The sequence below is a fragment of the Hydra viridissima genome, unplaced genomic scaffold (assembly GCF_058129835.1).
Source record: "Hydra viridissima isolate aposymbiotic clone 2 unplaced genomic scaffold, HvirCarnegie_v1 scaffold_17, whole genome shotgun sequence".
Taxonomy (NCBI): Eukaryota; Metazoa; Cnidaria; class Hydrozoa; order Anthoathecata; family Hydridae; genus Hydra; species Hydra viridissima.
In genome coordinates, this window is record NW_028324316.1 from 1,307,753 (window position 1) to 1,370,992 (window position 63,240).

Sequence of the window (63,240 nt, forward strand, 5' to 3'; positions counted from 1 at the left end):
AACGGCTCTTCACCGTTTTTTTGCTCACTAAAAAAAGGAATAAAAATACTCAGGAAAATAAAAAGAATCATATCCACATCTATACCTACCATTTGTTACTTAATTAATTTGATCTGTAACAACAAAAACATGAGTATTTTTCCAAGCCATTTAATATAATCTGCTAAACTTATTAATTGGCATATCTTGACTGACATGATCGTAATAGATATGATTGATACTTTTTGCATCTTGTAAAAATAGACAATTACAAATTTTCGTTCGCTCGTACAGTATTTTTACAAAATAATTTCAATCAACATTACTATATCTTTCACGAATATAATTTTTTTTTTTTTTTTTTTCAGTTTTACATTTAATTAGTCGTAATATAATAAAGTCCGTGATATATGCTCTCGTAATACAACAAAATCCATGACATATGTTCTCGTAATACATCAAAATCCGAGATATATGCTTTCGTGATGCAATAAAATCCGTGATATATAGACTAATTTAAATAAAAACTTGGTATCTGATAGAAGATCTAATGATCTTGTCGCCAGAACCATAAAAAGTTATAATAAAATATAACTTAAGCCATTGATAGATATAGACAAATAAAAATGACTAAATACAAAAAACAAAAGAGCGTGTTTATACAAATTTCCTAATTTTAAAAGTATTTCAACATATTGTCATTAAAGAGAATGAATTTTTTTAATTTCTTTTTAAAGACTGGGAAGGTAATTGATAAATCAAAATTAGGTAAAACAATTTTGTTCCAGAGATTGGGTGCACGATAAGCTATACAGAACTGATTGAATTTTGTTCGACAAAAGGGTTCAAAGAGTGAGTTATCATTTCGTTGTGTATACTTATTTTTTGTTTTTAAGGTAATAAAATTTTTAAAAACGTGTAAGGACGGATTGATTTTACATTGAAACATAAAGCATAATATTTTATATACATTCACTTCATAAATGTTGAGTACTTTTATATTTTTGAATAAAAACTTTGAATGCGTAAGTCGATTTTCAAAACAAACTAAGCGTAATGCGTGTTTCTGAGGATGGTAAAGAGTACGCAACTTACTTTTACTTGTACTTCCCCAAGCAATATTTGCATAGTTAATATAACTATGTATAAATGAGTAATAGAGTTGGATTAAAATGGTTTTGTTTAAATAATTTCTTGACTTATAGAGTACTCCTATATTTTTAGAAACCTTTGTACAAATGTAGTCAATATGTGGTTTCCATGTAACATTCTCATCAAGATAAATGCCAAGAAAACTAGTAAAAGTTTCCTTTTTTATTTCTAGTTCATCAATAAGAATTTTTGGCATGGTTGTTGGTAAAAAACGTTTTTTAGAAATAGGGTGAAATAGAATGTATTTCGTTTTATCAAGGTTTAAAGTCAATTTGTTACATTTAAACCACTCAGATACGCATTTAAGTTCTTTGTTCATATCAGAAAACAGCTCATTAATATTACTGTTTGATAAGAACAAATTTGTATCATCAGCAAACATAATACTCCGAAGATTAGCTGCTTTGCTAAAATCATAAATATAAATTAAAAACATAAGAGGACCAAGAATAGAGCCTTGTGGAACACCGCAGGTTATTTCAGTATAGTCACTTTGAAGGCCATCATTATAGGTAAGAAATTGCTTTCTATTTGAAAAGTAACAATGAAACCATTTTAGCATGTTGTTTTTGATTCCATAGTATTCGAGCTTTTTAAGCAATATTTCATGGTCAACGGTATCGAAAGCCTTCGAAAGATCAATAAAGACCCCTAAGGTATATTGTTTTTTTCGAAAGATTCTGAGATTTCCCAAACAAATTGAATAATTGCGTGCTCAGTTGAAACATTTTTTTTAAAGCCAAACTGTTTGGAATAAAGTATATTATTTTGGTCAAAATATTTAAATATTCTATTATATATTATTCTTTCCAATTATTTTGAAAAAGTTGAAAGAACCGAAATCGGGCGATAGTTGTTGATATTTGTTTTATCGCCTTGTTTGTAAATTGGTATGACTTTCGCAATTTTCAATTGATCCGGGAAAACTCCTTGTTTTCCCGACAAGAAAATTTAACGTGGGCCATATATGGCAATTGCATGTTAACCATATATTTCCCACTCTCCTTTATGGGATGGCGCTGATGCGTCCCATATGTGGCTTTAATGTTTATAGCAATGAAACCACACTAAATAAGAACAAATGCCACTCTTAATTTGTGCGCAAAAGTTCAAATGGCCCACGCGTGGGAAGCATTTGCTAGCCATATCATTACCACACTTCTTAATGGGATGGCTTTAGTGCGGGCCATATGTGGGTTTAATGCTTATAGCACTAAAACCACACTAAATAAGAACGAAAGCCACACTTCATCTGTGCGCAAAGGTTCATCTGGCCCACGTGTGGGAAGTATATATTAGCCATATATTTACCACTACTCATTATGGGATGGCGTTGGAGTGGCTCACGTGTGGCAATAGTACTTATATCGCTCAAAACCACTTTCAGAACGAAAGTACACTAACTTTTTACATGAAATCTGATATATATATATATATATATATATATATATATATATATATATATATATATATATATATATATATATATATATATGAAAAATAATATGCTTCTTGCTTTTTGTTATAAATTTATTTACAAACATTTTATTTATTTACAATAACTTTTCATTAAATTTATTTATTCATTCTTTTCTCGATGCATACGTCTACCACCACGATCTGCTGAGTTATGCAGTGAAGCGGTGATGGCTTCATTGACATCTTTGTCTGTAGCATTTTTGCAATGCCTTCGAACAGCAACTAAAATCAGTTTATTATTATTTATTATTTCGATTATACAAAAAATTAATTAATTTATTAAGGGTTAATGTCAACTTTATCAATAAGTACTTGTACTTGACAAACGGTTAACTCTAACGGAATAGCTACTTTGCTTACTTGCAATAAACTTTACAAAAGCCTCAATTGAATATTTGTTTGAGCGTTTCCCAGTACGACAACAACTCATCTGTAACTCATCAGTCATGAAAACATTCAAAATGTTTCGTACCGTATCAGATATATACTTTCCACCTGCTGTTGCTAGCCAGTTAATCTACATTCAGAAAAAGAAAGTAAACAATTTAAAAGTACACAAAGGTGTATAAACACATACATAAATATATATAAGTGATTACTAAAAAATAAAAGTTATATATGAATTCAAATTATATAAAAAATTGTATTATCTAAAAAAAGGTTAAATATTCGAATTTTTAATTTTTCAATGGATGCAACCGGAGTTTTTATTAAAAGTTTTTCAATAATATTTAAGTACAACTTGCAAAAAGTGAGGCCATTTCTTCATCCTGGCATTGCAACAAAACAGCATCTAACTCTTCTATGCTGCTTGATTTCGTAAATAAACTTTCTTCAGTATGACCAATTAGCATACGCTCTATCAAATGTTTAATCTCTTTTGTCGCAGACGTTACAGATTTTACTAAATCTAATCAAATCGAACTGTTATAAGTATTTAAAAGATAGACAAATTAATATATGTACTTTAAAAGATTTTTCACCTTTAAGTAAATTTTCAATGGAGGACAATCGGTATTCAATTGACTGTGTGATTGGTGTAAGGGTGTTAGTGGAATTTTTGGTGTATGGCATTGGCAAGAACTCCTGATATAATTTTAAAAAAAAATTCTACTTTAATTACATTTATGCATATTTAAATTTAATGATCTTCAATTATAATTATTCTACTTAACAGCAAACTTATAATTACTAAAATAAAATTTACAAAAATCTTACTGAAGGTAAATTTATTTCATCAGGATCATTTAGTAATGACACAAAGCTTTGACTAGATTTTCCTTGGTGTTGCATCTCTAATCATATATCAAAACATTCTAATCATATATCAAAATTAAATGTCTAATAATAACATTAACAAATTTTAACTTATAGTATTGCTATCAAGCAACATGTTTAATACTTACAGCATGATGTGGTATTGGCAGTAATGGTTGGCTACCTGGTGTTGATGTCTAAAATATTTTATGCTAATTATTAAAATCTAGTAAAACTTTATCTAATTTAAGAAAATAAAAATTTGTTGATTGTAATCAACAAGAGTAAGCCATGTTTAAATAAATATTTTCGTTTCCACATTTAAAATAATTATTTAACATTTTTTTCATTAACGTAAGCAAGTTAATGAAAAAAACTTGTTTTTAATAAAGTCACTTTATAAGCTTACAGAAATGACAGCCTGCTGAAGAGATGTAGGCATGTTGAAATCAGAATCATCTTCACTAGACATATTGCCATGAATTTGAGAAGCAAATAATGAAGGGGATAATCGTTTTGATGTTGTCTTCCTACGACATGAATTACCTTCATATTCTGAAGCAAGATCACTTGTTTCTTCAGATATTTTTAACTTTTCTAATGCTCTTTCCTCACAGTCTGTAACAAAGTAGTCAAAGTAGTACAAAGTAACAAAAATGTGAGCTGATTGTGCATTAAAGTAATATTAATAAACCAGGTATAACTTAAACGCACACATACACACAAACACACATATGTGTGTTTTTACCTGCAGTAGATAAAATTCGTATTTTGTATCTTTCCCAATCTTTATTGGGAATCTGTCTCTTCCGGCGCGTTCCTTTTAATGAAGTCATGCTACATTTTGGCCACATACACTCGCTGTTTCCATTAAGCCATTCCTTTGGAACATACTCCACAGTATTGTCGTTAAGGAAATGAACAATATAAAACATATCTTTACACTGTAAAAAATATAAATAATATAAACTATTTGTGCATATTATAAAAAACTCTAGGAATTAGGAAAGATAATTTCAGTAAATATCGTTTTGGGCCGGCACAATATTTACAGGGTATTTGCCACCCTGATGACACTATGTTTACAATAGAATTACCATAATTCAATAAAAAAAATTTTGCATAAGTAATAGTAGTAAAATAACTATATAAATTCCCAATACTTGCTAGGACTATAGCAATATAAATTAACAATATCAAGTAAATAAAAAATAGGTAAAACAACTCATACTTTTCTATATATAAATATTTCATAAAAAATATCTTTATTACATAGATATAAAATTCATAAGAATGCCTATCAAAAAATAACACTAAAAAACTCATAAAAAAATTAAACATCTTTTACGCAACTGATATAAATTGGTTATACAACTAATTATGTAACAAACTGTTTTTTAAAATTAAATACAAAATTTAAAAACTAGATAAAAGTCATTTTTTAAGATTTAAATTGAAGACTATAAGTGCTAAAAGTACAAATGTCTTCAATTGTTAAACAGTTCAAAATTTGATGCTGTTCAAAAACTAATAGTTTATATAAATAATTCTGGTATTTTGATCAATAACTAAACAACTTATTAGAAGCAAATGGAATAATGTAAAATATACTATTCTCACAAGGAATACACACACATTTGTTAATTATTGAAACATTGCATACATTACTATTTGAGTGTTTATACAAACCTATATGCATAAATGAAGAAGGATATGGATGGGAATACACGTCTTCATATAAAGTCATTACATTTCCATTACACACAACATCGGTAACAAACGAAGTAACACATACTATTCCAGAAGAGGTGAGATATATATTGTCTGGTGAATGTGTAGATAAGTAAAATAAGTTATTGCAAGATGGCGATAATGTTTTGAAAATTGAACTTCTAATTACATTATTGATGCACTGTTTGAGGCAATTGGTGTTGGAATTAATGGTCTTTTTAATATGCCTTAATTTATTCTCAAAAGGAAATGATGACCAAAAGTCAAGTGGACCAAGGTTTTTTACAAACTCATCTAAATGTAAAAGACAATGAATGTTATACACTAAATTACCTTTACCATAATGATCTGCAAACGTAGTAACAAATTTCTTCAAACACCAGGAAATGTTATCCATAATTGGTAAAAAATCTGATCCAAGCATATTGAATGCTGCAAAATGGAGAAGCATAGTATGAGCATAAACACTGGGATGCAGAAAAGATCTCATGACTAATGGTGCCAAATAAATAAAAAAAGTTCTAAATTCAGTTGCTTTCCATCGGTCCATCTCAACCAATGGTCTCACTTTTCTGTGTTTAAATTCTTTAGGCATGTGTTTCCCATTTTCAACGATCTTATTTGATAAAGCAACTCGATTAGACGGTGGTATGCGAAATGAACCTTTGTACACACATGTTGAAGAAACCCATAAAAACAAAAGTTTTCTGAACACACCTTCACATAACAGATGCATGTACTCAGCTGGCACACAAGTAACAGGAGGTACAATACTACCAATTGCCGTCATTTCCTTTTGGTGATCTTTTTCTTGAAAATTCAAAAACTGTTGATCAGTTCGAGCAGGAGCATCATGATTATCAAAAACAACCTTTCCATTAATATAGCTACCAGTTTGTCTGCAATACTCACACCCATTGTAACCTTTATAAATGCTCTTGCCGGAGCATCACTTACAATACAAAAAGCTCTAATAAGATACCTCTGTCCTGAAACTACAATTGGGTATTTTAAATTGTTCAAGTTTTCTACAATCCCTGAAAAATATTTATTCAGGTCATTCGGTTTATTTGTGCCAAAATAAAGAGATACAATGAAAGGCTCAAGGCAAGTACTTTCATTAACTTTTGCTAAAATAGGCCAAAATGATTTAGAGCAGGATTTGAATAAAGGCATCCCATCGATATTAAATGTTAACGTGATAAGTGTAGAATGAAAATGAGTAGCTTCAGCGCAAAGTAAATTATATCGATCTGAACTTATCCTAAAGCTTTGCAAACCAGATTCTATATACCTAATAAGTTCAGTTTCTAGGCCAAAGTGAACAAATTCTCCACTACCCATCTTTGAGATATTCAAATGGGTCGAAGAACATTTTAAAAGTGTTTTACATGATTTAGGTAACTCCGGATGTTTTGTTATAAGAATTTTTAACAAATCATCCAATGCTTTATTTTCAACATTGTATTGAATTGCCCAAACACGAATTTCCTCTAAAAGTGACTTATTTTTAATTTCTTCTGAGCTTGTATCTATGATACTTTCAAAAGAACGATAACTACCAAGGTTAATGCTATTATTGCTACTTGCTTCTAACGAAGAACTCTTGGGCTCTTCTTGATCGTAACTAACAACAACCTCATGAATTGCAGCATCTTCCTGAGCTTTTTTGTAAAAAGTATCAACTTCTTCATTAATGACAAGCCTTTTTTTCTCCTTTGACAGCCCACTCCATTTTTTATCCTTTAAGAAATAATATGATACAGAAGTAATTAAAAATAAATTGTATTTTAAATGTATTTTATACTAAAAAAATGTAAATAAATATGAGTATATATATATACATAATATACATATAAATGTATATATACAATGTATATATATATGCAATGTATATATATATATATATATATATATATATATATATATATATATAATAAATATATATATATAATATATATATTATATATATATATGTTTATATATATATAAATGTATATATGTTTAAAAGTCTATATTTATATATTAAATTAATAGTTGATACCTATTAAATATAAATAATAATTTAAATATATATTTATATAAAAAGTATCTATATATAATATATATATATATATATATAGATAGATAGATAGATAGATATGTAGAAATAATATCAATAGATACAAAGTACGCTTACATTGTTAGCCATTTTATTTAATTCTTTTATTACTATTCCCGCTTTTTTTATGCGATTGTGTAAGATGATTTTTTTTTTTCTAGAAATTAAACTGAGATATTTGGAAAAATTATTTTACTTAGTAATATTTTCCTCACTTCTTTTATGCAATGTGCATAAGGCTGATTTTTTTATTTCTTGAAATAAACTAGGATATTTTTAATAATTTATATTGGATAACAAGCCACAAAAATTGTCATTAAAATACCGCTAAAAGTTATATTGGGTATATATACCCAATATAATTTTTAACAATAATATATTATTAATATACCCAATAACAATAATATATTTCCCTTTAACAATAATATAATATCCTTTTACCCCCTTAACAATAATATAATACCCTTTTAAACAATAATATATTATTAATATACCCAATATAAATTTTAGCGGTTTTGTAATGCAAATTAGAGTGTTGAAAATCTATTTAACAAATCAAATTTGCATTACAAAACCACCTGAACATAAATATATATATATTATTATTATATATATATTATTATATATATATATATATATATATATAGATAGATATATATATATATATATATATTATTATTATATATATATTATTATATATATATATATATATATATTATTATTATATATATATTATTATATATATATATATATATAGATAGATATATATATATATATATATATATATATATATATATATATATATATATATATATATATATATATATATATATATATATATATATTAGAACCGTCCTGAGGCAGCCGCTCCAGGCCTCGCGCTTAGCAAGGTCTCCTAAGCACGGCCGTACCGAACGACAAAGACGTGGGGGGGGGGGGGGGGGGAAATGGAAAAAGCGAAATTTACCGACAAGATCTTTTTTTTTTTTTTTTTTTTTAGAAGCCAAATTTCAGTTTTAACCGACAGAAGCCATAATTCGTTAAATAAGGGGGCCAATCAGAGTTGCTGTCCCAGGCGGCGTGTCGGCTCTTGGCGGCCCTGCCTATAATAAATTGAAGAATAAACTTTATTGTTATTATTATAGATTATTTTATAAAACACTCAGTTCCTTTATAAACCTACAAGAAAATAACAATTTTGTGTTTTGCATCTACACACTACCTTTTTAGACAGTAAGAGCGCCTTAAATAACGACTTTCAAGAAGGCCTCGCAAAAATGTTATTCTCAAGGCCTCGCGTTTTCTAAGGACGGCTCTGATATATATATATATATATATATATATATATATATATATATATATATATATATATATATATATTAAGGTGAGTCGAAATGTAAAAAATATTAAGTTGGAGATCCTGTACATGTCTAAAAAGTTGTTTTTTGATGTACTCGTTTGAAAAAACCTCCCTTTTTTTTTATGGACAGTGTCTACAGGTCCCAACTCTGACTAGAAAGACTACATAAATACCTAATGTTAGTGTAATGTATTGCAATGTATTACAAATTAAAAAGAATGTAAACTGTAACGAATCAATGTTAAACAGCAACAATACAAATTGTTTAACCTAACTGTTAATAAAATCTTTCTTGGTGTCTATTTTTGGTATCTCTAATCTGGATTTCTTACTCTGTAACACCATGCCATGACGGGACTTTCTCCCATAAACTTTACAGCTCGCAGCGCTAACGTCTTTAATTGTTCTCTCTACTGCCTGTGAATGACATCGAACATCGGGCAGTAGTATTGGACGTGTGTAAGTAAGTTGATCATTTGAAAGGTGTGATAGCATCGGAGGAGACGTAACATTACTCTGGTCCCAGTCAATCATGTTAATGAACGATGTCGCAGCCAGATTTAATGTTATATCCTTCTTATCAAAGACGCGAACCGCTATGTTACTATTAGTCTGCTTCTCTCTTGCTCTTATTATTTGTTCTACTGAAAAACGAAGAATTTCCATATCACTATCACTAACTGCAGCTAACAGAATGTTTTCAGCATTTGCAAAGTAGCAGTTATTTTCGAGAATAGGACGAACCACAGCCTGATCTAATGCATCAAGTTCCTGAAACAGCTGAACTAAGTAAAAGAAGTTGTTAGCACCATTTTGGCAAGAAGAATTTGATTTGATTTTGAACCAAGAGGGTCCGTAAAAGTTCAAAATGAAATGCATTACTCTTCTGAGAGGTTCAGATGCCACTCTAGACATGTAGAGACGCAAAATCCTGTTGGCTTTCGTCAACCACCGAGCATGACTTATATTTCCAGGTAAACTCTTTTCGAGGAAATCAATATCTGTAGAAGCCTGACGTCCACGCTGTACTGCTAGACATGCTTTCAAAAAGTACAGTTGGTCTGTGCTAAGATCCTTCTTGAAAGCTTCATCACAATCAGTCACCTTACCAGTAATTGGCAAATAATTAATGACAGGCAATTCATTCAGATCATATTCTAGAGCTGAGCTAATTGTACCTGTCGATGTGAAAGGTCCTGTAGTTCGAGCAAAATCCACGCCTGCCAAAAAGCCTTCTAAATGGCAGCTCGTTACAGTGTAAAAGGCATACCAACCACTGTAATGGTCTACCTAAGTTCTCCTCCAATTTTCTTATGATTCCGTTGCTTTTACCTGTATTATTATTTGTGCCATCACACCTTGAATGCTTTCTACGGAGTTTGTCTCTATAAAAACTGACATTAACTCCTTTGTTATATCAGCAGCTTTAGTACTTTCAGGAACTACATGATCGATGTATATGTTTCCTGGATACGAGACAATACTATAGTGTTCTTCTTTTTTACTTCTTCTACAACCAAAACTCTCAACTAATGTAACATCTTGTTTTCCATCAAAGCCTATACAGCACAATTCCTTATTGCTTTGCATATGTTCTTCAACCAGAGTATCTCTCCAGAAATTCCTTTGTCGGCGTAGCTTTGAAGGATTAAGAATTCTTGCTGAAGACAGCATACTGAGGTCTTTTAAAACAGCATTAACAATAAGACATGTATCTCTGTTGCTAATTTTGCATCGATCAACTGCTTTACATAATTCCTTGTACTTGTTTCTGTTCTGCACTGATAGTGTCTCTTCCTCTGATATATAATTACTTTCAGACGTGTTACGCTCATCCTCATCAAAATTGAATATCTTTCTTACAAGGTAATTTCTAATACTGTTTTCTGATTATAATAGAACGCCTTCATATGATGGGATTTGATTTTCAGGAAGATCAACTAACTGTCCAAACAATTGATGTTTAGTTGCACTTCGTGTACACATACTATCCATATTTAATATAATTTGTCTAAAATAATAAAAAAACTACATAAAGTTATGTTTACAATAAATAAAAGCTGTTAAAACAATTTTTCATAAGAATTTAGTCAATAAACATTTCAAAATTTATACAGACTATAATATGTTTAGCCCTTTCATAAATAGGCCTACATGTTAAATGAAGTGGTCTTTCTACAGTCTAAACTATAGCCTACTGTAGTATACATCTATATTAGCCTACTTGAATTTTACTGTAGATATATTATTGCAAAGAAGAAAATAAAATTACAAAACAGTATATTAGATATTTTGCTAGTTTCTAAAAAATCCAGCACATGGTTTGTTGCTAATGTTGATGACGTCACATGTAAATAACGTTATAAAATTTATTCCATTTCTTTTTTAGCACTTGTAGTTAGGTGCTAAACCATTTGCCAATGCATTTTAGTCAATGATTTATAGTTGGTACGTATTTAGATTGTACCAAGGAAATGGTTAAAATACATCAAATAAGGTAAGACTTTAATCAAAAGTTGGGACCCCTAAACGTTTCATAAAAAATCTTTAAATATTATTTTCATACTGTACTGATGCTAAGACAACTTTTTGTTCATGTACAGGAAAGATTAAAAAATTCAACCCACCCTAATATATATATATATATATATATATATATATATATATATATATATATATATATATATATATATACATTTATTTAAGTTGTTGATACCGTATAAACTAAAAAAACACAAATTTGCATTACAAAACCACTTAAACATGTTAACAAAAAAATATATATATTAAATTGATAAGCGTCTGACGTAATAAAATAATATTGCGCTTTTCACAATGGAATGAAGTAATTTATTTTAAAGTTTAAAGCGTGGTATGATGTGGCAAGATAATGAATGGCCCATATCATAACCACATCTATTTTAGCATGTGTTTATTTAAAGAGTATACCGCATTAAGTGGGATAATTATGTGGACCGCATTATGTGTTTCACACGTGGGCCACACTCATCATCAGTTTATATATCGATAAACATCTAGAATATAGTTTCACGCTTTAAATCCACTTATAAGCACTATGGCCACATGTGGCCCACATATACCTTTCTTGTCGGGTTATAGATGCATTAAACACTTTATAAAGAATATCTTTCAGACTTTCATAGCATTCTGCAACTATATTACCACTTACTTCATCAGCACCAATAGCTTTATTTCTTTTTAAAGACTTAAAGGCTATATCGAGCTCGTCGTGGGATAATTCAGAAGAATACTCATTGTTATAATGAGATTTATTTATAGGACACAAGTAGTCTTCAAACGAATTTTTGGTCATAGGAATTTTTTTAGAGAGATTGGTTCCAATTTCAGTAAAAAATTTATTAAATGTGTTTGCAATTTTGCTCGGTTCACATATATTTACATCTTCAAATTTTATTGTTTGTGGTAAAGAACTTAAGTGATTTTTTGATTTTCCTGTTATCTCTTTTATTATCTGCCAGGTGCGCGTTGAGTTGTTTTTAAACTTATCGATCAGATTAGTATAATAATTTTTTTTTAGGGTTAGGGTTAGGGTTACTCTAGGTTAACTCTAACACCAGTTACTCTAGGTTAACTCTAACACCAGTTCTGTTTCTCTAAATAAACATTGTCAAAAATGACAAAATTTTTATTCCTGATAATAATTCTCTAGGATCTGGAACATCTGCTTCTGACTCAAAAAAACTGCGTTTAATATCCAATCGTTGCTTATTTTCTCTTTCTGTTTTCTCAATAATTGAAAAAAACAGATATACCTGTTTTGTATTATTACTTCGTTTTATATCAAATAACCTAAAAAATAGTTTTTTAAGCACTTTCTCTTCAAATACTTCCTTCACAATGCGATATTCTGATTGAAAGAGGCTTTTAATATATTATTGTTATCATTAAGTTTGTCCTTAAGAGTTTCTAAATTTTATATGCAATTTACATGTTTGAATTTCGGAAGGATAATTTATAACAATTTTACAATTAACATACAATTTTTGTTAAGTGGAAACTTTATGAGAAATCTTGTTTGTGAGATGTTTTTTCGGGAAGTTTTTTGTAATCTATCATTTTTTTTTGTAGACAATATAAACAGCATGGAATATTACTGTTTGGTTATTGCAGTATGTCATACGTTGTTGTGTTAGTTGCCTACAATCCTTGCAATCTTAACTTAAAAAAAAAAAATTCATTTTTGTCGTTTTTCACAATCACAATGAATATGATAATCATTGACTCAAAAAGAATCTTATTAAAGGTGATATAAACTTTATACCTAATATTGATAAAAAAAAATTTAGGCTTCACAAAAAATGATTCATTAGATGCTAAAAACAAAAATGCACCTTAGATTTACTGATTGTTTTAAGTTTATGTCTGCAAGTTTGGATCATCTTGTGAAAAAATTTATAGAAATAGTTTTAATAACACTTCAAAACTCTACGAATCTAAACAATCTGCTTTTAAAAAAAAACGTGTATCTAAATGAATACTTGACCACTATTGAAAATGTAACAGATACTGAATTACCTATAAAAAAAAACATGCTTCTCATGGATCATCATATTAGCGATCAAGACTATCAACATGTACAAAAAGTACGCACCGGGTCTGAAACGAAAACCCTTAGAGAATACTGTAGTCTATAAAATAAACTAAATGTTTTACTTTCAGCTTATGTTTAGAGAACTTTAGAGATGTGTGTATTAAAATATATAGTCTTGACCCTCATGATATAACAATGCTCCTGATCTAACTTGGGATAACGTAGAATAACTAGAATAACGTAGCGATAAAGGTATTAGAAGTAGAATATCTGTATGTTAATTTTTTCTAAATTTAATAAATATACGGGTCATTAACAAGTAAATTGCTGATAAATATAACAAATATAAACAATGAAAAAATATTATCTCTGCACAGTGGTAACAGAAGTGGAACTCGATTATTTTCCAAGTTTAATGAAATAAATATGATTTTGTTGAACCATTGACGTTGACTTCAGAATTTATTTTCACTCAAAATTTTACCGGAAATTAAAAAAATTGTTATTTTATTTACCCACAGATTAAAAATAAAGATGGCGTTTTTTAAAAAAAAAATTTGAAAAAAAAAATAGAAAAAATTTTAAACAGCAGTTTAAGGATATAGTATGTCAAATATATTACTTATAATAACATTTTAAACTACATAGCTAATTAAAACTAAAAATCATTAAAAAAAAATTTTACATCACTTTTAAAATTCCAACTATTTTATATACTTCACGAAATATGCCACAAAAATCTAAATTTTCTCCCTTGGTCCGGTCTGGTCTTTGTAAAAGTATTAATACTTAAATATATATCACCATTACCACATAATGAACATATTCCAGTTCCACCAATCTTGTTAGAGGTTTGAATTTTCCCAAAGCTGGTGAAGATATGCATTCCTCCAAATTGAAAGAATGGAATCTATTGACACCAAATGTGAGAATTGCCAAGTAACAAACGAGACATATATCCAATGATCAGTACTTTACAGCAAAGAAATCTCTCTACTTTTGTTCAGATTTAATGGGACTACTTTAAAAAATTGGAAATTTCACATCAATCTTACGAATGGCGGGTATTTATTGACAACTTTACAAAAAGTTAAAACGCTGTACTACTTTACAATGGAAATGTAGCTTTCTCACAGAGAACACAACATTGCAATTTTAAATCTTCTTTACTCATTAAAAACTCTCCTCTACAAAGATGCATTCATAAAAAAAACTGCTAAACTATATTTACAATAATTCAAGGAAACTACGTCAATCTAATCTGCTTTACGTAGTTAATTGCACGCAATTCAATTACACTCCTCCTTGATCATGAGGGATCACAATCAAGAGCAACAAAGTCCAGATTATTTAAGGGGTATCCGTCGTTCTCGAAATCTCATATGCAGGGGCAGAAACAGGAAAGTTTCAAATGGAACCGAACTTTCTTTAAAATTTTTTACCCAGTTTATTTGTAGTTTTCATTTTGCATACGTTTTAAGGAAATATATTAGAGTATTAGTTCTTATATAAGTGTGAGCCGACTATGTAGATTACTACTTTTTTTCCACGATTTCATATTCTTGTTTGTAAATAATTGCATTCCATTTCTTAAGAGGGGGTGTATAAAGAAAATATTCCTACCTCGAGGTCTTTTTGTTTTTTTGTATTTCACAAAATGTCATCAACCACCGGCTACATAAACGATTGTGTTTTTTATATATAGGAGATATATTTTAATTGTCTTATATATTTTATATATAGGAGAAAGCGAATTTGGGTTTTATTACTAATTGAGGATTTCAACTTGTAAAGATTTTTCACTGTATTGTCATTAGAAACATGTTCCTTTCTTTTCTCCATATAAAACCTGATATAAGAGAAGCACAAACCGTCGCAAAAACCAGAAAGAGTTTATAAAAACAAAACTGAAGCTCTATTCTAAGGCATAAAAACTTAGCTTCAAAATGAAATAAAAAGAAACAGTTGAGCATTAAGAAAAAAGCTGAGAAGAACGATAGCAGTTTCAACCCCTCTAAACGTTTGCAGTCTGCAACAAAAAAGCTATACTATAGATATCGGTTACCATGCCGAACCCGAAACTAGTATTAGGATTCGTTGGAGCGTTCATTGATGAAGGACAATCGTTCCACCAATATACCACGGAGTCGCAACTTTTAAACGAAGTGCTGGAAAGAATTTGTTTTTGATCAAAATATCCTTCTTTTCCTATTTAAAAAAAGAAAAGTCGCCAAGTTTGTGCAAATATCTGATAATTAAAGTTCTAACATTTAAAAAAATATAAAAATAAAAAAAAAAATTAATTATGCTTTTTAAAGATAATCAATAAATGAAAATGCTTGATAAAATAATTAATCTAAAATTCTTCATGTTGACATGAGATAGAAAAAAACTAAATTATTTTCTCATAAATTTATCGAGTTAAATGGGAAGGGTCTAAGCCATTTTTCTAACAAACGTCATACAAAATAAGCTTATTCATTGGTTTTACAAATTAGTTATTACGGAAATTAGCTCGACGATAGGGGGCTATTATTAGGGCTCTTAGCACCCCATCCTGCTATTCTTTTTTAAAATTAATGGAATGATAAATTTAGAATTTTTTAAAAACAACTTACTTGCACTATTTGGATCAAAAGTATCATACGATATGACGTAAAAATCATTTGCACTTCGTTTGACTCTTACATTTTTGTAATATGTTGTGACTTTATCTTTAAAAATTGAAGTTGTAATAATTACTTTTATGTCAACAAGAAACGCAGCAGTGATGCGTTCAAGCTGTTTTAAACCAATCCAAGTGTTATCTGCTGAACTGAAACCTTCCTCGTAATTACTTAAAGGCTTGTTCCAGTATTTCGGATCACTTTCTGAAGATCGATAAAGCATTATTGCTGAGGCTGCAAAGAAAGTTTAAATGCTAATTTATCTTTATCTCTTAAGCTTCAATTATTATTATAAATAATAATGATATAATATATATATTATAAATAATAAAAAGAAATTTATAAAATAATGTGTAAAATATAATATATAAAATGTAATATATAAAATAGTATATATAATATAAATAATATAAAGAAATATATAAAATAATGTGTAAAATATAGTATATAAAATTTAATATACAAAATAATATATATAATATAAATAATAGTAATATAAATTAAGCTTCAATTAATAAGGGAGAGTGGGATATAGGCGAACAGTTAAGCGGGAATGCTAATAAAAGACATCTTAATTGTAAGAAAATAATCATATACTTATCATTTAGTCTAACTATTTTCAGTAACAAGTCCCCAAAAGCAATTTTTATAAATCTTATTATAAAATAAAAATTTAGGGCAAAAACAAAACCATTTTCAAAAAAACAGAGTTAAACAAAAAATGATTGTGATAAAAAAAACTTTCTTTCTAAATTATCAACTTTTTGTTATACTTTTAACGGTAAGACGCCGAGAAAGCGTAAAAAAGAAAGCAAATGTTTTGGGTCAGAGAACTATTTAAAAACGCGTTAAACAAGATGCGTTTAGTTCTTTTGTTCAAGAAATAATACTATTTTATAGGGATTTTTTTATCGAAGATTAAGAATGTCTCCTGACAGACTTGAACACCTTTTGTCATTAAATAGATCTTTAATAACAAAAAAGTATTGTCCCAGTAGAGAGTGTAAATGTCTATCGCAAAGATTAGTTATTATAATACGATATCTGGCTACAGAAGAATTTCAACAAACTTAATCATTTTATTTTTGAATTGGCAGAGTTACAGTTTGCAATATAATAGAAGAAACTTATTGTGCTATTTGGGAAGTTCTCAAAAAAATAATTTTTTTTTTTAAAATATTTATAAGAATGGCAAAACATCATTAAAGAGTTTAATCAGAATTGAAACTTTCCACAGTGCATAGGAGCTATTGATGGAAAGCATGTACGCATTGAGGCTCCTGCAAAATCAGGTTCTTCTTTTTAAAACTACAAAAGATTTTACAACATGATTTTATTAGCCATTTTGTGATGCTAAATATTGTTTTACTATGGTTGACATTTGGGCTTAATGGAAGGGATAAAGATGCTGCCATTTTAAATGCAAGCACATTTGGTAGAGCATTTAATAAGGGAAATTTTTATTTACCAGAAATGTCTGAAAATGATCCTAAAGTTCCACCAGCCCTTATTGGAGATGATATATTTGCACATAAACCATGGTTAATAAAACGGTATTCAGGTAAAAACCTTACCGTTTAGCAAAGCGTTTTTAATTATCGCCTACCAAGAGTACGGAGTACTTTTAAAGATAATTTAAATCATGTGAAGGAAGTCTTTCGTGGCAATTGGACTATGTTTAATCATGTGGCCAAAATCCAGTTGGTAACTTGAGTGTATGTAATATACTTTAGTAAACTTTTATTTAAATGAAAATATATTTAACAAAGCAATACTTTTTTATTTTTTTAAATTTTAGATTTGCTCTAGTTTACTTAAAAGTTAATAAAAGGCGTATAATATATTTCCATGATTTTTTTAAAAATGTGCAGTTTGCTAGACTGTAATATTTACATTATTTATCATAATATAATTCCTACAGAAATGCTTAATGTTTAACGTTTAATGTTCAACGTCGTTTCGTCATTAGTTCCTAGGCTTTGAATTAGTTACTAGGCTTTGGAAGAGCGCGTTCTCCAAATGCACGCGGCCATTGGAGAAAGATCTTTTGAGCGATTTAAAACTTTTTTCCTTTTGGAATTTAATTATTAGTTTAGATATATTACATAAAGAATGTGATGCTATTAACTATTTTTGTTCTTTTTTAGAAAATTTAGAAAAATAAATTAAAATTTTGTGCCAACACTGACAACGCATGTCACATGTTAATGTATGTAAAGGTTAAATTTTGTTATGAGGATTACAGTTCTTATGAAAAAAAAAAAAAAAAAGAAGAAGAAGATAAAGAGTATTATTTGTAAATATATATTTTGTTTACTTTGAATCTTTTTAAATTTTCTCGCATCATTTTTAAAATTTTTGTTTGCACACGTTTATTGTTTGCATATATGCTTTTTTGATATGTATGTGTATGTGGTAATAAGTGCTTTATATTTGTTTTATCAATGTGTTTTTATAATAATGTTTTTATAATAATGTAAAGTGTTTTTTTACTGAATGTGTATGTGTTAATATGTGTTATATAATTGTTTTAAAAATGTGTTTAAATATGTATATAAGGAATATATTTAACCTTATATACATATTTAAACACATTTATTGTGTTTATAGTTGGTACATATGTTTATATTATGTTGTTTCCGTGTTTTCAAAGTGCTGTGACTTGGTAAACATCTACCTGAAAATCAATTATTGTATTTTAGAGAAGAAGCAGAACAAATGGCTTTAGATCGTGCAGCTCAATGTGATACGCACCTAACGGCATGGTTTAAGTTAAATACTGAAAATGAAAGAGCACATTGCTATTCTTATGTAGACATTCCTTATCACTTTATATTTGATGATAAACATTGTAAATGGAAGGTAAGACAAAGGGGTGGTAATAAGGTGATAGTAAGAATGGATAAAGTTAATCCAGCTGGAGAATTGTTTTTTCTTAAACTGTTACTTTTGCAAGCAAAAGGAGCAACATCTTGGGAGGATGTGCGTACTGTTAATGGTATTGTCCTTGAAACATTTCATGAAGCATGTGTTTTGAAAGAATTGTTGACACTGAATGGCAGAATACTCTTTCTGAGGCGGTTTTAACACATACACAAAAGCAAATTAGACAGTTGTTTTCAATTATTTTGAACTTTTGTGAATCTGACAATTCTTTACATCTCCGGAATACATGCAAAGCTTTTATGATGGAAGATTTCATTCACCGCTCAATCCCACTTCTAATAGCTGAACAAGCTACTCTTCATCAAATTGAAAAGATTATTAATCAAAGTGGTAAAATGCTGACTGATTACAATCTGCCTGTTATTGATGAGTTTATAGGCTTAAATCTAGAAAATTTTGATGAAAACGTTCAACAACTGAAATAGTAGAATTGTGTATAAACACAACCAACTGAAATAGTAGAATTGTGTGTAAAATGTTCTTTGCATTGGCAATGGGTGCAGAAGTTTGCATTCACTGAAAATATGAGAGTACAAGATGGGAAGGTGAATTTTCCCAATGGCTACTAAAACTTGGGAATGGAACAATACCTGTCAAAGAGGAGGATCCTTTTAAAGGATGCATTAAAATACCAAATCAGTGCATTATTAGAGAAAATGAATCAGTTGTTGAAAATATTTTTGGAGATGCTGATCAAAATGATTATTCTAAATGTGTGATTTTAACACCAACTAATGTTGATTCATTATCAATGAAGAAGTGCTTGAATATCTGCCGGGTGAGGTCAAAATTTATTTAAGTGCTGATTAAATTGATACTGATGACCTTAATGAAAGAAATAATTTTCCTGTTGAGTTTTTGAACAGCTTAACTCCTTCAGGTATGCTACCTCATTGTTTAAAATTGAAAATTGGTTGTGTAATTTTGCTACTTAGAAATTTAGATCTCAAAGCTGGGTTATGTAATGGTACTCGAATGAAAGTTTGTGCTCTTCAAAATAATTATATTGATGCAGAGGTTTTGACAGGTGTTTCTGGTGGTAAATGGGTTTTTGTTCATCGAATTCAGTTGGCTCCATCAGATTCTAATTTACCTTTTGTTCTGAAACGTCATCAGTTTCCTGTCAGGATGGCTTATTCAATGACAATTATCAAAAGTCAAGGTCAAACATTTAATAGAGTTGGGGTATATCTTAAAAAACCATGTTACTCTCACGGTCAACTATAGGTTGCATGTTCAAGAACTAGGGTATTTAATATTTGTTTTTCAAAATTGATAAACATCTCATTCAAGGTATGGTAGGTGAAAAATGTTACACAAATAATGTTATATTTTTTTTATTACTTTAATATTTTTTTCATAGTTTTTGATAAATATACCTGTCATTTAATATGTTTATATGTGTTATATGAAACCATATTTGTTTATAGCTGTATATATGTTTAAATTATGTTGTTTCCATGTTTTCTAAGTGTTGTGAGTTGGCATTATATTGAGCAAGATTGATAACCTTGCCAGCCAAGCGGTCTACTTATAGCAGAGGTATGACTTGGCAGTATTTAATGTCAGGCGGTTTTACTGCTTTAGAGCTAGGTTGTGTTGTCTAGCCTTATTAAATTGTTCTGGAAACACAATGTCTGTTAATGTTTAGCGTAATGTGTATGGGAGAGTATGCAACCTTGATCTTTAAATCTAGGGTGTTTTAATGTCCTAAATTTGAAGTAATTGAATAACTAATATTTAATATTAAAAAAAATATACTTTTATGTAGTTATATGTTTAGTAAAAAGATAAATATATAGTTAACTTTAAATTGGTTTTCTACTTTTGCCTTTCATTTTAATTAGGTTTGTTATTTTCGCTGGATTTTAGGATCAAGGGTGTAAATATTCTATTGTTATGTGTTATTTTTGTGATGTTTTGTGTTGATAGACTGCTTGGCTTACCTTCACGTTGGTGTCTATTGTTAAAAATGAATAATAGGTAGTTTCACTATTGGAACTTACTGCTTTTATTCATTTACTAAAAGCCAACATTATGCTAAAAATGCAGTTTATATCTTAATTTGATTTTTTTTTTTTTTAAAAAATTTATTTTAGTATTTTTAATCCTTTGCACTTCGAAACAGATTTTATAGTTACATTTTCGATAAATGTTTATATTAACTGCCATGTCAAAATAGGTTTCTTTAAATAGGTAAATCGATTTTCAGTGTTTATGTGGTTTTTTTTTTTTTTCTTTAAGATTTACGATTGACGCATTTATACGATTTATAAAAAGAAAACCTGATTACCTTTTATTGTAAATTTTTGTCAGTTAAAATGATATAAATATATGCAATTAGTTCAATTTTTTTTTAATTTTCTCTATTTAATGCCCAATAATATTTGTTGTACGTAACTTAGGGGATCTTCATCAAAAACTTGATTACTCTTAATAAAAATAGCTCTATTCTCCTGACCACCATTAAGGCAAAAACGGGGAAGGGAGGTCCTTTATTAGTGTCAAAATATATAAGAGAATTAAATTTCGAGTAACGAAAGGAATTTTAGTAAATGGTAGCAAATTACCGTTTATTAAAAACTGTTAAAACAAGGAGGCCATATATAAAAATGGTCAGATTAGTGCCATAAATAGTAATGGTCAAATGTTCAGTAATTTTTAATTTATTTGTGTGCATTTAACGTTTTAAAGACAATTTCCTTTTTTAAAGAAACATGTATCAAGGGGATACCAAAAAATTAATAATTCATGTATAATTAACGTTCGCTTTATATTACTCTTATTAATTAAAGTTCATGTTATAAAAAATATAACAAAAATTTAGCTTTTTTCGTCAATTTAAAGCATGATGAAGTGTTATTATTTTCTGTCAGTAACTAAAAACGTATTGTATTGAAAAGTAATGTCGAGGAAAATGGTTCTGCCTTACACTGATATGACATGTCAGTTTTAAATTTCTCAAATAATATTAAATAATTGGTAAATTATTTTACCTCCGCATACTTTTTATTTTAATTTTACAGATGGATTAATTTTTTAAATTTGAAGGCGCTTTTCTAAAAGGGTATTAGTAATGGTTTCGCAACTTTAAATTGTGGAAAACAGTCACCATAAATTAACAGACCGACCATAACCCGTATTATGGGTTGCTTTTTGCTAGTTCATATTAATAGGTTAAACAGAAAGGCTAGATTGTTTCACCTTTATCAGTCAACTCTAATTTAAGAAGAAAGTGCTTGTATTTGAACTTAAGCCTTTAGCTTTTAGGCTATGGAATAGTTTTTTAATCGCTTTAGCAGTGGAATTAATGATTTCATAAATAAATAATCTTCATCCTGCACTTATTTAGTCGGATTTTTAACCTTAGAGGTAATTATTTCTAATGTTTTCACTAAAGTTTTGTCAAGTAAATCATCAGAATCCAATCTTTTTCTTTTAATTTTAGTTTTGTTATTTGTATGAATTGTCGATTCACTTGACTCTAATTGCACACAAGAATTTATATAATCGTTTTTTCCAGTAACATCTTCAGATAAATGATTATTTAGCTCCTTGTTCCACTGATGATAAATATTTTCTACTTGCTCAAAAACCACCTCAACGTTTTCCTCCAAATTCGTTGTTTCTAATCTGAAATCAGAAGGTGAACAAATATTCGATGTTGTTTCACAATGTTCTATAAAAGTATTTTGCCAATCGAGTTGAAGAAACTGAGGTGGAACTGAATTCCTTTCAGAACCTGATGGGGCATTTCTTTTTGATTTCAGCCACCTTTCATAACTACTTCGAATGCTGTTATATTTTTCTTCCGCTTGATTAGCAGATAAGTTTAACAGACTACCAATTTCTTCCCATGCATTTTTCTTTTTCGATTTGTCTTTAAATTCCTTATCAAACTTGTCATAAAAAAACTGGAAATTTTTGAGCTTTATTCATTAAATCTGTCTTAGAGATTTTTTCTTACACACAAATGGAGCGGTCGCCATACTTTGTAAATAACGGCAATATTTTGTAAACTTTATTGACAAAATACTGTCGCAGAAATAGATTTTTTTTCTAAACTCACAACCACAGTTGTACAGCATAAAATTTGTTGTACAACTGACGTTAAATTGTGCAAATTGCACTAGAAAATGTTTCCATTACAAAACAAAGTTGTTGTACAACTGTTGTACAAGATTCCTACAACTATTAGAAACCAAGCTTTTATCACAAACACTGTTGAGTAATAACAAATGAAAATGCTAATTGCAATACCACCGACAATAAGTGCAAAAACCACCGACAAAACATCGGGAGATGCTCACCCCCACTGTATTAATTGGAAATAAATCACAGAGTTTTTTGAAATCTAATATGCAATTCACACGAGGGAATATTTGATGGAATATCCCGTGGAACATGGAACATGAACAAATATACTCTCGTGTGAACGCAACTTGAACAAAAATTCACGGAACATTAGAGGAACTTTTGTGCCGTCCCGAAAACCCAGAACAAATAAATGTTCCGGAATATTTTTTGTTTTCGTATAATAAACTTTGTGCCAATTTTAACTATCTTTAATGTATATCCAGAAAAAGCGTGTACGTATATGTTATTACACAATAAAATGTAACAGTATCAAAAGTGTAAAATCAGTAAAAGAGAAAGAAAGAATCAAGAGTGTAAAATCAGTATTGCTTGATTTATTATCAAATGGTAGACTGCAAGATTTATATTTAATGTTAAAGCAACTCAAGCTTGATGTTTTATAAAGTTGATGTTAGGTTGTTAGCTTAAAGTGAAATATGATTTACATTGTGTTATCCTTTTACTATCATTAAAAAAAATTGTGTATGACACTTTCAAAATGTAATAGGCTTAAAGCTGCCTTAAAGTTAAATAACAAATTTGTAGTGAATGGTGTAGGGGTTAGGTCTGTATCTCTGCTAGAATATGCATAACATAATTAATTACATTTTATGCAGAAGTATTTAGATACATAAAAAATTTATACCAATTCCAAATCTTAACCTTTAATTCGAATGTTAAGCACTTCTTTGTTTCATTTCTTTCTTTTTTTTTTTTTTTTTTGCAAGATTCAATTTACTTATTTATTTTAGTAGGTGATAGAATAATACATAATATCAAGTAAACTTAAATTTTCCACAATGTCTCAGCATACAGATCAAGACCTTATTAATGCCAGCAAGCCTTGATCTATTCTTGTTGCATCTCTTGTAAATGAATTTGTATGGAATAAATATAATAATAATAATGATAATAATAATACTAATACTAATAATAATGATAATAATAATAATAATAATAATAATAATAATAATAATAATAATAATAATAATAATAATAATAATAATAATAATAATAATAATAATAATAATAATAATAATAATAATAATAATAATAATAATAATAATAATAATAATAATAATAATAATAATAATAATAATAATAATAATAATAATAATAATAATAATAATAATAATAATAATAATAATAATAATAATAATAATAATAATAATAATAATAATAATAATAATAATAATAATAATAATAATAATAATAATAATAATAATAATAGTAATAATAATAATAATAATAATAGTAATAATAATAATAATAATAATAATAATAATAATAATAATAATAATAATAATAATAATAATAATAATAATAATAATAATAATAATAATAATAATAATAATAATAATAATAATAATAATAATAATAATAATAATAATAATTTACTGATTTATTGTGAACTACATGCGCAGCTTTACTAAACAACAGCACGTCTGGAACTGAGCATGGGACCCCTCTCAGCAGGCAAAAAGAAATTGTAAACTATCGTTTTCTACCATGTCGTTTTGACCAATTTTGGAGTTACCTCGCGTTCGTCATTACCCCACTCTCCCCTAATAAAGATTTTCATTTTTTAATTTAGAAATGTTTGTTTTGCTCTATTCGTTTGTATGGCGCATAAGGATTTTGCATATTCCTAAGGTGAGTTCGAGCTGACTATATTAAAACTTGTAAAATTAAAGTGTAAAACTAATCCTATTGGAACTTGTAATTAAGACTAATGGTTTTACCATCAGTTCCTGTGTTAAAACATTTTTTAAGGTGGAAAGCTAAAATAAGTTTTGAATATTCTAAAACTGTTCGCGACAAACAAAAGCTTTACAAAGTTTTTTAATTTTGCGGAAGACAGCAACATCAATATTTCATTGTTACCTTGACTCAGGACAACGCAGCTAAAAGTTTTGATTTCGAAATGCCTTTGTATACTATATTACGCTCACTCTTTTATTCTCCTGCTTGACGAGTAAATATAGAAGTATATAAAACATACATCTTTATAACAAAACGTTTGCAACCAATAAAAACTCACATTTGTTGGCTTGACTGAAAGACATTATGTTGCTCGCAAATGCAGTGCAACAAATCGCTCCGCCATCTGTATTTATGACATCTCCTTTTGGTTGACAATAACACTTATGTTCTGCGGAATTGTAAGTCCAATCGCTGAAGAAAAGATTCACCATTATCTGATAGCAGTATTGCTTACACTCGTCAAAAGTGATTCCTGATTTTGAAACGTAAACATTCCCAACCAAATTGTTCTTGCCTTGTTTAGCTGCGCATATTTCTATATAAAAGCATATTTTAAAATAAATACACTATCAAATTTTTTGCCCTTTTAAAAACTGCCGAACACATGCTGAATTCCTTAGGAATTTTAAAATAAATGTGATTTTTGAAGTAATATTCTGGTAGATTTTAGCAGTGGATTAATAAACAACATGCACTGTAGGTATTTAAACTGAATTCAAACTTGAGCAATGCGCCAGTTTCTTAGTGGCAAAGTTAAGCAGGATTTCCTTTTTTAAAAATGAAACACATTTTCTGCTTTTACACATGAAATATATTTAACTACATCTTATTTAAAAAGTCAAAGTGAGCAAGAGGATCCGCTTTCTACTATACTAAAAAGTAATTTTTCACCAAAGACAAACAAGTTATGTAAATTTGATTTTAAAAAGTTTAAAAATAAGTTGACTTTTCTTTTGCGCATTTCACGGTGACTATATTTAATAGAATTATGGAGGTTTTTGAATTAAAAAAATTCGAATTAGAGAGATTATACTCTATTAACTTTTTAAATTAACACTTTAAATGTTGTTAACAATTAAATCAGTTTATTTTTAAATCTTAAAGTAGAAACAACGCTAATAAAAGTGACATATAAATAAATAAAAGTGACAATTTAAAATTTTTGTTTCAGAACAATTTTCAGTTTATTTCATTTATTTATGACTCTATAACAAAAACTTTTATTTTTACTTGCAAATTCGAAACATTAAAACAATTTATTTTTTCTGATTACATTTAACGTCAATAAAAAGCACAATATTTCCTTAAAAGATATGTTTGTAACTATATCTTGTTACGTTTAATAAAATATCTTATCGTATTGGTATGTAACGTTATTTATCGATTTTAAAAAAGTTAACGATTTTAGCGATATATTCCGAGATGTATACCAAAAACGATACAAATTTTATTTGGTTCTGAAATTTACCGAGAATCTCGGTATCGTATCGTATCAAAAAAAAAATCGTTAAAAATAAAAAAAATAGGATTGTTTCAAACGGAACAAAAGTCAAATCTCGTATCGTATTGTATCGTTTCAAAAGTATAACGAGACGCAGATGCTTAGATAGAAATAAAGAAAGAAAAATAGTTTTATGAACGCCTAACTTACTAGGCAATAAGTTGCAACTTGATCACAAGTAACAAAAACGTGTGCTCTCTGAACCTCTGCAGCCACATGAGCTGCAGCCACATGAGCTGCAGCCACATGAGCTGCAGCCACATGAGCTGCAGCCACATGAGCTGCAGCCACATGAGCTGCAGCCACATGAGCTGCAGCCACATGAGCTGCAGCCACATGAGCTGCAGCCACATGAGCTGCAGCCACATGAGCTGCAGCCACATGAGCTGCAGCCACATGAGCTGCAGCCGCTGAGATACTCAGAAATCATGCCTTTGTGTGTTCTAAACTTTACCTTAAAGTTTACCTCTTCACTTGCTTTAACTCGATGAAAAGTCACGTTTGTTACTGGATTTAAAAATTAAAACGGGTGGTTCTCTTTCCATACTTGACAATTTTATTTTTACTCTTTGCGTATTATAGGCACACCACGAATGACTCCAAATTTCCGTGCCTGGTCTACTCTATTTGTGCAAAATTTACTAAAGGTTTGCTACATCATGTTGGACTACGGAGATAAAAAAAACTTCCCTTCGTTGTTGGTTCCTGCAAAGAAAAGGCCAATTCTATTGGCCAATCCCAAGTATCCATTAGCCTGCCACGTTTATATCAGCGGCGGGCATCAGAGGTTCGTCAACCTCTACAACAAAGTAAGAGCTGCCTAACTGTATAAGATTACTCAAAAATAAAGTTATGTACTTTACTTGAATGCACAACTGGTACCTAATGCTAATTTTTCCCTTATCCCATATCTGATTCCCTTTTCAAAACATTTTTCTTGAAAATGCAACAAAAAGGGATTAAATTAAAATATGCGATTATCAATTATCCTTATTTAAATTTTTTGGTTATTTTGTTAGCTAAAAATTATGCCTTTCTAAGTATAATTGCAAAGTATAGTGCTGACTTAAACAAGGATAGTGTGCTGGTCAGTGAATAGTTGAGGAGAATGAATTGAATTATGTTTGAGAGAATTCAGTTTGCTAATTTAAATTTGATTCCTTTGCAACCTCTGAAGATCCTAATTTTTACAATATTTTTAAACAAACGGTTGCTATGGATGTTGCTAGATAAACAAACTAAACCCTTCCAATTTGTAAGCTTAACTTTTATACCTAAACTTGGCAATAAAAATTAATCCAATTGTATTCTTTGCTGTTTGAAATGTGAAAAGCTCACTTTTTCAAAATACTCAAAAAAGTTTACAGCAGGTCACTTTCCTAAAATCTACCGACCTGTTACAGTTAGGTGGTATCCTGCTTCTGCTTTCACGATGATAAAAGTTCTTGAAGAACTCTAGAAAGTGATGATAAAAATTCTTATTTTCAATCAACATCTGTCAACATCATTCGGAATTTTTTTTCACTGTTATCCATCAACACTTTTAGATAATCTTTGATTCTTTATAAAAATGAAGATAGGCTCTCAAAAATGATAAGATAATATCACCAGGCTCCCATCAAGCTAATAATTTTTCTGTGATTTTAAACTTGAGGTGGGCTATAAATACAGCTTTATTTGAATATTAACTTAAAAAATCATAAATCAGCAATGATTTGTACAAATTTCTACCGTAAGAGAAACTTTTGTTTATGTTATTTATTCTACTTTTGTTATTTTATATTATTTTATTATGTTTCATCGCCTTAAAAATTTTTTTATAGCTTAAACCTACAAAGGAGAATGTTAGTACCGGTATAGATTTTCTGGGCATTGGTAGAATAATTTTCCAGGGGTACTGACACTATTTTTAAAATATTGTACTACGGCCTGTATTTGAAAACTATTTTTCACCTCGGTGGTTTATGTATTCCTTTCTTTGAACATGACATTCAGTTTCAAAGCTACCATGTCCGTCCGGATCAATGAGATACTTTCCAGATAATTCCTGACCAGAGTCAAAAATCTGTTGACAACTTCGAAAAACTTTAACATCTAAAACATCAAAAGAAAAGTTTGGTCTTTATCAGAAAAGGTAAACGTAAAACAAAAAATTGGTGAAGCACTAACAGCTTAAACAGAGGCATTTTTCCCTTGCAAAGAAAATAAAACCAAACAAATTACATTTAGTACAATCGCATTGATATTTCCTCTTGACCCCACAACTATCTTTGCACTTGCAACTCCCACATTTGTTAATTGAATTAATAATTGTGCATTTTTCGCCACAAAACTCCTGAAAAACAGTTTTTTAAACATTAGAGTTGATTATTTTTTTTTATTACAGAAGTTTCTTTTACAAACTTAAACGGCAGAGTAGAGAAAATAACATTCCAAAAATACGAAAAGTAAAGTGAGATTTTGTAACCGAATAGCGAATTCATTACATGAGCGTATAAAAGATATACTTTCACTAAATTTTTGAGCTAAGCCTTGTAATTTTCGCTAAGTGAAAAAGTTAATATTGGAAGAATGTTATCATTGTTCCACTACGTCAAACGAGCGATGATGTTTGGTTTATTTTTGTCTATTTTTAGCAATTCGACTGACTTAAATTCTGTGGAATGTTTTCAGTGGGTTTTTTTTAGACAAACCAACAAGTTCCCAATCAGTAAGAAGGAGAAGTCGGTCACCAGGATCAAGAAAGAATTCAAGACTTTGTTAAAAGAAACAATCATCAGTAGCTTAACAATATTCAGTTGCCGTGTCAAAACAGTCATTGATGTGCAATCTAATATCGTTAAGTAAGAAGGTAAGAAAGTCAATCCAGTTTTAAAATGCAGTTGGTTTTATTCATATCCGATCAGTATTTTCAGAGAAAATTGTTTTTTTTTTGTTTTAAAAAAAAAAACAACCATGATTTAGTTGTTAAATATCGTGCGCACCCTGTTATTTTGTATTAATTAAAGTCTTATTCTTAATAAAGTTAATATTTAATTACGTTTAGATTACTTATTATTATGTATTTAGATTATTTATAACTATTTATTATTACATTGAGTGGAAAAAGAGAAATACTCCAGCACTTTAAAGTGGCTACCCACTATTAAAATCTGAAAAAATAAAAAAAACGTGAAATTTTTTTTTTTCTTTTTTGTGGAAGGTTTAACCTTTATAAACAATAACGTACAACAATGGTATAAAAGTTTTATAACTTACCCTAATTTTTTTTTTTAAAAAGGGACAAACTTCTAAAATTTTAAAAAATTCCATAGCAACGGCCTTAGCGACAGTTGAAAAATTTCTATCTTCTAACAAAGATATCTTTAGTTTGGTTTAATATTTTTCTTTGAAATTTTTTACAGAGATAAAATGTAGTTAGGTGAATGTCCTGAGTTAAAAATATTTACACTATGGTATCCTATTCAAATAAAAATTTGGGTAACTTGGGCTATTTTGGTATTTAATTTAAGCATTACACTAAATTGCAAATTCCAGAGCATTAAAAAAAATATATAATTTTTTTTTTGACTCAGCACATAATTCATACAATAAACAATGTTTTTGAAAAGTTTGACTTAATTTGAAAAATTTGGCAGTTAGTTATCTTTGTTGAAAAATATGCTGTTTTTAAGTTAATTATGCACATAATTAATGACGTAATGTTGAAAATATGAAAAATTTGTATTTTTTTATCTGTTTTGATTCCAATGCTACTAAAATGTTTCAGTGTGAGGTAAAAAAGCGATTCTATCAATATTTTTTTTAAATAGTGGGTAGCCACCTTAAAGTTTTCTAAATAAAAATGAAAAAAGTTATTATGATCTCACGTGTTGGGAGCTTGAAGGTGGGCTATTAACTAGTATGTGTTGTGTAGTTAAATTTAAGATCCAAATAAAAGTTTACGAAATAAAAAGACTTTTTTTAACTTTCCAAAAGTGGGTTGTTGAGAAATGTCATTTTTCTACTCACACATTCATTTTTAAACTTCCGTTATTAAACATGATTAAAAAGATCTTTAAGCGGAAAAATCAATTGTAATATTTATACCTTTCTCTTTCGGACCAAGTACGTCGTTGTGTTTGCCGCGTATTCTATACTGTTATCCAAATTAGTTGAATTGTCAAAAAATCGACATTCGTATCTATTTGAGTATTGTAGAGCAATTGATACTACCACGCATGGCTTTTCTGTCATTAAGATACATGCGTTGATACACGAAATAGACGTTTGATGCTCTTCGACTTTCACGGGTTTTAAGCCAGTTGAAGCAAATTTGTTATTAAAAATGTAAAAGTACTCCTTAGCCTGAGATAAGTTAATTTGGAATAATCTTGATCTAGCAAACTGCGTGATCCATATAAATGTCATAATTATATGTACTCTCATTTTCATATCAACGTCCCACCAATGAAAGTAATGTTTCCAGTTAATGAAGTATTAGGTATAACTCAGCTTAATTATATACATTCACATATATGCTTTCAGTATTATATTTGCTTTATTAACAAAAAGTTATTTTCAGTCACTATAGAGCTTAAACGAAAAGTTGTTAAAGATGTAAGCCACAAGTTACATAAATTTGATATAAATAAAGATAAAACTATCAAATTAAAGTAAAAACAAAAACCCTAAATGCTAATCAACTTTTCCATTTTAACAAAACTTTGAGATACTTTAAAAACTTAAAATACTTTTCTGTTAAGGCTTTTGTTTAAACAACGGTTAAAACCAAGTTATTATAAATTCTTTTATGTCGTAGCTAACCCTAATTTTTGACATACTTACAAAAATTTCGATTTTTTCAAATTATCTTTTCTGAATTCTAGTTCCTTTTAAAAAGCGAGTCTAACGTATGGCTGTAATCTAGTGCCAGTGAAAGAATGTTTAAAGCAGGGTCTAGCGTTTGTAACTAAAAAGGTGTAGAACTAGAATTAAATGTTTAGTTATTGGAGCAGTTAAACTGATTGAGCTTTTAAATAAAATATCCCAGGCAAAAGAAAATGTACAAGAAAAAAAAACAATGCTTAAGGACTCTGTCTAATTCTCTAAGCAACAGATCTATGACTTTAATAAATGTGATGTAATATTAGCTCATATGGCATCAGTTGTTATGCGTTCCAGTTTTCTATTCTTCTCAATACTACATAATCAGTAGTATAACTTGCATCATGCATTTGATAACCTTACTTCATTAAGTGATTACTTTCATTAACCAATTAGCATCTTTTCCAAAATCGTATTCTCATTTCAAATTGATTATCATGATTAATGTTCTTATTAACCCAAAAATATTAAACTTTTGTTTGACCTTTAGAATTCAGACGCCTTTTATCCCTTACCCATTTGTCCTGGTTGCGCCACTGATAGAGGACGGAAATTTTATTTGTAAGGTAATTATATTATGCTTCATTGGTTTTTTACCATTTATAAAACCACGAAAACTTACACCATTTCTTAAATCACGAAAATAGGTTTTGATAAATTTTTGAAAATTGACCAAAAAATAATTTTGTTTTTGCATTAATAAAAAGCAAAACATATCACCGGCTGCTAGTAAAAAACCTTTTCTTTTCTTTTTCTAAATAATGAAGGTTTTGTGAAGCAAACAAAAATTTAAGAAAGGTTTCTCTTGTGACAGAATAATTTTTTTTTATTACTTTTGATTTCCTTTTAAATTGCGTACAATTTTTCACAACTTTATAATTTTTTTTTTTTTTTAAGCTGCTGTTATTTGAGCTTATTAAACACTAATAATAAAAATTACACAAGTGATTAGAGCTTAACTTCGAATGAAATATTGTGGAATGAATAAAAATTAAGTCCGGTTATGATACATATTATTAAAGAGCCTCAAATTTTGGAAGCATCGTAACCACTATTGTTTTGAACCGGCCCTGATTACGATATAAAAAGAAATTTAAATAACACTTTCAAAATGACTAGGCAAGAAAATGTAACGCAACTCATTTGTTATGGTAAAATTCTTAAAGGTTAAAACTTTTAAAAAAAAGTAAGAATCTACCTGGATAGTATTAGACACAACCAATATAATCAATTGAGATTTTATGTATATACATATATAGGTTATTAAATTTTTTTTGTGCATTTACTTCGAATACCGATCAAAATAGGAATAGAAATAAACTCCGAAATTTCGCTCTTTAAATATTATAACATTCCTCTGGTAACCATATATATGTTACTTAACTGAACTACTTTATATTTGACTGCTTTCTACAACCGTAAATGTTTTGGTTCCTAATTCTATTTAAACGAGTTTCGATGTATGCAAGAGAATACAACACGTGTGAACATTGTTAATGAACTATATTTTCAAACTGCACCGAGATCTTTTAAACTCATGAGGTACTGAATATGAGAAAGAATTTTCTGGCTTTTAACGTTTTAGTTATGATATAATAACATATTAAGAGGCTCTGCCTAGAATAATTTTAAAAAATTTTTTGATGACCAATTACAAATGCGTTCAATCGAAAATCTTGTATTTAATGTCAAAAGTTTAACGTCTTTTTTTACGAGGGATGCAACTTTACTATCAACAAGTAATGATCGCTAACTTTTTATTAATTCTTTAAAAATAATAGTAAAAAAAAAAAGAAAAAAAAAATCATTAATGACTTTTTCATCAAAATCGTTAAGTAGGAGTAGTTATATATTTTGACAAATAATGGCAATATTTAGCGAAAAAGAAATGCTACTTATATTGCATCTTCACTTACCAACTACTTTATTGTTTAACTAAATTTGCAATTTTGTGAATAAAATTGTGTATAAAATTGTGAATAACACGCGTTAGATAAACACATTTGCCAGTAAAAACATTAACGCCGTACGAAGCTGAAAAAAGCAATTTCTCATTTTAGAAATTTCATTATGCATTCCGCGTTTCATTAAACTTGTATAGTGAAATACGTGAAGTATTTGCAAAAGAGAATAGCCGGTACGTTTGAGTAAATTTTTAAACGGTTCTTTTGAGTATATGGTTAATCGATTATGACAACATACTAATAGTATTTTTGAAACTTTTAAAAATTAAAACCTTCGGTCAAATTGCGTAAGACATATGGAAAAATATTCAATATTTGTTTTATTAATACATTCGTAAAATTATTTCGTTTATCCTTTTACGCATTCTTCATAACAATACTGGCTCAAGGGACGGCAGATGAGTTAATCGTGTTACTTAAATGATGCTTTTATCTCTTGTCGACATGATAAAAGCCTTAATCTTCCATAAATACTTTTTTACAACTTCTTTTTATGCATGCAATCCAATCAGCAGTGTTTCTTTGTCTTTATAACGTTAAGAGATTATGAAAATATAGTACTTTCATTACAGATAAGTTTGTCCAACTGCTCTTCTGATTTTTACCCAGATTGTCTTCTGATTTTCGCCAAGGTTGTCTTCTGATTTTCGCCAAGATTGTCTTCTGATTTTCGCCAAGAATGTCTTCTAATTCTAAGAAAATTTCTTAAGTTTTCTAATTTCTTTTTAAGCTTTTGATTATTTTCATCATTTTCATTTTGTTTTTTAATATTATTTGGACCTTTCTTTTTACTTACATTTAAAGTTAACTATGAAAAGTTTGTCTGTTAAATATTAGCGGAAAAAGTGCTATTATTTTAAGTATCTTTATTTAATCATGATGTGAAGAATAAATATTCTTTTGTCCATGAGTAAAAAATTAAGCATTTTTTTATACAACAATTTAAAAAGCAATTTTTTAAAATTTTAGAATAAACTTGGCAAGAATAACACTTTTTTAATAATAAACTCTTTAAGAAGGTAGGAACTTTTATTGATTTATTCACTATGCCCAAAATGATCATACGCTAAGTTTATTTGCGCACCCGGAATTCCAAGACTAGCAACAACAGTCAACAGGCGATGGGGGTTGTTAGTACCAGTAATCTTAGATTCATCCATTAAGTCAAGTCGCCCACCAATGTCTTTCAGACTATGCCATGAAATGCCTGAAAAAAGAACCTCAGTTAGAATTAAAACTGAAGTGAACTTTAGAAACAAGTTTTTTTATCTTCTGCTTATCCAGCCAGACCTTCCAGGCTTCATCCAGTCTATAATTGTTAGCCAAGCAGGTTCCCCATTAAATATAGTAAGTCTGACACAAACGCAGTCTCTTAAATAAATAAGTGAGTATCAAGTATTTCAAACTCACTGGTAAGATTTTCTATTGGGGTTACGACGTGATTTCGAACGCATCGAATATCATCTTCTACAAGCAGTTGCGCCGGTTTTTTCTGTTTTGTATTTCTGCGTTTATTTAGGTCAAAAACAATATCTGCAAAGATCTCATCTTTCATAAGACCAAGTATGTAAAAGAAGATAGTAACTACTGTAGACAAATCATCACGGTTTATAACTATATGTTGTAACTAATACATTTTTTAGCAGAATCTTTTATTAAATAAAAGCTGTCACTTTTAAATCTAGATTTAGTTTTATTTGGCTCATTATCTTCAATTGTATTTCAAAAAGCCAAATTTCTTCCTTAAACATATCTCCACAACTACCTTGCTCTTGTTTTGACATGTTCATATTGCCATCTTTTTGTTTTTAAGCGTTGAATCTTTTATAAATCTTTGCAAGACGATGCACGGAAGACCTTATTGACTTCTCAACTTCGAACTTTTTGTCAAACTTTCTTTTTACTTTACCATAAAATTGTGATCCTATCATTAGAATAGTAGTATCAGTGTTTACCAGAATCCCAACTTCATTATTAATTATAATATTTAGAATATTTGCCTGAAAATCTTTATCCAAGGAATTAATTTTATCTAATGATTCAATTGAAATTGAAATCAGTTGAAATGGTATTACAGCTGAACAAGAATCCTCACAATATTTTAACTGATGTCTAGTTTTGCAAAGAAACCTTTGTACCTTGAGCACATTCATAACCCGTCTATTTTCAGGGATTTTTCTCATGGTATTTTTTTTTAAATTTTATACTCTTTCCCTAAGAAATATAGGACTTATCTTTTGAACCTCTTTCAATTAAAACTATTAAACACTTTAATCTTTTCTATTTTAAGCAACTTAAGAGCTTCACCGATTCTTTTGTTATAATTTTATTTTAAATAGTGTCTAGAAAGTACTAATTAATGAAAACCATCAATAAAGCAAGATTTTTTTGGTTTTAGCTTACATTTTTTAGGTTTACCTGAAGCTTGATTAATTATTGCTAGGGTCTCCATCAATATATAAAAAACCATCATTAACCACCGAAATTCATAAAATTTCAAAAGAATAATCGAACATTAAACTAAACATATTGCTGTTAATAAAATTCTAACAGTAAAATATCAGAGCAAATGTAAAAACTTAAAAAACAATTAAATGTTTGCATAACTAAAATAGAAAACCTGAAATACTAATTAGAAAACACTTTACATATTTCGTGTAAAACATTTAAATAGGACTGTAGAAAAAATATGAATGAAATTAATCTTGAAAACTACATTTTCATTGACGTGATATGGCAAATCATTCAAAGATCTTTTTTATTAAATTTAAGTATGTGGTTAGTAGTATTAAATATTTAAAACTAAAACTTTGCTTCTTAATGATAATTTACACGTTGAAATTTTTCAAACACGCAACATTAGGAAAAAAAACTAAAGCAAAACAAAAATTGACAACCATATAAGTTTTTTCATACTTCAAAGTGTACATTTTAAAATATTAAACGAATGTGTGCTTAGGCTGAGGTGTTAAGTGTGCTTAAACACTTTTTCATTGTTTTAGTTAAATTTTTCTTCCTCTTCTTTTCTCGTCGTCATTATCCAATGATCGATATCGTTTCACAACACCAGAAATGTCATCTTTATACATACACTTTTCAAGACTAAGCAGTAAATAGCTCAAGGAATAAATAGCATAAGCTTTAAGATTAGAAGTAGCAAAAATATTTTTAAGCACACCCAAAAAAAGTGAAAGACTCACATAGACAAAAAAGTTTTTGCTTAACATCTTTCAACAATCATCCTAAACTTCAATATTTCATAAGATAAGAAAGTTTTAAATGTTATCTAACTAAATAAAAAATGCTGATTACGGTATTACAAAAACATAGAATTTCTATTGAGAGTAAACAGAAAACTTTTAAAATATTTTAAATATTTCATGCTGTGTATATGTTGGGCTATCAGGTGTTGTGTACTATGAGTTTCTGAAACCTCGTGAACCTGTTGATGAAAGAGCGTTATTGACAAAAATTGATCCGTTTGAAACGAGCTCTGGCCAGAAAACGACCAGAATGGGATGACAGGCATGAAAAACTTGTTTTTTAGCATGATAACGCTTGACCACTTGTCGCAAAACCGGTAAAAAACTATTTAAAAAACGTTGGATGGGAAGTGTTACCACACCCGCCGTATTCATCGGGCATTGCTTCTTCCAACTTCTACTTATTCGATTGCATGAATATCAATTTGATAAGACAGCGGTTCACTTCTTCAGAAGATATCAAAAAATAGTTCTCTAATTGGATTGCTTCAATAGATGAGGAATTCTTTCAACACGGAATCCGTAGATTGCCTTAAAGATCGGTAAAAGTAGCGGCTTGAGATGGTCTATATTTTGACTAAGACTTTTTTTTGATTTTGTAATTGAAAGCAGTGATATTTTCATTAACGTGAAGTAAAATTAGATGTAAAAATACAATATTGCTCAAAAATTTGGCACACATTAGATTTAAGTTGCTTTTTTTCTTTAGAAATGAAATAAGAGTAAAAAATAAGAAATTCAAGTTTTTTTAAAAAACAAAAAATATTTATTTGACTTTTTTAATTACATTAAGAGAAAAAAAAACTAAAAAAAAACAAATGTCTATCACTAAATATCTTTAATCAAAGTTAATATATAAAAAAAAATTAAAAAAAAGCTGCTCATAAGTTTAGCACACCTGGATTTAAGTTTGCTTTAACAGCAAGATCAATAAGGGATATGTTCACCTTCTTTATGCATAGTTCACATCTTCTTTTAATTGAATCAAAAAGTTTTCGGCAATAATCAGTTGATAAGCTGTCGAACGACTCTTTTAAACTTTCCCTAAGATGTTCAGCTGATGTTACGGGAGCTTTAGTGAGTTTGCGGTCCAGTCCATACATTTTCAATTGGATTAAGGTCAGGTGATCTAGCTGGCCACTGAAGTACCTTAATGCTTTTTTCTTGAAACCAAATAGTCACCGTTTTTGCCTTGTGACAAGGAGCGTTATCTTGTTGAAACTGCCACTCTGACTCATTGCTAAAAATAATGTCTCTAGTCGGGAATAAATGATTTTCAAGCGTTTCGATATATTTATGATCCATGCGACCATCATATAAGTAGCAGAGACCTGGCTGTCATAAGTGATGCAACCTCATATGCCTACCGAACCTCCACCACCTTGTAGTCACCGCACAACCAAGCGACTATGAAGCATCTCATTATAGCGTCTTCGGATAATCACTCTGTTCTTTTGGTTAATAACTGTAAAGTTGGATTCGTCACTGAATATTATTCTTTTTAGTTCATAATTAGTCATTTTCAAAATAGCTCTACAAAATTTGATATGTTTTAACCGATCAGCTTGTTTAAGCATTGATTTTTTAGCAGCAACGTAGCAACAAAGTTTTTGATCAATCAATCTTCTATTTACAGTTTGTCTTGAGATATGATTTTTTAGAGCCAAGTTCACTTCTTGTGCAATCTCTTTGGCTGAGTATTTAGGGTTTTTTCTTGCAATTCTATAGATACTGTTATCATCGGTGATGCTTGTGATACTTGGTCGTCCAGATCGGTTTTTGTCTGCAGCAGTACCAGTTTTTTCAAATTTCTGAATTGTTCTGAGTACACATGAACGAGATACAGGCTTAAGAGTTCAAGCAATTTCAGAGCTGTTGAAACCACCAAGATGTAGTCCTACAATACGCTGCTTTATTTCAGAGCTAATTGATTTTTTTCCCATCTTATTGGTCACATTATGGACAAAACTTAAGCGAAAAATACCAAGTTTATTTCAAATGAGGTAAAACATACTATGTATATCTTTGAAACTTTTGTTCAGTTTTTTTTATGTAAAAATGGATAGTTAAATTTACTTTTTAATAAAATTTTGACATCAAAAAGTTAAGAGCGGCAGTTAAAAGACAATAGAAGTGCAAGTGTGCTAAACTTATAAGCAGCTTTCCACGAAAATTAATAGAAAATAAATTGTCAGTTTTTGATTGGATCAAAGTTTGAACTTTTGAACAAGTGTTGTGAATATTTCTTTGTTTTTAACTGACTAAGGAAGATCGACTCAACGCCTTTTTTGTAACTTGTTTATATATGAAGGGCTCAGTGGAAAAAGTACTCAAGTCACAAAATTAATGTTTTGAAAAAATTTAGTTTGATCAGAAATATAACACTTCAAAACAAGGATTTAAAATCGCTGATCAAAGTAGATTTTCTCAAAACATTTACTATGTGACTTAAGTACTTTTTTCACTAAGCCCTTCACTTTGATCAGCCATTTTAAATCCTTGTTTTGAAGTGTTATATCTCTGATCAAACTAAATTTTCTCAAAACATTAATTTTGTGACTTGAGTATTTTTTCCACTGAGCTCTTCATATATTCTTATTAAGAAAACAGCGTTATTTATACTAAATCTGACATAGTTGACAATTATTCGTAACTAAAAATAAGATAATAATTACCAACTTCATACCATATATTAATTACTGTAAAAATACTTGACGTCATCGCGTGGTTTAATAAATGTTTATGACACACTCCCCCAATTTGTAGAGAATATCTACTAATTCTCATCAAAATGTTCATCAAGGGCTGTTATTTTAATAAGTTCCTTAGCCTTTAATTTCGCCATTCGTGAAGGTCTTTGTTTGAGAGTTTTTGTTTGCTCTGCTGATATGTTTACGTAAGGTTTAGAATTGTTTAGGAATTCCTCGATCTCAGTAGGATCTTGGCAAATTTCCATCGGATAAAGCATCTGAATTGGTCTTTCCATTACTTGATTATTTCCCGTTCTTAATTTAGCACCGCGGATTATAATATCTTCTCCGCGTACAAGTTTCGTTACCATAACAATTTTCCACTCACCTCTATTCTTTTCTTCTCCTATAAGCAAGAAAATCTCTCCCACTGCTATGTCCTTTTGATTATACCCTTTGCGCTGATAATTTTCTCGTAATGACCTTAAGTACTCGTTTGTCCACCTTTTCCACGCTAAGTTCTTGCATTTCGTGATATACCGCATTGCTCGTGTAGTCAATTTGTTGTTAAAATCTTCATCATCGTCATCTTCTGCATTTTCGGAAGGGATCTTAATACCTTTCCCATGTAAAATCATGTTTGGTGTTAATATCGGAAGTTTAATATCGTTCTCGATATATCCTAATGGTCGGTTATTCAAAGTATTTTCAATATCAATGAAAACTTCTTTAAGTCGTTCGAAAGTCAGACGAATCCTTCCAGTTGCTTTGTGTAATGATCTTTTTACCAAACCCACCATTCTTTCAAAGAAACCTCCCCACCATGGGCTTCTTGCTAAATTAAACTTCCATTTAATGTTCATTTCACCTAAGTAATCGCTTATCAGCGGGTCTTTCTGCAATCGTCGGATCCACCTTGCAGTACTTACAAATGTTTTGGCATTGTCGCTTATTATGAGTGCAGGTGTGCCCCTTCTTGCAATCATTTCATTTATACTTCGACAGAATTCTTCATTTTCCATTGTTTTTAGTAGATCCAAATGGATTGCTCTTGAAGTTGCACAAGTATAAAGTACAATGCATGATTTTTTGTAACACTCTTTGCTTACTTTATATTCGATTGGGTCAGCGAAATCCAAACCAATAGTTTCAAAGGGGTATAATTGTTTTGACTTGGCTACGTAAGGTATCTGTCTAATAATGCTCACGAAACTTGGACATTGTCAGACCAACCATCCCATGGTGAGTCTGTGCATGTGCTCTTTGAATAACCAAGTTTGTAAAGGGATGCTTGCGAGGTAAAAATATTGGGTGCTCACGAAACTTGGACATTTTCAGACCAACCATCCCATGGTGAGTCTGTGCATGTGCTCTTTGAATAACCAAGTTTGTAAAGGGATGCTTGCGAGGTAAAAATATTGGGTACTCACGAAACTTGGACATTGTCAGACCAACCATCCCATGGTGAGTCTGTGCATGTGCTCTTTGAATAACCAAGTTTGTAAAGGGATGCATGCGAGGTAAAAATATTGGGTGCTCACCTTGTATACGACCCATGCAAACTAAAAGCCCATCGTGATTTCTATGTAATCATAATCTTTCTGAAGTTTCTTTAAATTGTTCGGATTTTTCAAATTCGTATTGAGTAATTTTGATCAGCTTCTGCATTGCGTTGTTCCTTTCAGTAGCTGATAGCACACCTCGACATTTTCTTTTACTTTTGAGATCAATAATGATTCTTAAGATCCATGCCATTATTCTTATAACTTTTGGTAGTTGATACTTGTTCATAAGTTCATCAAAGTAGTTAAACCTCTCTGCTGTGGTAAGGTTATGTATTTTTGTTGGATTAACTTCTTTCATTACTTCATCCATTTGTGTATGAACTATATTGGTTGGCCACTCATTCTTTTTGGTAAGCTATGTTGGACCGTTGAACCATATTTGTGGAATTTTTCCATTTTTAATTCCTCTACTTCCAATATCAGTTCTGATTGGTTGGACAGTGACGCCAGATAATCCAACTTCGTTTATTGATTTCTTTGACACGATTCAATACAAACTGCTTCGATTTACAATTGTCATTAAGGATCCAATGCAGTGCTACTGAACTATCAAGCCAGCCGTATATTTCCATAACTGGGTATCCTTCAAGTGCCAATTTAACGTTTGTAAGAGCATTAGCTACCATGTGTCCAGAAATCAATTCAAGTCTGGAAATAGAACAATCTCGTTTTTATATGCGTGATTTGGCTGTAAACAATCCTTGAGTCACTTTGTTTCTTTGATGTACTACTACCTATATTGCACTGCAGCAGCCATCTTTGCTTGCATCACCGAATCCATGGATTTTAATCTTTGTTATTATATGATTCAAAACAGTTATACTTCTTGGTATTGGTGTAAGGTCTGGTAACGTATATTTCCAAAGCATCCATTCCTTAGATAATTCAGGTGAAAGTTTTTTATCCCAAGCAAATTTTAAATCACAAGTTTGTCGATATATAAGTTTTGCTGTTAGTGTTATTGGGGAAATCACACCAAGTGGATCAAAAACTCTAGCCAAACTTTCTAAAATTCCTCTTTTGGTTGTGATGTTTGTTTTGCGAGTTGTTCTTCAATCCACTAATAAAGTGTCATCATTTTTGTCCCACAACAAACCAAGAATTTTTGAATAACGTTTATTTTGTTCATTGATGGTAACTTCATGATTGTTCTCTTTTGAATCATTGGTTTCTAATGCAGGAAAATTCGAGTACCATTTGTGAAGCTGGAATCCTCCCATTTCGAGCAGATGAATTGCTGTTTGTTTCAATTTTTTGACACAATCCAGGTCAACTCCCCCAGTGATTATATCATCAACATATATGCCCCTGTTGATTATCTGAATTTCATTCTTTTTATGCGGATAATGTTTTTCATACGTCATTAAATGTTGCTTGATTACTCCCCCAAGAATAAAGGGACTTGATGCACAGCCAAACGGGATTCGAGTAAATCTTAGAGTTATTACTTCTTTACTTTTCAAGTCCGATATCCAATAGAAACGGAAAACATCACGATCTTTAATATCAACTCTTATTTGTAGGAACGCTTGTTTAATGTCTCCAGTAAGACAAACAGGTTGCAATCTGTTTTGTAAAATAACATTGAGTAGTAAGGGTTGTAATGGAGGACCAATATGTAAACAGTCGTTAAGTGAGGGTGATCCGTACTCTTTAGCTGACGCGTCAAAAACAATCCTTAGCTTGGTTGTTTCGGAGTCCTCTTTTATCACTGCTCGATGAAGCATGTAGAATATTCTCTTGCCAGTTGGTTTGTTTGGTGCATACTCAATTATCCCATCTTTGAGTTGTTCTTGAATAATAGCGTTATATTTTATGAGATCATTTGGTTTCTTTTCCAGTTTTCTAAGTACACTATGCAACCTTGAGATACTACCATCTGAATAAGATGCTAGTTTTGAATGTTCTACTTTCCATGGTAATCCAGTGTGATAAGAACCAGTCGAGTCTTGTTGTAGCTGTTCTTTAAATTCTTCATATACTTCATTTTGATTCCCTTCGCTTTGACCTTCTAGACCAAGAACATTCAAGCTATATAGTTCTTTATAACATTCGTTGGTTGACTTTGTAAAATATAAACAGTCCGAGGTGCTTTGTCCTGGTCCCATAACCGTCCATCCAAATATGGTTTCTTCTGCAATAGCTTCTCCATCATTTTCAGTCCTGAAACCATTCAACCTTATTCTTGCAATATCACCAGCACCAATTATAAGATGAATTTTATGATCATCGTAGTCATCTTCATTATTAAATGCAATCCCTCTAAGTGTTTGAATTTCTTTTTTAGGACGGATATCCTCGGATTTTGTAGCACTGTAAGCACTTTCCTTTCTAGCTTGTTGAGTTTAATATCAAGGCTGTTGCGTCCGTTTATTGAATATAGAGTTGTGTAGAACAACGGAAGGTTTTGATGTACTGATCCAGTCAATGTTTCAATATTTTTCGATTCCCTATTATTTGGGTCTAACTTTAGGTACTTGGCTAGCGTAGATGAAGCATAAAAACTACCAGCTCCCGTATCCAAGAGTGCTCTCACTTTATATTTGCCAACGTTCACAACGACTGCGGGATGAATAGTTTGCCCTTCCTTTCCAGCCATAAGGATACCCTTTTTTGATTTGTCTTTATTAACCCCAGTGCATATAGATGAATGATGCCTTCCTTGACAATGGTAGCAAGAACGTTTGCTACGACAGTTGGATACTGTGTGGTCTGTTGACGTGCAGTTGAAGCAGCGATGGTTTTCTTTAAGATATTGCTTCCTTTGCTGTGTTAAATGAAGTTTTGTACATTCGTGACTACGATGATTTTGCGAACTGCAGTAGACACAGCCAATGTTTTTAGTTTCGTTATGTTGGAAGTGTTTTTCCATTTGATTTTTGTGCTCCCAATTATTGTAGGATTTTGAATTTTCTTTTCTGATATTATTTCTTGTTCGTCCAATAGATGATTCTGGGTTTCGTAAGGTATATTCACGTAGAGCTTCAATTAGCTGTTCAAAGCCCCTTTCCTGCCATTTTGGATCTGTTCGAGTAATATCAGCTTTAACAGGACCCAGTTTGTCGAGAGTTTCATGTACCAGTATTTCTGCTGTTTCCAATTTGTTTAAAGTTTTCAACGAGTTTATGCTTACATTTAATTTTCTGTAAAAATAATGTTTTTGATCTACGTCGGTTTTTTTTATGTAGGGAAGATCCATGATATTACGACCATGCTGGCGTATAATTTCAGAAGTGATTCCATATTTTTGATTTAGAATCATTTTTGCTTTTTCATAACCATTTACATTAAAAGGGAGTCCAGCAATTTCCTCTTTCGGCGTGTTTGATAGTAGTTCACGTAAGTACGATAATTTAGTTACTGGAGGATAGCTTCTGTTGTCAATTTCTGTGCTGAATTGTTCCCAGAACCGCACCCAATCCAGAATAGTCCCATCAAATTTTGAAATTTGTAGTCTGGGAAGTTTTGCTTTACAATCATTTGTGTGTGCACTGTGCATGCTTTGAGTTGTTTCTTGTTTTTGTTCATTTAGTTCTTTTTTTACACGAGCAATTTCTTCGTGCATTTTCTTCTTTTTCGTAATTTCTTCTATGCGGTATTCTTCCAGCGATGTCAGAAGTTCGCTTTGCTGTTTAATTAAGTTGTTCTGTTGTTCATACCAGTTGTCGATTTCTTGATTGTCGGCGTTTTCTTCGTCTCTTTTTAATTCTTCAATGTTTTGGATTAAGTTAAAAGTCTCCGACAGTTTTGCTTTGATGGTTGGTTCTTATCTATCTAGTGTGTGTATATCGTTATTGTTCAATGATATGCGTACTTCCAGACCAAGTCGCTCAACTTTTGTTAATGTTAGTTCCAATTTCCTTGATAGTGTAGCGATTGGATCTTCGCGCTGCTTCAGAGGCGTTTTAAATTCTATTGTAATCTTTGATTCCTTACGTCAGTTGATAGCTTGAAGAGTGTTCCGTAGATTCCAGCGTCCTGGCAGGGTCACCACTTTATGTTGTGAATATTTCTTTGTTTTTAAATGACTAAGGAAGATCGACTCAACGCCTTTTTTGTAACTTGTTTATATATATTCTTATTAAGAAAACAGCGTTATTTATACTAAATCTGACATAGTTGACAATTATTCGTAACTAAAAATAAGATAATAATTACCAACTTCATACCATATATTAATTACTGTAAAAATACTTGACGTCATCGCCTGGTTTAATAAATGTTTATGACATTCTTGATCCAGTCTTTAGAAATAACTCAGTTTTTTTTAGACTTGCTTGATAAGTGATGGTGATAGAAACACTGAGCAGTTGACTCCCAGGGTCAGTTATTTTTAAAAATTTAATAGACAATTAACTAGTGAGCCTGATGGGAGACTTGACATTGAAGAATTAAAGCTGAAACATGAAAAGTAGTAAAAACTGAATAAAAAGTATCTAGAAAAGGATTGGCAGTGACTTTTTGGGAGTTAAAATTTTAAAAGTTATAAAAATTAAAAATTGTAAAAACTTCTTTGGTAAGTTTTCTGATATTTTGTGAAAATATAATCATTTATATTAACTAAAAATATGCTATTGTTAAATGCTATGTTATAGGGAATGAAGAGATCAATGGTTTTAACTCGTTCTGCAAAGTCACATTATGTTAAAAGAGTAGTTAATCACACAATCATCTGAGAATTACTATGACTTTTAAACAGCAATTGATGCTACTGATAGCAGTTTTTCTATTACCGATGAAACAGAATTATTATGCACTACTAACAGTACATGTTTACAAATACGTTCTATTCAACTGTTTCATAAACATAATTCGTTGCATCAAAACTTGAATACTAAACCATATGAAGATGTTACCAATTCCCCCTCTGTTGAAAAAGAAAACCAACCTTTGTTGAGTTTAACTAACAATTCTGATAATGACTATGATGTAACTAATGATGAGCATGGCTGCTATCCCTCTTGTTCCAGTGATAACGAAGAGAACAGTGATGAAGAAGCTAGTCAGTCAAACACAATGTTACACATAGTGCTTTATCAGATTTGCTGAAGATCTTATCAAAACGAAATCCAGATTAACCAAAAGTTGCTCGAACCTTATTAAAAACTAAAAGTCACTCTGAAAATATTATCATGAAAGACATGTTTGGGCAAAATGAAGAGTTTATTTATTTTGGTTTGTAACATCAGCTAACAATCTACTGGGATTCAATTGTGTTGCTAGCTTCAAAGTCAGTTTATAATTTAGCATTGACAGTTTGCCTTTGTATAAGAGCTCTGGAAAACAGTTTTGGCCGATGCTTTGAAGTGTTAAACGTAAGGAAAATAATTATAAGCCATTTGTAGTTTGCATTTTTTGTGGCGATATCAAGCCTAAAAGTTCATCTAGGTAAAAACCACTTTACCATTCATGTTAAAGGTTATTTGTGTGATACACCTGCATGTGTATTTGTCAAATGTATAAAAGGATACAATTGGTATTATGGTTGCGATGCATTCAAAAGGGAACTAGGGTCAATAATTGAACCGTGTTTACTGATTTAAATGCAAAAAAGAGGACAGATCTTTTATTTGCTTCATTCCAACAAGTTCAGCACCACAAACCAAGGTCACTAAAAGATATTGATAGGTGGAAAGCCAATGAGTTCCAGCTATTTTTGTTACCTAGGGCCTGTGGTGTTGCGAAGCTGTCTTACCAATAGTGTTTACAATCATTTTATGCTTTTGCACACAGCAATTGGGATTCTAGCTAATCCAGATATGTGTTGGATGCATATTGACTATGCAGAAAAGTTGTTAAATATATTTGTTGAACAAATGCCAGAAATATATGGCAGCAGTTCATTAAACTATACTATGCACAGTCTTTGCCACATTTGTGATGATGTTAGACAGTATGATTCACTTAATTAGTACAGTGCATTTCTATTTGAAAATGCTTTAGGTATTATAAAGCGATTGTTGAGAAGTCGGCGCATGTGAATCTTCTTCGCTCAATATTTTTAGAGTTAGTGAGCTCTCTGATTTTTTTTTTTTTTTGCTTTTCTGTAACTTCAATAGCAAAAAAGTGCCTATTGTTCCCCAGAGAAAATTATTTTTTAACTCAAGCTTTACTTCCTCGTCACTGCTAAACTGTCTTAATGATATTTTTGTCATTATTAATAAAACATGTTATAAAGTTATGAGTTGTTATTAGTTTTATAAAGAAATGAATAATAATTGTATTCATTTAAAAACTTCCTGTGTGGCTTGAGTTGCACATAAGTTTGAAATTATTGCTATAATTTTCAATTGGAATTTCTATTTGTTTTGAGTTGATTGGTTGGGTTGTTTTTAGATTTTTATATCAGTCTCCATAATGTGTTAGTAATTTTTAAATGTTTGTGAAAAGGCTTAGAATGTTATGGTAATTCACTTAAAGTTGTGACTAGGTTATATAAATACTGCAGTTAATGTTTTTACAGCATACTATAAAAGTAAAAAAAGCAGAATAAATCGATCCCCCAGAACCATAGGGAAATAATTAGAAATACCATAAACTTGAGAAATGGCCGGTCAAAGTTTTGCTATAAGTTTTGTTATCGCATAATAATATGCACATACAATAATTCAGATTTTTTTTTTTTTTACAGCTATGTTCAAAATATATTAAATATCACATCTAAAGAGATATCTTGACTAAAATTATAATTTTTATGTCAGTTAACTCAACGTTTTCTACTTTTTGCCTTATAGTCCCAAAGATATCCATTGCTTATAAATCCTTTGCAAGCTAATGTACCTTATATTTTCTACTTGTTTCCTTATGGTTCCAGAGATGTCTATGACTTTAAACAAGTTTAATTTATATTTGAGTGCTTTATTTAGGCTTCATCAAGAAAAACATTAATAGCATTTTCATATTTTTTATTTATTTACAGTTATAAAAATTAAGTTGTAAAACTTTTAATAATAACCAGCAATTAAAAAATAATCAAATAGTACAACAAACCAAATAAATACTATTAAATCAATCAGAATCACTATCTTCGTGTTGATGAGTCGTTTTCAATTCTTGGTAAAAGGACCAGTATCCTTTTGGAATTGCGTATTAATGGCACAAATCCATCAAATCCTTTTTTTCTTAGTAGAAATGGTATTTGACATTGGGCATTGACTGTTTATGTTCTTCAAAACCACAGGCACTTGCGAGCCACTGGTCTTGTACCTGACATCAGTTTTACAGAAATCAATATCTGTGTATGAAGTTTTATAGTATATGATTGTTGGAGTGGATTTTTTGCACATTATCATACAAATGTCGCTCCATAAAACTTTTCCCCCCTCTGTGTTTACATTGAAATTTCTTCCCGTGTTGGATTGCAAGTCTTTCAAATCAATAATATCGGAATAACAGATTTGATTTATTTTGTAACTGGGATGTGTTTGTTTGGCCATAGAAATTATAGTTGATAAACGAAACCGGGATTGTCGCAGATGTTTTCCAGCGTTGTCATAAAAAAAGCCTTTGTCGAGCAGTAAGTTAAACTCATGGCACTGTTCGCGGATCACGTCGTCATCAATTACTGCCATTGGACCTGAAACATCATCAATCTTGCCCACAAAAGCTGCAACCGGGACGTCGCGCGTATCGCGTTTTCCGTTATGAACGTTTACGCTCACAACCCGTGGTTCAACAATCAAGTATTGAGCTTGAGCTCTTCGTTCAGAAAGTGCTTCAGCTTTTTTAAGGAGGAGGAGGACGAGGACGACGCGAAAAACAATATGGATGCAAAGGAGAAGAAATAAAAAGACGTCGCGTAAAACTGTTCTTTGGAAGAAAAGCTTTTCACTATCGCCAAAAGCACTTCGAAAGTCTCCCTTTACACGTTTGGCAACGTTCGAGTCGTTGACAATGTGATAATCCTTAACCAGTCTTTGGATTCTGCAACTTCCACCCTCGGCAAAGAGCTACGTCGATTGTTTTACTCATTCACATTTCTGCAACTTCCGGGTGGTAATTTGGCAAACGATTTGCCTCGTTGTAAAAATAGCCTCTCCACATTCTTAACTCATTCCCTACCACAAGCCGCTGGTGGCGGCTTTCTGATTTGCTCTATTATTTATTATGTTTTGAACCTAACTAATTTATGACTCATTTGACTGGCTTATTCAAAAAGTGTTCTTAATTCTCTGTATTATAAGCAAAAAGTAACAGCCATATTGTATAATTTATAGCAAGATAATATATTAAAAAGTTTGTGGTTTTTTAAACCGCTATCAAAATGAAGTCGTCGAAAGTAACGTATAGCACCCATGAAGCTTCTAAAACAATGCTTGAATGGTTAAATGAAGAACATAGTGATTCAGAAGGTGAGTCTGAAAGTATTTCTAGCTCAGAATATTTAGATTATTCAATTGTGGGGGAAACTGTCTTGTCCCCTTTGATTATCAAAGGGGAGACTTCTTCCACAGAAGCTGCTCCTCTAAATAAAAGAAAAAGAAAATTTAAAGCTAGCATATCCACCAAATGTGACAATTTTGATTCATGGGTATTACTTGGAGAAAAATACAACGATAGTCCTAGACATTCGTTTCCATTTTTTCCTTATAGTAGACCTAAAATCAATGCAAATCTCGATGAAAACTCAACTTTCTTAGACTGTTTTAATGAGCTTTTTAGAGACAAAATTCGAGATGAATTAGCTGGATATGTAAATTCTTTTGCCTTTCACAAAATGCAGATAAATAGTCCATGCTTAAGTTTATCTATATTTTCTTCCCTAATCCCAATTAATAAATATGATCTTGTTAAGGTAATACATACCCATAAAATCAAAAAATCAGAATAACAAAATGCACAACAATTTACTATTTTTTATTTTATTCAAAACAAAATAATTTGAAAAAATTAAATTAAAAAAACAGTTGATCAAGCCTTTTTGCCTCGATTAATACTAAAAAAAGGGTTATTTTATGACATTTTGTAAACATAAAATCTGAAAAACTAAAAGAGTTTGAGATTTCAAATTTTTACCAGTTCTTTATTGTATAGAAATGTAGGAGTTGAATATTTGTTACTGATTGACATTATTTTGTATAGTCAATGCTCATAAAAAGTTCCATAACATTTTTATTTTTTTGTATCAAACATTAGTTTTGCTTCACCTCCTGCTATTAAAACTAAAGAATGTACTGTGAAAATTTCAACCTAAAAGCTTATGTGGATCTTGAAATATCATGTTTTAAAGTTAACAAAATCGCTAAAAATTAAATACTAAGAAAAACACAAAAATAAAATTAAACTAACAAAAACATTATGATTTTATTAATATGAGCCTGCTGAATAAGCTGGGATTATGTCATTTTCCTTCTCTTTATCCAGGAATTCTTTTCTGATAGCTCCTAATTTTCTTCTCATTTTTAGCCTTTGGTTGATGACTTTCTCTGAATATTCTTTATGCGGTCGGTATCACTTTTTCTAAACGCATTTAGCAAAAACTTTGAAACTGGTAATCCAAGTGGTTGTATTATTGGTGTTAAACCAGATTTACCATCATTAAATTCAATTACGGCAGAGCAATTGCCTATTTCAAGAAGTTTTCTAGATACAAAAATCTCCTTTGGACATTTTTTCCACACCATACTGTTTAAGCATTCGTTTCTATTTTGAGTTTGGCCATGCAAACATTTTAACAACAACGAATCTGTTGTTAAGTCATGCCAAACTGGAATTAATAAATCTTTGATTGCAATTGGAAGGCTCAAGTTTTTTTTATAGAATTTGTTACCTGTTATTTTGTCAGCCTGCCATAAACACCAGCTATCTTTGTTGCGTGGACAAAACTGATGACGAACATTTTCATCAAAAAAGTTTGTATTGTGAAACAATGTTTCCCATATAGATTTTTTCATTAAATAAATGTTACCAATATTTTGCCTAACCTCCCTACCAAAATAATTTTGAAGAGTATTGATAGCTTTTTCACTACGCGTTTTTTAATGTGTCCAAAATATTCCAGCTTAGTAATTAAAATCTTTCCATAAGGTTTAGATAATTGTACTTGATTAAATGATGTAGTGTCGCCATCACCAATGTATTCGGTATACATAAGATTATTTTCAGATATGGAACGAGAAAACATTTTAACAGCCCCATCAGCTTCCATGGAACCAGAGCTACCTGCATTATTTGCCTGGCAAACATGATTGAGCTTCCAGTTCACATATTGAGGAGATTGTTTTTTATGCTTCCACATCGCACAACTATGACACTTTTTTGAAAGAACTTCATAGTCTAAACACTTTCCGTTATTAGTTGAAATGATAGAGACAGTACCATTTAGTGAGGTGTGTCCTCTCTTCTGCCATGAACCGTCAACAGAAACTGTAGAGGTCATTGTTTCATTACTTTTCTGTTCTCTTAGTTTGCTGTTTCCATGGCTGCTTTAGTCATAGATGGTTAACAAACACTGGTATATATACCATGCAAAACATTAATAATACTATTATAGGCTTTTAAAGAAATAGGTGGTGGCATATTTAATAATGATGTAAAAGATTTAATGGCTCTGTGTCCTCTACCAATTTCTCTAAATGCTATCACCATTTGAATATTGGTTGCAAATAATTTATTGCTACTATATTTAGTGACATTGCTTTTATTTTTTCCACAGTCAGAGCAACTAGCTATCTCTTCAACTAAAGATTTCAATAAACCAAAATTAATAATAATGTTATAATCATCTCTGTCTCCAAGAATTATTGGATTGAATTTTATTTTTCCTGAACTAGAGTTACTTGCTGATTGTAAAGAACCAGGTGCAAAGTTTTGTTTATTTGTTACATGATCTTCTCTTTTTTGTGTGCACTGGTTACAAGCGAATGATCTCTTTTTATTTCTAGAATATGTTTTTGGCATATTGTTTATTCAACGTTGTCAATAAAAAAGTGTAATAATAACACATAAACGAAGTATGGATTTGCACGCTTTACAAGTCTAAAACTAAACTAAATTGTAATTTCAAAGTATGATTAAATAACTTTAACTTAACAAGCAGCTAAAGAATTTATCATCGTAAAAAACTGATCATTAACATAACTTTAAAACCAAGTCAGAGTATGGTTGCTAAGGGCGTTGCTATGTCAGAAAAAATAACCAGTCTTAAAAAGGTGCTTACTTCACTATTTATGTTAAAAATGTTGAAAAAAATAACTTTAAAAATGTATTCCTCGTAAAATTTTACGTGTAATATGAAAATATTAATTTTTTTCAAAATTTCAATAAATTAAGGGTATCTACCACCTTAAGTTTATTGTTATCATGTTCGCAATGGGATTAGATAAAAGACGTTCAATTAAGACTTGCTCACTAACTGATATATATCGCAGTCCTTGGTATAACTCTATGTTTCCAAAAAATAGATTTAAAGCAATATACCATATAATGCTTCATATTGCTCCATCTCAAGAACCTTTTCACCTTCCTCTTTCCAATCTTGGAAATGTGCGCTAAATTGTTTTAACTTTTGTAGATTTGTTTCGTAAATCTGACGAATATCGTCATGCTGAGAGGATCTTTTAAAAGGTGGTTTGCAGTTCACTTTAAATCTGTTTGAATGAGATGTGACTCATTTTTAACATTTCGATTGAACTTCGACATTAATTACCGGATTGGGATTTTTGTCTGAGAAATGTAACTGTTGGTCAGTGGTGTACGACTCGCTCGATTTCTTGTAATTCGGCGAATGGGGATTCTGGGATGTCTAGTACAGCCAGATTTGTAAACAATAATACGTATATAAAGGCGTTTTGATAGAATTATGCTTTTGTAAAGATGGTTTAACTTATTTTTATACAAAAATGCTTTAATAAGATGTAGTAGCAATCTTCTTTTACTTTTAAACTAAATGGTTTATTTTGAAAACGCTGGAATATGTTAGTATAAAGCTTTTTATAGCAACGTTCCTTCTAGTTTTGATATGTTTTCATATTGTTTTTTTATATTTTTATATGTTTTTGTTATTTTTATTTTCCTAATCTTATATATAATATAAAAAATGTTAAGGATATTAGAATTTATAACTTCAAGTTAATATATTATTAATAAATAAAATAAAAAAATTTTTCAATTAAATATTATCTTTTTCTATTTATGAGTAATACGAGCCATTTTTTTAGGGCCTTTTTTATAACGTGGTGCTATGTCACGATTGTAAAATTTGATAAAGTAATAAATTCGAATATCAACAAAATAGTGTATCAGTTTTCTCTCCGAATGTGATGCATGTTTTGGATGAAGGTTGTATAAAATAATGAAATTGCAGTCTTTCTTGATAGCTTTAATGATAGTTCCTGCTATATTTTTGCATACAATTATTTTATTTATGTTGTTAGTGAAAATGGCTTCCATTACTCTCACAACTTCAAGTAAACAAGAACTTGGTTGTACTGAATGATTTTTTGTTTCATATTTTTTAGCATAAACAAATTCATCAAAATTACCACAGATTTCAGCAGATGGTTGAGATAAAATATTGTTGCATAATTGACATAAAGAAACTTTTTTAATTAGCCAACTAGCAAGAGAACATAAACTCTGTTCTACAGTTTTAGAACATATTTGTAGTTTGAAATCCTTTATTAGTAACAAAGGTTTTACAATACCTATGTGAGTTGACTTTGATTCATTGAATAGTGAGTTATTCGCTACATTACTTTGTTCATATACTAAATTAAGACATGATTTTAGCGATATTGCTGCAGAGAAATCAGATTCTGAAACACAATTTGTATTAGACTTTGTTTGTTCAATGGAAGTAAGTAGTAAAGCATTTTGGTATGCAGACTTGAACTGTTTGGCTGTTGGCCTGTCATTCCAACCACCTTTACTTCGTATAATCGAAAAAAAATTCTCTAAACAGTCCTGATTGAAATGTGATGCGCAAAAAAAATGAAAACCTTCATCAAGCAACTCTCTGGACAATGTCATAATGTTGTTTATTGTTGTTATAAGTCCCCAGTGACTGGAAATATTAGTCTCACTTCTAGCATTTTCATAATGCCATGTAGAAATCCAATTTTTAACATCTTCCAAGGTTTTCATAGTTTCTCCTTCAGTTAATGCACACCTAGATGGTTTGTCTGCTTTTAATTTTCTAGAGTTCATCATATCAAAAAGAGTGTCAATTTTTTTAATGAATTCACATGTTGCCAAAGCATCAGGTGGTAAAAGCTTTGCAATTATACATAAGGACATAGCTGCTGTAACTTGATGACTGAAAACTTGTGTTACCAATTTTACTCTCATAGATAGTAAAGATCCAGGTTAAAGGTGGCTGTCTGTCAACTTTGGAGCAAGTCGAACTGGATTTTGCTTGTCTATATTGTAAAAAGACTGCAAGTTTTTCCATGAAACAATTTTTCCGTTTGTAGATATATCATGTCTAATTAAATTATTTCGAAGACTTTTTATCAAGTGTGGAGGGTCAAATATTATGTATACATTTGTTTGAATTGTGGAACCTTAGCAACTTCAAAGCTGAAATATTTGTAGTACTTTGCTCACGCACAACAGCTCGTACATGTAGACCAATTGAAGTCAGTTTGTCAATAGCTTCTAATATTATTTGTGATAATTTAACTGATTGAACTGAGTTGTTGCTATAAAAATATGCAATTGGCTGCTTCCACTTTATTGCAATACCCCGAACCATTACAACTAAAACATGATTTAATGGTTTCCCATCTTTATCAATACCAATAATGTGGTCAAGATTTCTTTCATTGTCTATATGCTGCTTGAGAGACATCTCGTCAAATACTAGACAACAGTTGCGTTCATTGACATTCATATAATTGACTCGCATTTTGAGTAAAGCAAAAACCTTTGCAGAAAATCCCGGCTGTAGGTTTCCAAATACTTTTGACAAAAAAAAGAGAAGAGTTGTCTTACTTGGCAAAGTAAAAAGTTGCCTCAAAATACAAAATGCCTGTGGACTATGATACAAGATGCGTAGAGAAACTAGTTTGTCATGTACTGTCCACCTTTTTCCATGTTTTGCTCGCTTATTCATTCTAAGTTGACTATCAAAAAATTTAATCTGGTTTTCAGAAAGGTATTTCTTTGCAAGATCACAAATATGTTCAATAGATCTATTGCATTTTTTATTATGTTTTTTTAAAAACAATAGTTTTTTGTTTAAACGATAAATTTTAACACGATTTAAGTTTATTACTTTTTCAAAATTTAACATCTGTATTTTAGCTTTATCATTTACATTTAATTCTTCTGAGTTGGTAGTGTCTGTACTAGAAAAAACTGGTAACTTTAGAGACAGCTCACTTGTAATTGATTTACTTTTTTTGTGTGACTGAAAAAATCTGTCTGCAGGTGCTTTTCTTTTAATTGAAATATTGTGAGGAGGATTTGGTACATCAAAAAGGGTCGGAATTGCTGTTAAAGTTGCTCTTTTGCCTCCAATATTTGTTGGGTAATATTGTGTTAGCTCAAAATGTTCACTGCAAAGAGCATATTATTTATTTAGTTCTAATGAAGTTTTCTTGTCGAGATCTTTGCTACGGCAATTAATAACCCACTGCTTACATCTGAAATATATATATATATATATATATATATATATATATATATATATATATATATATATATATATATATATATATATATATATATATATATTAGGCCGGATCATAAAAATTAATTTTTTTTAGAATTTGTGAAAAGTGGCGTGATATAGTGTTGTTTAATATTTACAAAAAAAATATTTCTAAAGAATTGATTATACTTTGCATTTTTAAGTTTTAAGGTTTTATATGCTAAGTATATTCACTTTAGTACATGCATTAACTGAAAAATGCATTTTACCCTAATACTAGATATAATCCCAAGGTTATAAAATTGAACCAAACCTATACCTACCTAACTAAATTAACAATAATGATTTCAAGATCTAAAGCTTCAAAGAATCGTCATATACTTTTTGGAGAAGGTCGTGAATTACCCAATTTTTGCTTGCCAACCCACAAGCAAGTAGGCAAAGCATACTTGTCTGAGAAGAATTATGAAACTGAACCACTACGGTCTGTTTGTAAGAGACTAGCAGAGAAACTTTCTCAGATATGGATTAAAGCATCAGTTCCTACTAGAAGTCTTCGAGGCATAGAATTACAGCTGGAGAAGTACATAGGCAATGTTCAGAAAGTGATTCGATCAAAGTCTGCAATAGTCAAACAAGATGAAATAGAAAAAGATCTTGACACATTGTTTGACATTTGTTCGTGTAAATGCAAAGAACTTTCGTCTTGTTGCTGTCCAATGGTTCTGAAGGTGCCAGCAATTGAGCATGACTTCCTAACTGATCAACGCACTATACGTGTTGGCAGAATAGCTGGAATCGACAAGAAGGAATCTGCACGTGCTGAGAGGCGTTTAAAACGAAAATCTGTTTCATTATCAAAGGAAGAGACTGCAGTTAAGTGTGCAGTAAGTGTTAGGTGTTAAATGAAACAGACAAAAATTCTGACACCGAAACTTATTCCCCTTCCGTATCAGATGTCGATACCGAAGTCACATCTACTCGTTTGAAGAACCGTTGTTTAAAAAATATTTCTCTACAAGCAGATGGTTTTGGCATATCAGATAGAGCAGTTGCCGCGATTGTATCAGCAACTCTGGTTGATTTTGGTATAGAACATATGGGGCCAGTGGGTCGGAATAAAATTCGCAGAGAACGAAAACTACTGAGAACATCCTGTAAAAATGCTGATTGTAGAATTACTGGATTGTATTTTGATGGAAGGAAAGATCAGACTTTAAAACTTGAGGGGGATAGGCAGACTGTGATTTCTGAGGAACATATTTCCATTTTATCAGAGCCAAATTCAAAGTATGTTGATCATTGTACGCCAACAAGTGGATCAGCCAAATCCATTGCAGATTCAATAATTGATACTGTTGACTGCACGAACCTTGTTTGTATTGGTTCTGATTCAACTAACGTTAATACTGATTTAAACAATGGAGTTATACGCAGAATGGAAATTGAACTTGGTCGACACTGCACTGGTCCATTTGTCTTTTACATCTGAACGAGCTTCCTTTGCGACATCTTTTTCACTCCTTAGATGGTGCAACAACTGGACCCCATTCATTTAAAGGTCCAATTGGCAAGTCTATTTCAATGTCTGTTAAGAAACCCATAGTCAGCTTTGCCATACTTGTTGGTGAACCTATTATATGCAATAAGCAATTGTTAAGCAGTGATAAACTGTACTTTTTCGAAATTGTTAATGCGGTGAAGACAGGTGTTGTACCAGATAGATTTAAATCTAGAACACCTGGGCGACTAAACCATGCAAGGTGGTTGTCACTAGCAAACCGTGTTCTATGCCTCTATATATCTACTGAAGATCCATCAAATGAACTAATACTTTTGGCTAAATTTATTGTGAATTCATATGCGGTTGTTTGGTTTGACATTAAGAAACATTCAAACTGCTGGAATGCTGCTCCACACTATTATAAAATGATAGAAACATCACGATTTCTTCCTGTGCGTTATCGAATAACTGTTCAGCAAGTTTTGAAGCGCAATAACTACCCGGTTCATATCGAGAGCATTATTCTGGCTATACTCAAAGACAACCGTCAAGTGATCCGTAAGCTTGCGTTGAAGAGAATTCTTCGTGCTCGTGAAGATGACATACCAAATCGAAAATTTCAACTCCCTGAGATGCAATTTCAAGCGACTAGTTACGAAGAACTGATTGACTGGCAAACACAGCCCCGCTTGGAACCTGTTCTGACAAAACATATTCCAACTGTACAAATACTGGCATGGCTTTCGTCAGTTGAAGACATAGTTATTGACATTGAGCCATTTCCATGTCACAATCAAAGTGTTGAACGTGTGATTAAAATTGTGACTGAATCAGCATCTAAAGTTTATGGTCATGAAAATCGTGATGGCTATATTCGCGTTCAACTGGAGCGCTGCAAGTTGATGCCTCACTTTGACACAAAATCTGAATTTAAGAACATTTAAGTATAGTTTTTAATCAACGTTTGCTAATGATATATTGTTTTGACTGTTCAAATAATTTGAATTTTATTATAAATTCAATCAATAAATTATGTAACAAATGAGCGTTTTTAAGTTAATTTATTTGAAAACTTCAAAGGTAAAAATACAAAGTATAGCAAAGTAGTAGCGAAAAACGGTTTGCAGCATGGCATTCAGCGTATTTGAGAGCCAATTACTCAAAATTCCCGAAGAAATTTTCCAAATTTTTTTAAGTTATGATAAATTATTAATAAACTAGATACTAACCTATTTTTGTCTTTTGGAAAGCGAAAAAAGACTTTTATCAACATTTTTTCCTCGATTATGTTGACAATTAGGAGCTGCGCAAAATCCAGCAGACATTGTTTGATATTCTATACTATAGTTGGACAAATTAAAATTATTGAAAGGAAAAATATGTAAAAATCAACTGAATCATGCAATAGCAAAGTACATATTGTATTTTTTTATTTGTATTTCGTTGTTTATGTTTACAATCTGGCTGTACTACACATCCCAAAAGCCTTTGCGTCAGGAATTGCAAGAATTTAATGCAAATTTTGCCGAGTCGTACACCACTGCTGTTGGTTGAGCGAACTTAAAAACGTGCATTTAATTCTATGGAGCGATGTAATTTGATTTAAGCCAAATTTTCTCATCGCTCCTTCGCTTTGTGTTTAAAAACCTAACAGACTTACGTGTACGAATTCGTTTTCTTATCTCTTTTTAAATTCGTTCAAATCAAAAGAGCACACCTAGCTTTCAAGCAATTTCTTGTTCAAAGAAACCATCGGGCAAGTAGCACTTTCAAATTGAACGTGAACGGCACGATTGCTCTCATTAGGAACGTTTGAAATGATGCTCGGCATAAATAAAATCTCATTATTACTCATTCGGTTCTATTTTCGCCAAAACGTTTCAAGCATTCTTCGATCAACTCGTCCTCTACTTCCAAGGTAAGTGGATTCTTTTCGTTCGTTTCTTTTGTCCAATCTTTTTTATTAAAAAAGCGTTTTTCAAAAATGCGGTCTCTATTGTAACAAAAATGTGTTCAATCGCATTCTTAAATATTAACTTTTCGTTTTTAGCGTTTAAAAACGTGTAAGTTCACTTAGAAAAATCGAGCGTGTCTCTCACCACAAAAAATGCGTTTGCCTTTCCAAAAAGGGTTAGTGGTTGGTCAAAAACGAAACGTTCGCCCTTTTTTCGTCCTTACTCGGATAGCGATTTAAATCGAGCGATGCCACCACGTGTTCTATTTTCACGTTGTTCAAATACACGTCGCATTTTTCTGCCATGTCAAAAGTCACGTGTACCCAACATTCTTCTTCGGAAGCAAAGTTTTTGACTGCGGTCGGAATAAAGCAAATGCTTGTCCGCGCGCAATTGTAATACTTTATGTTTTGATTCTTTTGTTAAATGTCGTTATTCACTGAATCGGACAAATGAAAAGCTAAAGGGTTGCTCTCGTAATTGATACTATATTCGTTGCAGTGTAAAATCTAAGTTTCGAACACATTCGTTAATTTTTCGATTTTGTTTGGGTCGTCTTTAGGCTGGTACAAAATCAAATGCATTCCTTTGATGGGTAAACTCTCTGTCTAATTGTAAATGATCGTTCCGTGAAATCTTTTTTCAACCAACGGTTTTTGATAAATGTCAGTACATTAAAAATTCAGTTTTTGAACCACGTTATCGGTCAACAGCTCTTTTTGAGGTTGCGATCAACAAAAGTAGTTTGTTTTGATCTTTGTTAGAGTTTCTTTTTTCCAAAGTTCCTAACACACCAAAGACAGCTTCAACGACAACTAATAACTTTCTTTCACCTGATCGCAATACACCCACACTTCCAAATCCCTTTTCTTGATGTTCATGTAAGGTTTAGATTCTACTGCTTAAAAATTACCGTTGATGAACGTTCAAAACTCCTCGCTATACTTCAAATCGTATTTTAAGTTTACGAGCTCTTTCACAAAAATTCAACACTTTAAACACGACGCTTTTATCCATCGTTTTGTATAAAAATTTGTCATAGAAAGGTGGACAACATTTTAAATTACTTGTTCCAGCCCATTTCAAAGTCCATTTGTCTTCGCAAACGATTTTTTGAAAGATGTTGTTCTTGTAATCTTCTACACTCAATCCGTTCAACAGCATGGTTGGCACGTTTCCTCCCTCGATATTCCTTATTTGAAATAATCCAAGATTTGAGGCGATCAAATCGAAAATATACTATGATACGTTTGAAACCACTTCATGGACAAATATAGGACAAACGCGTATTCACTACACAAAACCTTTAAACAAGAATAATCGTCTCAATTCCTCAGTTATTTTTTAATCTTACGCACGACATTCCAAATAAAAATACTTGCGCGCGAGGTGGAAAACAAGGTATATTGTTCCAACATTTTTATCCGGATACAGTAAATGTTTCCAATCACGCAAACGTTTTCAATTTTGGTTTGTTTTTCGCGCGTTGTCCTCACCGTGTAAATATTCGTACATCTATTCAATCGACAAACATTCGTTTGGTTTACCGTAACTGTGCATTTCCCCTTATAAAATTATGACTGTAATCGCTCCAATACCAAATACCGTCTAAATATTTCTTTTTGTTAAACATGTAATAAAATTTCACACTCGTGCACTGTTTAGAACAATTTATAACTTATCGAACAAATTGTAAAAGGGGTAGGAAGATATACCGGAAAAGAAAATCCTGTTTTGGAATACTCCTCAAACACATGACCCACTTTCGAAACGCGAAGAGTAAGTTGAGTTTGTTGAACATCACCGATTTTTTTAGATTTGTCTCGAGGTTCGATGCGAACGTAAAACAAATAGGTAAATTTCCTTTGATCGGGATCAATCATGTCTAAAACGCTGTCTTCTGTCGGAATTTTATCGTGCTTGACAAAAACAAAAAAGGTAGTGTGACATTCGATAGGATTTCTCAAAACGTATTTCCTGTTTTCAAACTTTTCTTAACCTTATCTCGTAAACTTGTAAAAATTTTTTGCATCCAACGCCAGCTCGTGTTGGATGCATTAAACTTTTTCTGTCGAAATGAAACTTTCGTTTTTCAACGGACTCGCGGATATCCCTCTGCAAAACGCACCATTCTAAATTCGAAACGGCAAATTCGAAATCGGAATGGTTGGAAAATTCATGTTCCAACAATTTTCGCTGATTTCACTGCGCAAACTTTTCCACTTGAGCTATTTTGTTCCGTCGCTCAAAAAGGTTCTTTTCAAAAACACGTTATCCTCGTCTGTCATTTTCAAATATTCGTCGTTCATTAACTTCACAATACTTTGATGCATGTAAGGTTTATTGCGAATGTTATTTCTAAAATCAATTACTTTCACGTTCCATCCATCAATGACGACAACCTTTTTGGTGATCCAACCCAAAATGACAGATTCGTCGTTAAAACCGGGGCAATAAAAAAACCCATACTTCTTCTTTCTCCATCTGCGACAAGTTGGTTGGAATCAACATGGACGGCAAGTGAATGATGAAATCTTTTTTCAAAATGTTTCGTCCTATGCTTTTTCTGAAATCCACAAAAGGTAAGGAAAATTCGTTCACCACGTTAAAATCTATTTTCTTCAAAGAAGGATCACCATGAGTTTTCAATAATAAAAATGGATCGGTTTCTACAACGAATTGTCCAACACTTCTTTCAACAACAATTTTTCAATACTTTTTTATTTTCAAACTTCTTTTCTAAATTATATTTCCACAAACAAAGTTATACAAATCAATCCGATTGTTACTTTACACACCACTCTAAACGCACTTTACTCGTTTCTTTCTTTTCAGCGAAATTAACAAATAACAATTAACGAACAAAGAACAAAGAAAACTTACGCAGAAAAGTTGCTCACCTTCACGGAAAGAATAACAAAAACGCAAGTTAATTCATTAAAGATTCAAACAGAATGTCGTACGAGACAATTGAAAAACGACAAATCGAAAGGAAGGAACAATATCAAAGGTTCTTAAGAAGCATAGCAAATGAAGAATTAGAGATGCTCCAACGATTAAAATCAAAAAATAACAAGAAAGAAGAAAAAACTGGTCTGAAAAGATTAATAAATCAAACGAAAGACGAAGAGAATTGTATCACGAGAAAAACTTGTTAAACACAATCACCTTATAACTTGATCAAATCAAAAGCGCACAATTTAAAAAATAATGCTTTTTTACACCTGTCTTTTTTTCGTTTCACTTCCTACTGCTTTTGCATTAAAAGCAGACTTTATTTTTTCATTTTCACACCTAGATGTTTCAAAAGGGTCTTCGATTTTAAAATTTTAATTTGGACAAGCTCTATTCTGATTTGTCACTTTCCTTTTTGTTTACTTTTCTCTGCAATCTGATTCGTCGGTTGTTTTTTTTTATTTTTTTTTTCTCTGCAATCTGATTGGTCACTTTTGTTTACTTAACATATGCTTGTTTTTAGAAATCATGGATTCATACTTAATTGTTATCTTTAAATAAAGGTCCTTATTGTAAATGGTTATCACTGATCCTGTGACGATCAATGCCTTTATATGGAATTATGTCGTATCATTATGTATTGTGATCCTTGCTTCCAGTGCTTCACTGCAAATAAAATAAAGCATTTAAATTTTTTTTTTTTTTTAATTTTACAATAAGTATTTACAAGTTTTGACATATTTAAAAGTTTTAAAAATAAACTTGATGAACACTTCGGAAGAAATTAACGAAACGAGGTTACTTTTAAATTTATTCAAAAAAAGCTACTACCCCGTTTCTTTAACAGGTTAAATCAAATTCTTTATTTGATTATTATTTTATATTCTTTTATTAAGTTTACAACTCCAAACTTTTTCGTTTTTTTATCGAATTGGTTATAAATTTCATGTAACCTTTTGATTTTTTGAGAAAGTTTTAATAGGTTAATAAATTTGTCTTTAAATCTATTTTTTTTTTTTT

At 30.5% G+C, this 63,240-nt stretch overlaps 5 protein-coding genes and 1 pseudogene across 7 annotated transcripts; all 6 read right to left on the bottom strand.

Moving 5' to 3' along the window:
- Positions 1–2,710: 2,710 nt before the first annotated feature.
- LOC149876974 (uncharacterized) lies at positions 2,711–6,116 on the bottom strand. 3 transcript variants are annotated; one of them, XM_090074741.1, is made up of 9 exons: positions 5,932–6,116; positions 4,616–4,811; positions 4,277–4,485; positions 4,002–4,064; positions 3,829–3,903; positions 3,594–3,696; positions 3,357–3,520; positions 2,971–3,127; positions 2,711–2,832 (listed from the first exon to the last, which is right to left on the bottom strand). In XM_090074741.1, the coding sequence occupies exons 1-9, from the start codon at positions 5,938–5,940 to the stop codon at positions 2,711–2,713; spliced, it is 1,098 nt and encodes a 365-aa protein (XP_089930867.1). In that variant the 5' UTR covers positions 5,941–6,116. The 3 variants fall into 3 exon arrangements, 2 of the variants coding, with proteins under 2 accessions (XP_089930867.1, XP_089930866.1); XR_016448418.1 differs by lacking the exons at positions 2,711–2,832; positions 2,971–3,127 and having other exon boundaries at positions 3,405–3,520; positions 3,829–3,905; positions 4,017–4,064; XM_090074740.1 differs by lacking the exons at positions 4,277–4,485; positions 4,616–4,811; positions 5,932–6,116 and having other exon boundaries at positions 3,829–3,905; positions 4,017–4,034.
- On the bottom strand, positions 5,971–6,942 carry LOC149876975 (uncharacterized). Its single transcript, XM_090074826.1, has 3 exons — positions 6,581–6,942; positions 6,167–6,497; positions 5,971–6,030 (listed from the first exon to the last, which is right to left on the bottom strand). Exons 1-3 carry the CDS (start codon positions 6,940–6,942, stop codon positions 5,971–5,973), a joined length of 753 nt encoding a protein of 250 aa, XP_089930952.1.
- Positions 6,943–14,779: 7,837 nt separating this feature from the next.
- Positions 14,780–32,711, bottom strand: LOC145189567 (uncharacterized). The gene is made up of 6 exons (XM_090074871.1): positions 30,955–32,711; positions 29,089–29,200; positions 28,819–28,959; positions 25,642–25,899; positions 16,251–16,532; positions 14,780–15,840 (listed from the first exon to the last, which is right to left on the bottom strand). The coding sequence occupies exons 1-6, from the start codon at positions 31,297–31,299 to the stop codon at positions 15,647–15,649; spliced, it is 1,332 nt and encodes a 443-aa protein (XP_089930997.1). The 5' UTR covers positions 31,300–32,711; the 3' UTR covers positions 14,780–15,646.
- A 1,949-nt stretch (positions 32,712–34,660) lies between these two features.
- Positions 34,661–35,878, bottom strand: LOC149876976 (uncharacterized; annotated as a pseudogene).
- A 3,856-nt stretch (positions 35,879–39,734) lies between these two features.
- On the bottom strand, positions 39,735–40,670 carry LOC149876977 (uncharacterized). Its single transcript, XM_090074827.1, has one exon. The coding sequence runs from the start codon at positions 40,668–40,670 to the stop codon at positions 39,735–39,737; it is 936 nt and encodes a 311-aa protein (XP_089930953.1).
- Positions 40,671–42,265: 1,595 nt separating this feature from the next.
- On the bottom strand, positions 42,266–44,778 carry LOC145184882 (uncharacterized). The gene is made up of 2 exons (XM_090074828.1): positions 43,613–44,778; positions 42,266–43,526 (listed from the first exon to the last, which is right to left on the bottom strand). The coding sequence occupies exons 1-2, from the start codon at positions 44,776–44,778 to the stop codon at positions 42,266–42,268; spliced, it is 2,427 nt and encodes an 808-aa protein (XP_089930954.1).
- Between the last annotated feature and the right edge of the window lie 18,462 nt (positions 44,779–63,240).

Bases quoted from the DNA above. Each gene is read 5' to 3' on its own strand.
- LOC149876974 (XM_090074741.1), bottom strand. The intron at 3,521-3,593 runs GTGAAAAATCTT...CGATTTGATTAG, and splicing joins CATTGAAAATTTACTTAAAG to ATTTAGTAAAATCTGTAACG. The intron at 2,833-2,970 runs GTAAGCAAAGTA...AACTGATTTTAG, and splicing joins TTTTGTAAAGTTTATTGCAA to TTGCTGTTCGAAGGCATTGC.
- LOC149876975 (XM_090074826.1), bottom strand. From the start codon at position 6,942: ATGGGTAGTGGAGAATTTGTTCACTTTGGCCTAGAAACTGAACTTATT. The intron at 6,498-6,580 runs GTATCTTATTAG...TGAGTATTGCAG, and splicing joins ATTGTAGTTTCAGGACAGAG to ACAAACTGGTAGCTATATTA. The intron at 6,031-6,166 runs GTGAGACCATTG...TCCATTTTGCAG, and splicing joins AAGAATTTAAACACAGAAAA to CATTCAATATGCTTGGATCA.
- LOC145189567 (XM_090074871.1), bottom strand. From the start codon at position 31,299: ATGAAAATGAGAGTACATATAATTATGACATTTATATGGATCACGCAG. The intron at 25,900-28,818 runs GTGAAAAATAGT...GCTTTTATATAG, and splicing joins GGAATACATAAACCACCGAG to AAATATGCGCAGCTAAACAA. The intron at 16,533-25,641 runs GTGAGTTTTTAT...CTTTCTTTGCAG, and splicing joins TTTCAGTCAAGCCAACAAAT to CCTCAGCAATAATGCTTTAT.
- LOC149876977 (XM_090074827.1), bottom strand. From the start codon at position 40,670: ATGGAAAATGAAGAATTCTGTCGAAGTATAAATGAAATGATTGCAAGA.
- LOC145184882 (XM_090074828.1), bottom strand. From the start codon at position 44,778: ATGCACGAAGAAATTGCTCGTGTAAAAAAAGAACTAAATGAACAAAAA. The intron at 43,527-43,612 runs GTTGTTCTACAC...AAGTGCTTACAG, and splicing joins TCAGTACATCAAAACCTTCC to TGCTACAAAATCCGAGGATA.